Here is a 72,089-nt window from a genome sequence, read left to right on the forward strand (position 1 = left end):
AAATTAAACAAGTGTCTTAATAGAAAGTGCTGTCACATTTGGCCATATTATTTTCAATTAAAATACTTGTCCAGTGATAAAGGGTGTAACAATTCATCAGTCTGGACTGATATATCAATTCAATGATCAAGGATCCACTATCATCACTGCAAAGTGAAAACATCAATCCAATCATCATGTAGGCCTTTATTTTGAAATTCCATGTTATCATCAAACAGTAGCAGGCAGATGGCAAGAAGCCAAGAGAAAGACTACAAGTATAATTTTATTTACAGTACAGGCCAAAAGTTTGGACACACCTTCTCATTCAATGCGTTTTCTTTATTTTCATGACTATTTACATTGTAGATTCTCACTGAAGGCATCAAAACTATGAATGAACACGTGGAGTTATGTACTTAACAAAAAAAGGTGAAATAACTGAAAACATGTTTTATATTCTAGTTTCTTCAAAATAGCCACCCTTTGCTCTGATTACTGCTTTGCACACTCTTGGCATTCTCTCCATGAGCTTCAAGAGGTAGTCACCTGAAATGGTTTTCCAACAGTCTTGAAGTCTCCCACTGTTAACTTATAAAGCTCTAAATGGTCAAGCTCCGTCATATCTTAGAGAGCTCATAGTGCCATATTATCCCACCAGAACACTGCGCTCTGAGAACACAGGGTTACTCGTGGTCCCTAAAGTCTCCAAAAGATCAGGAGCCAGAGCCTTTAGCTATCAGGCTCCTCTCCTGTGGAATCATCTTCCTGTTACGGTCCGGGAGACAGACACCGTCTCCACATTTAAGACTAGACTTAAGACCTTCCTCTTTGATAAAGCTTATAGTTAGGGCTGGCTCAGGCTTGCCCTGTACCAGCCCTTAGTTAGGCTGACTTAGGCCTAGTCTGCTGGAGGACCCCTCTATAATACACCGGGCCCCTTCTCTCCTTCTCTCTCTCTCTCTCTCTCTCTCTCGTATCCTATTACTGCATCTAGCTAACTCGGCCATTCTGGATGTCACTAACTCGGCTTCTTCTCCGGAGCCTTTGTGCTCCACTGTCTCTCAGATTAACTCATACCTCAGCGGTGCCTGGACAGCTTGACGTGTGTGGTTGTGCTGCTGCCGTGGTCCCGCCAGATGCCTCCTGCTGCTGCTGCCATCATTAGTCATTAGTCATACTTCTTCTGTTATTATACACATATGATTATTGTCACACATGTATACTGCCAGGTATTAATACATACTTTCAACATATTGTACCATGTTGTTAATTTATTATGCTGATCTGTTCTGTACGACATCTATTGCACGTCTGTCCGTCCTGGAAGAGGGATCCCTCCTCAGTTGCTCTTCCTGAGGTTTCTACCGTTTTTTTTCCCCTGTTAAAGGGGTTTTTTGGGGAGTTTTTCCTTATCCGCTGTGAGGGTCTTAAGGACAGAGGGATGTCGTATGCTGTAAAGCCCTGTGAGGCAAATTGTGATTTGTGATATTGGGCTTTATAAATAAAATTGATTGAATTGAAATTGAAGGAGTTCCCAGAGGTGTTTAGCACTTGTTGGCCCCTTTGCCTTCACTCTGCGGTCCAGCTCACCCCAAATCATCTTGATTGGGTTCAGGTCCGGTGACTGTGGAGGCCAGGTCATCTGCCGCAGCACTCCATCACTCTCCTTCTTGGTCAAATAGCCCTTACACAGCCTGGAGGTGTGTTTGGGGTCATTGTCCTGTTGAAAAATAAATGATCGTCCAACTAAACGCAAACCGGATGGGATGGCATGTCGCTGCAGGATGCTGTGGTAGCCATGCTGGTTCAGTGTGCCTTCAATTTTGAATAAATCCCCAACAGTGTCACCAGCAAAACACCCCCACACCATCACACCTCCTCCTCCATGCTTCACAGTGGGAACCAGGCATGTGGGAACCAGGCATGTGGAATCCATCCGTTCACCTTTTCTGCGTCTCACAAAGACACGGCAGTTGGAACCAAAGATCTCAAATTTGGACTCATCAGACCAAAGCACAGATTTCCACTGGTCTAATGTCCATTACATGTGTTTCTTGGCCCAAACAAATCTCTTCTGCTTGTTGCCTCTCGTTAGCAGTGGTTTCCTAGCAGCTATTTGACCATGAAGGCCTGATTCGCGCAGTCTCCTCTTAACAGCTGTTCTAGAGATGGGTCTGCTGCTAGAACTCTGTGTGGCATTCATCTGGTCTCTGATCTGAGCTGCTGTTAACTTGCAATTTCTAAGGCTGGTGACTCGGATGAACTTATCCTCAGAAGCAGAGGTGACTCTTGGTCTTCCTTTCCTGGGTCGGTCCTCATGTGTGCCAGTTTCGTTGTAGCGCTTGATGGTTTTTGCGACTCCACTTGGGGACACATTTAAAGTTTTTGCAATTTTCCGGACTGACTGACCTTCATTTCTTAAAGTAATGATGGCCACTCATTTTTCTTTAGTTAGCTGATTGGTTCTTGCCATAATATGAATTTTAACAGTTGTCCAATAGGGCTGTCGGCTGTGTATTAACCTGATTTCTGCACAACACAACTGATGGTCCCAACCCCATTGATAAAGCAAGAAATTCCACTAATTAACCCTGATAAGGCACACCTGTGAAGTGGAAACCATTTCAGGTGACTACCTCTTGAAGCTCATCGAGAGAATGCCAAGAGTGTGCAAAGCAGTAATCAGAGCAAAGGGTGGCTATTTTGAAGAAACTAGAATATAAAACATGTTTTCAGTTATTTCACCTGTTTTTGTTAAGTACATAACTCCACATGTGTTCATTCATAGTTTTGATGCCTTCAGTGAGAATCTACAATGTAAATAGTCATGAAAATAAAGAAAACACATTGAATGGGAAGGTGTGTCCAAACTTTTGGCCTGTACTGTACGTGGGAATAAATCAGCAGTGGGGAAATATTTTGGATTTTGGAGAAAATACAGGTCAACAGACAAAGCACATGCCGTATGTAAACAACGCCATTATGAAATAAAATACTCAGGAAACAGCGTACCTGCATGGAAGGGCATCACACTCCACTAATCTCTCTCTACAGCAACATTAGCTGCTCTGTTTCAGCAATGTTCAGCTAAAAAACGTGCATGTAGGCTGAAATTCAACTGAGCTATTCTGTCCGGAGATGCAGAGATTTAAACCAACAGTGATTAGGGTTGGGTACCGTTCTTAATTGAACCGATCCGGTAGCGGTATCTGGAATTCGGTACTGGTACCAAACGTTACCATATTTCGGTACTTTTTAACCCTATGGGCCTTACGCCTTTTTGGGGTATTTTTATTGCCTTTAACTTTAAGCTCATATCACAGTCATTATAAAGGCTACATACACATGCTATATCTTGTTTGTTTTTTTTTTTTCAGGACAATCTAGGCTAACCAGATTTGCCATCATTCCATGTCCTTCTATGTGCCTGTATTTTATATTAATTTTTATATCAATGAAAAAAACAAATCTGTGTGCCTAAATTCTTACATTTTTACATGTATCTCACCATAGCAAGTTGGAAGATGACATATTCTGCCATATATGAAGAGGGGAGAGTCTGACAATATAAGAACCATGATGCTGGGACATTCTGTCACTTCATAGTTGTCCAAAACATGTGGTTTGTGCCAGGCTGACATGATTGCCAGTATTTTTTCAATATTGCAAGAAATTCCATTGACTCATTCACAAGTCAAAAATGTGTTTTATCTTAAAGAAACATGCAATATTTACACCTAAGATAATAGGAAAATAGTCAACCAAGTGCAATGATGTCCTCCAAGATAATATTTGTTTTTCAGTTTCAGTTTCAGGCACTGGTGGGGGGGGCACGTGTCCCCCTCAGTGTATATGGTGACTACAGCCCTGTCATGCATGCATAATTAGGCAACAGTTGCCTGGGTGCGCAAAGGTGAAGTGGCTGGTCTTGTCATACAAAGTTGATGGAGTGTCAACTGGACAATATGGAGATATTTGCATCTTGAAAGCCGGACTACAAATGTGGATAGACAGGGAGAAACACACGCAAGCCTAAGACGTGGTAAGATATGATATTCCTCGCTATATGAAGTGACTGATAACAAGATCTGTATAATGGATTGTAAAGAAAATCATCAGGTTTTTATTTTGTAGACAATTGATCTGGAATTATAGCGTGATGGATGACAGCACAATGATGTGTGTGGTCCTGCGCTTTCATGTGATATGCGTGGCATTTCTGTGCAGAGCAGAGCTGAATGAAAGCTGTTATACATCAATTTATTGTACTTTTATCTTTTTTTTGCTGTGAAAACATTGGACTACCGACAAGTGCTTGGCCTTGTCAGAAAGCTACGGTTTTGCCGTTTCACGTGATATGTGTGGCTTCTCGCTATGACGCACGGTCACGGAGAAAATCCACAGAGAAGAACGGGTGTGAATTTGGACGCACTATGCGTCGCTCGGGCCCATAGCCTAAACTTTTCAGTTTCAACATTTTATTGAGAACATTTAGGAACAGTGCTGCACTTTAACTTTTGTCTGCACATTTTTTTTGTTGCCATTGTTTTGTGAGTCTGAGGTGCAAGTCATGCGCTCTTGCTCCGCCTCCACCTCAGGTACCGAAATTTGGCACCAATTCATTTTAAGTGAATCGGTACTCGGTAGTACCGACATGAATCGGTACCAAGTACAAAAAGTACCGAGTTTTGGTACCCAACCCTAACAGTGATTGAAAAAAAGCAGAAATAATACATGTCATTTGATAAGCTATGAGTAGAGGAAAACTCTGCTAGCCACTAGGATAATTTATGCGATGTAAACATGCTTCAGCTAATGACTAGCAAAAAACAACTGACTTGTCTATGAAACAACTATTTTATGGCTGTTGGGAAAAGTTTGCCTTCTGGGCTTCAAGCCAGACAACGAAGGAGGATTAGCATCATCTTAAAGGGAAAAAAAAAAACGTAGATTTCAACAATAAAGTTGTAAATCTATTAGAATAAAGTTATAATATTACGAGAATAAAGTCATTCCACAAATACAAAAAAAGATTTGTAAACTCAAAATATTTTGCAAGTATAAAACGGATCTGAAAATACACAAACACATTCCACAAATAAAAAAAATATCTGTGAATACATTAAATGAATTTGCAAATAAATGAAAAGCATTTGTGAATATCTTCCTAACATTTACAACTTTCGAACAGGCATTTGTGAACTTTGTGAAGTTATAGAGATAGCACGTGATCACCCAGCTGATGATGTCATTTCCGCATGTCAAAGTAAGAGCATGCAGTCTTTCTATGAGCTGGTTTGTTTTTTGTTTTTTTGTTTTTTTTAAATAATCAGCGATAAGTAACGTGCATTGCTTTATGTTAAAGGATAACTTCGGTATTTTTCAACCTGGGCCCTATTTCCCCATGTGTATGTGTGCGTATGATTCATAGGTACAACTTGTTTTAAAATTGGTCTGTTTACACTGCATAAAATGCTGCACGCTGCTTTCGTCCCCCCAGCCCGCAACATGAATGTTTACTGTTGCCATGGCAACAGATGCTGTTTCAGTAGCTAACGTTTGCTTAGCGCAATCTTCATATCAACAATGAACAATAAAACTACAATACGACATTTCTAAACAAAAACAGCCACCAACACCAACAGCTGTTCTATCAAAGACCTTAACCAGGGTGTTGCCACTTGCCATGTCTTACAACAGTTAACATAACCTCACTGAAATGATGTAACCTAACTAAATACTGTGGGGTTCAGCACAGACATTACAACTACATTAGTAAGAGTACACTAATAATAAGATGTGTAGTGCTTTGTAACTTTAATCCTACTTGAAAGAATAAATGAAAAATATAAAGGATGAGTTGGCTGATAACTGCCAACTGAAGAAGCAACCAAGCCAATGCTTTAGAGAACTAAACTTGCCCACAAGCATTGCCGTGCCTTTCATACTAAAACAGAAATGTATACAAAAGTGTGTGCCAGATAATATACATGGAACAAATAAACACACACTAATACTCACTGTATGACATTAACATAAAACAATGAATGCACGTTACTGATTATTAAAAAAAAATAAAAAAAAAAAAAAAAAGCTCATAGAAAGACTGCATGCTCTTACTTTGACATGTGGAAATGACGTCATCAGCTGGGTGATGCTATCTGAAAATGGCCGAGTGATACGAGTGCATTTTCGTTCGGACTGGCAGAAAGATTGTTTCAAAACTGTGTGTGTGTAAAACGCAAATCCACACGTGTAGAACTGAGATCAACAAATGTTTTTTCGATTCACATATAACAACAGAGTTCACAAATGCCTGTTTGAAAGTTGTAAATGTTAGGAAGATATTCACAAACGCTTTTCATTTATTTGCAAATTCATTTAATGTATTCACAGATGTTTTTTTTATTTGTGGAATGTGTTTGTGTATTTGCAGATCCGTTTTATACTTGCAAAATATTTTTGTGAGTTTACAAATCTTTTTTTGTATTTGTGGAAGGTGTTTTATGTTTCCAGATTACACATTTACACACAGATTGTCGATATGTTCACACACAATTATGAAACAAATCTATCTCCATATGATGGTGACAGTATTATACATCATCAAACAGCACATGTATTAGGGCCACGTTAAGGGAAAAAAATCTAAGATTTCGACAATAAAGTCGTGAATCTATGAGAATTAAGTCATGCTATCACAAGATTAAATACAAATTAACTTTTAGGAGAAAAAAAGTCTAAGGTCTTCCAGCTCTGATAAATTAATATGCACTTGTCATAGTGACTGACCCCGCATGCCATTTCATTTGTTGTGCTAATCTGAGCATTTGTCTGTTGTGTCTCATATGATAGACCAAAAATATTGATCCCTATATCATAATTGATCAGACTTTGATCCCCTGCCTGCCTCTCCCAGTGTCCAAGACTTTTGGTTTATAGGCTGTTTAATTGTTCTATATCACGCTATCATTAATATCAGTGGGGAATTTTAATACAAAGTTGTAATCACTGTATGTGAATGACATCACCACTACCCACTTGAGGGAGGGTGGCCCACATTTTGGATCTACTCCTGAGAAGGTCGATCTCCGGTGTGGCTTGGTGTAGCTTGGCGCATCTAAACTGACTGTAAAAACACAAATTGGTGAGGCATGGCTTTACTCAGCACGGCCAAGAGTGACAATGCAAAAAGGGTTCATCTGTAACTGATTATGTTAGATGGGCACATAATACTAGCTCAAATCAAAATTGTATCGTGGCAGACTTTGTGATATCAGCAAATATCGTAACGTTGTCCAAAGAATTGATATAATATTGTATTGTGATAAAATCTTATTTTTTTGTACTATTACGCAACTATAACTACTACTACTACTATCTTATTCTTGGCCATCATTATTTATGAGATTGATTGCTGAGATTTGGGAACACCACTAAAAGGGAGTCCAACTGATCAAGAAACACAGGCAGTCAGACAATCAGACAGAGTAAAACACCCCAGAGTGTCTTGTTGGTTTAACCATACGTACCATAGTTGTGCACACACAGTTTAACTGTGTAATGAAGGATTATTAGGGACATTTCAGGTAAATTTACTTTTGACTGCCAATTAAGGTAATTTAGGTAATTTGAGTAAACTGTTAGCTTGTTTACAACCCATCTGACCTCTTTTGTTGTTCTTGTTCCCAGATCTCAACAGTTAATAAGTCCATTGTTACTGATAAAAATGTTGGCCAAAGTGGAATTACCCTTTAAACAAAAGGGTACATTTATACATCCCTCAAGCAAAAACACAAATTGATATCATGTCAACAACTTTTTTAAATGTTCTACAGGGACATTAAAAACCAGACACATAAATTTACCACTAACATGTCTTTGCATTGTTTCGAAACTACCTGTTTGTATGCCACAGTGATTTGTTTTCCTAAGCCCGCTGTTTGTTTCATGCACTTTTGTTGAAGTTTCAATGTGTGAGGCAACAGACTGGATCAGAAAATGCAAAGCACTAGTGTGAGGGGAGGGGAGGTCAGTGCTCTCTGCAGAACAGCTCTCTGCTGTCATGTAGATTCATTAGTGTGTGGCCGATGTACCAACCCCTCCTACTATTCCTAACTGCAGTGTCCAGGCAGAACTGTTCCAGCTCCTCTGCCACCTCTCAGTCAGGGTGCTTTTCTCGCTCCCCGCCAAATTCCTCTCTGATCCCTCATCATGAGCTTGTCATGTTCCTCATTACTCATCACTCATCAGCTCCCTTCTCCTGCTGACTATCATATACTAATACTTCTATGGTGCTGCTTGATGAAGCTCTCCTGCTTCTCTTTACTGGCCGCTTCCTTCTCCTGATGGACCCTCTCCTGCTGGGGCCCCTCTGCCACGACCTCCCTGCTGATTGGCCTCTCATTAGGCTTCCTATTGCGGTCCCACACCTCACCCAGCATGCTCCCAGTGTCGCTCAGGTCACCCAGGTGCTCCACCGAGTCCCACTTTTCCAGGTCAGAGGTGATGGTCTGCAAGCTGATGACAGACATGCAGTCCGAGCCGGCCTGTTCTTCCTCCAGCTGCTCCCTCTGGCCCCAGCCACTCTCTCTGTGCCTCTCCACCCACAGCCTGGTTTTGTCATTGTCCATCCAGTTGCTCTCTATTCCCACACAACTACTCCCGATGCAGATCGCTAAGGCAGCTCGGACCTCAGCCTCAGCACCTACAGGGGAGCTCCGCCCCCCGCAGACTGCAGGATGCTCCCTGCTGGCTCTGGTTCGCCTTCTCTGCGCGTGGATCTGCTCGCTGATCTGCTCCAGGTTCCGCAAGGCTACAGAGTATCGTGTTTTTACTTTCGCCACCCGTTCCTCCAGGTGTACCACTCTAGCCTTATGTTCCTGAAAAAAGTTAAGAGCAATTTAGCCAGGCTCACAGTGACAACCTAAATAAACATGACTTCAGAAAAACAGTAAAGTCAAAGCATTACTATCAGTCACTGACTTTATCATCTTTCTGTTTAGGGTCTATCAGTTTTGGTCAGTTCTGCTTTTAATAGCCTAACACCAATTACTGACCATTTCTGACAAATTACACCAGTAACTGATTCATTTTCAAGAAAAAACACAAAATTCCGTGAAATTCAAGAGGACTTTTTTTTAAGTCTGCCACTCCATTGAGTCAGTGAGCTTCAGCACCAAAGTTCAAAGTGCTATCCATTTAGAGGAGGTGAAATTTTAATGTTTTGTGATGTAAATGTTTTGCCAGTTATTTTATTTTTTGCTGGCTTTGCTTAGCTGCTGCATTAACATACAGAAATATAGAGCACACAACACAACCTTTAAGTCCCACTGGTTAGCTAATGTTAGCCTTGTCTGCTCTGCTCTGTGCACCATCCAGGTCATTTCCACTGGTAACTCCATCCCAGTGGCGGGACATCATTGCTGTGGAAACATGGTGACCACTAACTTTAGCTCCCACCAGACCTGGGCGGTGCACTGTGCAGTAAACTGAAGAGTAGCAAAATTAGCTTAGACAGACATGCGTAAACAGTCACCAATGAACAGTTAACTGTTGGCATCCCTATTACGGTTTATGTGCAACTGAATTTACAATTAGTCATCCCTTTTTAAAGTCAATAATTATATCAAAGTGATTTTTAAATCTGCATTAAATTCTCAAGCTTTCAGCTTTACTTAAAAACCATCATGAGGAGCAAACAACAGCTAATGAAAACCAGCTGTCAGTAGATTGCATCAATTAGGCTGATTATGTCACTGGCCAACACAGCTGATAAGACAGAACTACACATACTAACACCATATACACAGTACATCAGCACACAACAACATTCAAAGATCTACCTATAATCAGCTGTTTTCCCTTCAGCGACTGAAACCTGGTTCAAATCTCTCAACTTGGCCCTCACAATTTTTTTTTTTGAAACATAAAGCAATTCAAAGCAGCTGCAACGCCACAGGCCAAGTTGGAGATTTTCAAAATTTAAATAATAAGTCACTGAAGGTTAAATGTTTTGACAAGCAGTGTGCGATGCTCAGAGCTAAAAATGTCTGCATGTAAGGTAAATCACATACATTACAACACACACATTTGGCAGACTCTGCATTAACAGCATAGCTAAAACTAGCCACAGGTAACGTACATCAACAACAAAAGCTGCTAAATCATGTGGAGCGTCATGCAGAGCCTGTCCCTGCTCACTCATGGTCAGAAAAGTAAAACCGTCAGCTTATGGCAGTTTGAATAGTATTTGTTATACTGTGAAAGCTCACTGCTGGTACACACCTCGAGAATGTAATTGAATTGAGCCTTCAGTTCAAAGTAAGGTTTGGATTTGAGGATGACCTTCTTCAGGGCTTTCTGGAGGGTCTGGACTTCAGCCTCAGCTTCCTGGCAGAGCTGAGTGACGCGCTGGTGTTCCCGCTCACTGCGGAGACGCTCCTCCTCCGCCTCGTTCACCTGACCAGCACAGAAAATACAGTATAGTACAGCTTGATCCCACAAATCACACATTACCTTCTGCCTCTGCCTTCACAAGTAAGTGGACACACATTCAGCAGGCTTTTTTTTAACAGCAGACATTTTGAATCCCTCACAGCATTATTGATAGCTCTGTTCTATTCAAGTGTCCCAGCAAGCCAGCATGCCCAATACCAGGACCTTGAAACTGAAGCAGATAAATGGAATTCAGCCATCATTCAGTAGATTATTTACGCCTATGCTTTTCCTACTGAGACATGTCCACATTACTTCTGTACACACTGTATTCCAAATTGCTTCATAAAACAACATGAAATAAACATTCATTTTTAAAACAAGATACAAGTACTGACATTAGCAAACTTAACTTAAGACTAACTGGCATTTCAGGGTCAATTTCACTGAGTTTATTTATCTCCTCTGCTCATGCTGCTCAGTGTGTCAAAGACAAACATTTTTAAGCTTTGATAACAAAAATAAAAGTGAACACACCATAGCTCACCAGAGACAGCAAACCGTAAATAATCTATTTTAAAGGGTCAGTTTATCCAAGAAAATAACAAACCAATCTACATGGATATCTACCACTAGAGGAAGTGGTGTGTATCCACATTTTAACTGACAAAACAGGCGCTCTAACCATGAATGCTTATGATTCAGTAGCACAAACTAAGCAGGGAGAATCACTGCAAACCTTTTGGGAGTGCACACAGAATTATCCATGCACTGTGCAGTCTATAGTTACAGACTTATCTGAAATATGAAATTTCAAGGAAAGTAAACACCCCTTATTAGACTGTCAATTAAAGTGTGTCGAAAGGGGGCGGTTGAGGTGGTTGGGCATCTCATCAGGATGTTTCCTGGTCCAGGAAATTAGATGTCGTAAATCTTATGTGTCATGATTCTTATCTCCAGGGGCGCCCAGTAGCTCAGTAGTTAGAACAGCCGGCCCATGTACAAAGGCATTGTCCTAGCAGTAGTGGCCGTGGACTCAATTCCAGCTTGTGGCCCTTTGATGCATATTATCCCCTCTTTCCCCCTCTCATGCTTATGTCTATCCTGTGTAATAAAGACAAAAAGACTAAAAATAATCGGAGCAAAAAGGGCAGAACTCAACTGTGAGGGCACAGTGGAGCACTAGAGTTATTTTTGTAGTTCATCTTAAAAAGCTAGATAACACAACCTAATAATTAGCCATATAAGATGAAAGTGAAGTGTTTTGTGAATACTTTTTACGCCATCACTCATTAGCAAAAGGAATATAAGTGTGAAGTTTAGAATGATGTAGAAAAGCATTTGTCCCATATCTGTACAACACTGTCGATAACGATGGGTTTCACTTGTACTAAAGTTGCAGCAGAGAGGCTGTTGTCCACCACTGAAGATATTACATTAGTAACAACACAGTGAAGCACTCTTAATTTTCTTTTTCCCCCTTACTCCAGAACATTTGGACCAACCTGTGTGTTAAAAGACATAATCAGTGAAGCTGGTCAATACATTACACTTTCATTTCATTATTCTCACAGTCATAAATAATTGGCAAACTTTCTGGGGAAAACCTGGTCTGATTAGGAGAGATGGCATTCATCCTACTTTGGATGGAACTGCTCTCATCTCTAGGAACCTAGCCAAGTTTATTTGTAATTCTAAACCCTGACAACCCAGAGTTGAGACCTGGAATCAGAGTCGTAGTCTTAAACGCTTCTTTGAGCTTCTAGTGCAGTTGCCCACCCATAGTGTTATATAAACAGTGTCTGTCCCCCAACCACCTAAATTATTTAACTCTAAAGTCAAAAAAAGAGGAGTTGTACATAAAAACCTAATAAAAATTACAACCTCTTCTGTGACAGAAAGACAAAACAGGAGAATTAAATGTGGACTGTTAAATATCAGGTCTTTGTCATCTAAAGCAGTGTTAGAGAATTTATTAATTTACCCTGTCCAAGGACAGCCCCCTCACTCTGACATCTCTCCATTTAATGCATGTAAAGGTCCTGTTTGTGCATTTGTATGTATTCGGGCCTGGAGTGACAAGATTGAATTCCTGCATTCTAATAAGGTATATAAAAATAAAAAAATAATTAAAATAAATCTAAATAAAAATCCACTCCTCCCAGTCATAGTACAGGGACGCAGATGGGATTTTTGAACTGGGGGGACCAAGCTGTCAGCAAATGATTCCAACTCAATTAGTTATTTTGTGTAAATACATACATTATATATATATATATATATATATATATATATATATATATGTATGTATGTATATATATCAATCATCAGGAATTGCCTGCAGGCCAGGAGGACAATGTTAACATTTTAAATCTTAAAATTTCAGTTAACAGTTGCTGCTTATTAAAATATCATTGTACATAAAAATAACAACATTAAAGATATTCACCTCCAGCCTAGAATGCTGTTATTTTACATTTAGCCTCCTTCAGGTAAGAGCAAATGCCTTCTTATTATTGTCAGACTAGCTACTCAACATTACAAAATGAATATCTGCCACATCTGGGGAAGTCAACAGGCAGCGGGCATATGATACTTACATTGTTTGGTTTTTGAAAAGAAAAAAAAAAAAAACACGCTGTGATTGTTTTTTGTTTCTTCATTACTGCTACAGGCACAAAATCAGCTAGTTCCTCTTACGACCCCACCAGGGATTGCCTGGCCTGCAGGCCAGGAGGACAATGTTAACATTTTAAATCTTAAAATTTCAGTTAACAGTTGCTGCTTATTAAAATATCATTGTACATAAAAATAACAACATTAAAGATATTCACCTCCAGCCTAGAATGCTGTTATTTCACATTTAGCCTACTTCAGATAACTCCAAATACCTTCTTATTATTGTGAGACTAGCTACTCAACATTACAAAACAAATATTTGCCACATCTGGGAAAGTCAACAGGCGTAGGATATTTACATCTTTTGGTTTTTGAAAAAACGCTGTGATTATTTTTCTTTCTTCTCTGGCTTCATGTGGCAGAAAAATCACCAGCTCATTCATTATACAGTTGTATATGATCACTATGGTTACCGCTACAGGCACAGGCACAGCTACCAGCTCCTCTTAGGACCCCCGTTCCTTATGGTGCGTTACATTTTACATTGGAAGTCGGAACTCGGAGCTCCGAACAACGTAACCTCTGAACTGAGCACTTCCCAGTTTAAACACTGGGACATGGAACATGGAATTCGAAAAAAATGGACAGTTAATGAAATGAAACGAAACGAACGGCAGTGGGGGGACGGAGCGGGGTCACTATAAATTTGGGGGGGGGACATGTCCCCCCCGTCCCCAGTGCCATCTGTGTGCATGTCTGAAAGGACTTTCTTTGTGGCCATAGGCAACTATAAATTCTCCACCAGCCAGTTCACTCAAAGTGTGCCTCAGGGTTCAGTCCTCGGTCTGTTATTCTCCATTTATATGCTACCTCTAGGGTCAAAACTTTCAATAAGCACGATATCAGTACGCAGATGATTCCCCAGATTTTTTCTCTTTTGATTCCAAAAACACAATGGAACTGAGCAAACTAGAATCCTGCCTTCCATATATTAAAAACTGGCTATCACAAAACTTTAGTTAGATATATCAGAAGAATCAGTTATGGATATTCACATTTACAGATTTTTCAATTTGTGTTGTCAGGAAGAAGAATGAGTATGAAACAGCAATTTATTGGCATTTCATATATGCTACCTGTTAAACAGGTGATAAGTAATTCTAGCACTGCTGTACTGACATGTTAGTGAAATGACTGCCTTATGATGGTTATGTTGTATGACACCAGAAACATGAGTATAAATTGACAGCAGATGTACTGTGTATTCAGATATATTGCATCACAATGAGGCTAAGAGGGGGCAGAGTTGGCTTATTAACTTAACTGCTACACACCTCCTTACTAGGCTAACATCACTGTTTTTTCTCGTTTTCTCCATCCACAATAAAGTGTGCAGTGTTTTTAGATGTATCCACTCTGGAGAAATGTGAAAAATGAGGATGTAGTGTGGACACAAGGCCCAAATGTAACAACAGTACATACTAATGCAACAAAGTTAAACAATGATTAGTTCGTTAGCATTCAATGAACTACAGCTCCCATCAGGGTTCCCACACATTTTTACCAATTAATTTACAAAACGTTTCCATAACTTTTCCATTATGTTATTTGCCATTTCCATGACTTACTTTAAATCGAGCCTACATCCAGCGCAGCTAGGATCTGCCTCTATATTGAGCCATCTATTATATTTGTCGTTCAAAAGCTATATATCATTAAACAGGCACGTACCAGGCATTTGCAAACTGCTAGCACTTGCTAACCATACTCGCTCATTAGACAATTGCGCTGCCAACAAGCTGAATATGCCAATGTGTGTTATGTGATACTTGTGATGTTTTAATGATTATGTAGCACTAGACTTTATACAAGTAACACATGAACATATTTTGAGTAACTTTGGATATTTTAGTGTATATATATATATATATATATATATATATATATATATATATAGGCGTGGGAGCCCTTCTGTGCGGAGTTTGCATCTTCTCCCCGTGTCAGCGTGGGTTCTCTCCGGGCACTCCGGCTTCCTCCCACAGTCCAAAGACATGCAGGTTGGGGACTAGGTTAATTGATAACTCTAAATTGTCCATAGGTGTGAATGTGAGCGTGAATGGTTGTTTGTCTCTATGTGTCAGCCCTGCGATAGTCTGGCGACCTGTCCAGGGTGTACCCTGCCTCTTGGCCGATGTAGCTGGGATAGGCTCCAGCCCCCCCGCGACCCTCAAGAGGATGAAGCGGTTAGAAGATGAATGAATGAATGAATATATATATATATATATATATATATATGTGTGTGTGTGTGTGTGTATATATGTATATTTTAAACTGCAGTCAAAACAATGTATATTCATAATGTTTCAAAAACATTGTGTTAATTTCATAACTTTTCCAAGAATTTCATGACCATAGGAAGTTTTCAAATATGGGAATGCATATTGTATCAGCTGTCTAAAAACTATCTACACTGTTGAACACTCTCTGTAGTGCTGCTGATAAGACATGCCGTGATCACTTGACTTGCATCTGCTGTTGAGCTAGAGATGATAACCAACAAAGGCCTTTGGTTTTTGGAAAAAGGTGTACACTGAAGCTACTAAAACACACAAATAACAAATAAACAATCATACTGCACAATTTCACAATATGTACTATTCCTGTCTCGATAAATTGAGTGAAACTGATGGATTGAAGTTGAAAATACATTCTCCTCTCTTTAGGTAAACCTGTAGATAAAGTTGTCAAAGGCTGTATTGAATAAGTCAGAACTCCTGGGTTAGGGAGTGTGCACCTTAGCAGTGGCGTGGTTAAGCATCTCCTGCCAGGTTGGGTCCATGGTGTTCCTGTCAGCCAAGAGGCCCTGCTCTGCCACATAGACCATCTCTCTGGCAGCAGTGTGCATGGATACAGCCCTCTCATATCTCAGAGCTGCCTTCTGGGTCTCCTGTTGAGCCTGGGGGAAGAGACAGCAGCAGCTAAAACAAACATTTTAACTGCTCACAACATCTACTGCAACATTAAAAAGGGTGCACTTGTTGAAAGGCTACAAATAGAGTGGAGCTGCTTCTGTCAGCATCAGGCTGTCACCCTGAGCTGCTATCAAAATTTTACATTTTGTTGACTTAAAGAATCTTGTCAAGACGTGAAAATGTAAAACAAAAATGTAGAAAAATACCATTCTATACCAAAATGTTAAAAATATAATTTGAATGTACCATTAACTACTGTAGATAGGTCCCAATAAAATGTATCACAATAAAAACTGCATGTGTCACGGGGGCAGAATGCTTTCTGCCTTTGCTGCTCATATTTTAGCAACTTTACTTTCAAAACTCAAAGATATTTGTGGACAGCCAGTACAACCAGATCCTATAATTTTGTATTTCAGGCAAGAAAAGCCACAAAACCTGAGCCAGATATAGGGATATGACCTTTGTAGCATGACAAGCTCGTTAATGTATTGAAGCCTACATCCCCTTACTCACACTCTGACATTAAGGAAAGTAAGGCAGTATCTCACATGAGAAAAGCTCACATATGTGCTTTGTGGATACCCTAAAAAAACAAGGCATTTCTGTAAAATGCTACTTCTCAGCTCAAAAGCTTGTCCAGTGCAACAGACACTGGAATAATCATTAGGGTTTTAACCTCTCTCTCTAGCTCTCTTTTTTGAATGGTTTTTGTCATGAAAGGTTTGGTTTTGTTTGCAGTTTTTATATTTTTAAGTAATTAGTGCCATAAGTAAATTAAAATTGGGAGAATAAATCAGTATAAAGACTGAACTTTTTATTTTTAAAAAACAGTGGAAGCTCTCTGAGGCCCCTTTTACCCCTTAGACCTCATTTTAGCCCTTTTCACACAGAGCGCGCAAAGCGCAGACCTCCGCCGACAAACCCATTCATTGTGTATGTGCTACCGCGGCACAAGAGCGCACCGCTCTGCTGCCGAGCTGAGCGGCACGCGAGAGGGCGCATGCCGCGGCATCTGTGCGCCGCCAGCCTGCACTCGAATTGAACATTTTTTAATTTCACCGCAACGAGCTGTGACGACACCTCGGCGCGTCCAATAGCAGAGAAGAGCCTGAAGTAGACCCGGAAGCGGTCACCATAGAGCTGTAGCTCCTGAACGAGACTGTACTCCCCCAGATCCTGTCTTGCGCGCCTTGCTCTCCGCTGTGCCCTACCCCACAGTGGGTGCCGCGAAAATCATGCTCTGTGTGAAAGAGGCTTTACACCGCAAGTGAAACGTTTGCATAGCGCTCGCGAATGGTCGCTGTTGGTGCTATATGCTAAGATATTGATGTTTATGTCTGTGTTGACATCAGCTGTCAGTTGACACCTTTCACACGTCACGTGGGTGTGGGTCAGGGAGCAGTGATTGGGTGATTGAATGAATGGGCATATATTTACCTGTTCACCGCGGCGGCTGCATGGAGAGGGGGTGAGTAGGGAGAGCACATTTTTTGTTGACCGCTTAACCTAACTGAAAACTGGGTATTTGAACATCTTGAGTCAGCAGTGCAATGCTCCCTCACTTAGCCTCTCAGTGACTTCGTCTTTTGTTTGGAGTCACTATGTCTTTGTCAACAAAAAACTACACCCAAACAGCATATGTGGACACATGGATCACACCACACGGTGCATAACTGCAACGCCAGAGACTGATCGCAACGCAGACTTCAGACTGGTTGGCCTGTATCATTCGCATTCATTCATGCTGTGTTTGTTGGATTGAACGCAGTTTGATTGACAGCGCGTTTATTGGGGAGCGCTGCCTGTATGTGAAAGTTCGCTGAGACCCACTGTCCTGCTCGCTGCTCAGCATGGTTCCTCTGTTTTCTTCCAGCAACAAGCAAAGCTCTCGCGAGATGACATCACAGCCGGGAGGAGGGGAAGGGTCAGGGAAACGCTTAGTATGCTATTTACAGAGATAGCACTGGCGATCTGAACTGGTCAGTGGCAAAAAAAAAAAAAGCACTTTTAATGCGGGACGCATTTGCCCCCATATCTACCTTGCGGCTGCTGGCTGCATCCGCCTCCCTTAATACTGGACCAATTTTAAAACGAGTTGTACCTATGAATCATACGCACACATACACATGGGGAAATAGAGCCCAGGTTGAAAAATACCGAAGTTATCCTTTAACCTGCATCAAACAATAATTCCACTGTTACCTGAGGATGAAAAAGTTACACAAAATGAATGGTTCTCAAGTACTGAAAATTACAGCAGTACATTCAAGGATGATGTGATGATGATGATGATTCAGTGGTTGGATGAAAAGGCACACGTTCCCAATCCTGTTGAAAATGATTTGATTGTAGCAACAATGGATGTGTGTCACTTTCAAACGGATGCTGCCTCACAGGCAGCAGCACAGGACACAGGCCCCATCACACTTCATGAAGGCTCACAGGATGATATGAAACCAAGGGATAGCATATCAAATGTGCAAAGCAGACGATCTGCACAAAGTGCTGCAAGTGGAAAAAGCTCTGGAAATGGAAAAAGGTCCTCTGTATCAAGCACCTCCTCTGCTCGCATTAAGGCAGAAGCTGATTTAGCTGCATTGATGGCATGACAAAAACTTTTACAGGACAGACATGCACTGGAGGAGGAAGAGCAGCAAATACGGAAACGTAAAGAAAGGCTCAAGCTGGATGAAGAAATTGCTGCACACTTGGCTAAAGTGAGCGTGCTAAGGGCTGCTAGCACATCTGGTTCTAAAAGCACTGTAACAGACCGGTCCAATGCAATGAATTCATACCTTAAAAATGTACAAGGAGAAACAGCAAAGTTCAATATCAACGCCGCTTAGGGTTGTGCTGATGGGCGATCCAATCGCCCATCGGCACAACCCTAAGCAGTTCGCGAATCAATGCCTCCGCCCGCTCGACACAAGCATACTCGGGCGTACTATAAGCGGAGCGGACTCCGCGAGAAATGTCCGCAGTCATTCGGGCTTTCATAGTCGAGCGCACTTCCGCGTTGTAGTTTCCTGTAAATATGTCCGTGAAAAATCCCTGCGATGTGAAAGATACATGCCGAGCAGTCACTGGTGCGTGGAGCGGAGTCCACGCGGTCATAAAATCTGAGCTTTGCGCGCACAGGGCTTGCGGACGTCCGCTTTGAGTCATTGTTAATGTTAAGGCGCTCCAGGACTACAGCTAATTCCTCAGAGGCTGATCAAATGCAATAAACGAAGTGCAGCACATGTTTGAAATGGATATGCCTGCTAATATGCTGACAATAGTAAAAAAAAAAAAAAAAGCTGCCTTACAAGCTAAGGGATCGATGGAGGACAATTGCTTGGGAAATACAAGAGAGACATAACCAAAGGGCTACATTCAATGATATTGTTCATTTCACTGAAAGGCAAGCAAGGATTCTAACAGACCCAGTGTTCGGGGACATTCAAGATGCAACACCAGTATTAAGCAGAGGCATGAATCGAACCAGCTTAAAACCCAGATCTAGGCCAAAAGGAAGTGGTTTTGCTACAACTGTGACTATACTGCAGAGAACAATAACATTACAACAAAAGGAAGGAGACCAAACATGATCTCATCAGTCAAGAAAGTCTGTCTGTTTTGTGAAGGTGGACACGCTTTGGAGTTTTGCCCTCAACTGGAAAAAAGGGCTCACACTGAAAAGATCACCTTTTTAAGGGAAAAGGGAGTGTGCTTTGGCTGTTTGTGTATAGGACACGTCAGCAAGGATTGTCAAAAGCGTCTCTCATGCAATGTGTGCAGTTTGAAACACCCCACAATGCTTCACATCCACTCAAAGGAAAAGGAGCCAGTGACAGAAGGAGAACCAGGCGCTGCAGTGGGCTGTGCTCTGGTATCCAGTGGGTTTACTGGGGCTGGTGGTCAAGATTGCAAGCTTCCCATAGTTCCAGTACAGATTAAATCTAAGTAATCACACAGTGGTTACTTATGCTTTCCTGGATCAGGGTAGCATGACTGTTTTCTGCACAGTCAACCTCATGAACAAGCTCAACCTCTCAGGAAAAAGGACACGAATCCTTTTACGGACAATGGGTTAAGAGAAGGTTGTCAATAGCTATGTGGTCATAGGACTGGAGGTGGCTGGCTTAGACGGGGAGACATACTGTGATTTGCCCAATACATACACCCAGGAGTGCATGCCAGTGCATAAGGGCAATATTCCATGTCAAAGGGATCTTCAGAGGTGGCCTCACTTGGGAGATGTTCACTTACCTGAGATTGACTCCGAAGTCGAGTTACTGATTGGAACAAACATATCAAAGGCACTGGAACCACTACAAGTCATCCGTAGTGTGGATGATGGACCCTATGCCATTAAGACTATTCTGGGCTGGACTGTTAGTGGACCACTGGGAGGAGACAGTGGTGATGGAATGGATGTTGTGACCGTTAACACAATCTCAGTCCTGCGGGCGATACTTCAGCATGGCTCTCACCCTCTCCACAACGCTCTGGTCGAACAGAGGAGCACCTTCAGCCAGAGACTGATTGCTCCTAAATGCATCACTGAGCGCCACAGGAAGTCATTCTTACCTGTGGCCATTAAACTGTACAACTCCTCCCTCTGATGATCGGACTCATTTGGCTATTTATAAAACAAAACAAACAATATAACTACTCATTCTCATTTCATTTATAATGCTACAACCATTTCATTGTATACTGTATATATTTCAGATTGTCTACTTTACTATTTTATAATTTATTTTTATTTTATTGTCAACTTTAATATTTCATCTTATTTTATTTTAATGTCCACTTTAATATTTTACTTTATTTATTTCATTGTCTATTTTAGTATTTTATATATATCTTCATCTTTATCTCTTGTTTCCATTCATGCTGTATTTCTATTTCTACTTTGCACGGAGCATTGGAACAAAAACAATTTCCCCCCGGGGATTAATAAAGTATTCTGAATCTGAATCTGAATCTGAAAATGGAGTGGTCAAAGATCTGGCATTGAGAGGTCTGCTCACAGTAAATGAGTTGCTGGATGCTGAAAAAGAAATCATCAGATTTTGCCAGAGGAAGAGGTTTCCTGATGAACTCTCCAGTCTACAGAGTGGCAGAAATGTGAAAAGGAATAGTCACATCTTCAAGCTCTCTCCTGTGCTGGAGGATGGTATCCTGAGGGTTGGTGGAAGATTAAGTACGGCGGCTCTACCTGAAGATGCGAAACACCCTGCTATACTGGCCAAAGAACTCCACGTCTCAGACATTCTCCTAAGGCACATACATCAACAAGTTGGTCATGAAGGACGCAACTACATGTTGTCCAAATTGCGTCAAAAGTACTGGATTCCAGGGGTCGGCACAGCCATAAGGAGAATTTTGTCAAAGTGTGTTGTCTGTCGTAGGCTGCAAGCTGCTCCAGGGTGCCAGCTGATGGCAGATCTTCCTATTGACAGGGTCTGTCCAGATGAAGCTCCATTCACCAGAGTCAGTGTGGACTACTTTGGACCTGAGCCGAAAGAGCGTAGTAAAAAGACATAGAGTCATATTCACGTGTCTGGCAATACGAGCTATCTATACTGAAGTGGCTCCCTCTTTGGATACAGATTCCTTTATCAATGCACCACGACGATTCATGGCACGGCGTGGCCAAGTCTGGGAAATACTGTCTGATAATGGCACGAACTTTATTGGAGGAGAACGTGAGCTGAGAGAGGCCATCAGAGATTGGAATCAAGCTCAGATAAATGACGTTCTTCTTCAGAAGGAAATAAAGTGGGTTTTCAACCCTCCAGCTGGTTTGCACCATGGCGGCGCCTGGGAAAGTGCGCCTGTGCGGAAGGTCTTGAATTCCATCCTTAAAGTGCAAAATCTCGATGAGGAGGGACTGCACACTGTCCTCTGTGAGGTAGAAGCCATCATTAATGGTCGTCCAATCACCAAGGTCTCAACCGACCCTAATGATCTTGAAGCTTTAACACCTAATCATCTCTTGCTGTTGAAAACCTCCCCTTCCCTGCCACCAGGGGAATTTCAAAGAAATGGCATCTATGCTCATCGATGCTGGAAGCAAGTCCAAGTGCAGGAACATCAGAAGTGGACCGGCATCAAGCGCAACTTTGTGGTAGGGGACATCATACTTATTGTGGATGAGACAGCACCGAGGGACTTATGGGTTATGGGAAAAGTCATCCAAACGTTCCCAGACAGAAGAGGATTCGTGCGACGGTTGCTGATCAAGACCAAGACCAGCTCCTTGGAAAGGCCCATTACCGAAGTCTGTCTTCTACAGGAAGCGGAAGTCTGACCCCTAGGGGTCACTCTCCAAGGAGAGTTTTGCTTAGACAGTAGGGCCGTAACGATACGCGTATTTGTGTCGAACCTTTCGGTACGCGACTTTCGGTTCGGCACGACCCTGTACCGAATTATTGGGCGCAGGATATTATTTTATTTTATTTTGTTTTATTTTAATTCAGTTTTTGCGAGCCGAACCATTGACAATATCTAGTTCCCCGACGGACATAATTGAGTGACGGACCGAGTCCGACCGTAAATCTCCACCTATACTTTGTGCAGCGCATTCTCATATTTGGACAACATGGCAAGTGAGCCTGACAAACTTGAAGACCCACCCGCAAACCTTAAGTCCTCCGTTTGGGAACACTTTGGTCAGGGTAAAACACTAGGGATACACCGAATATTCGGTAACCGAATATATTCGACCGAATATTGCAAAAAACACACATTCGGTATTTGGTGGAATAAGTGAAAAGCAAGGCAAAATAATAGCGGCGTGTGAAGTGACAAGAATCGGTGCCTGGAATTGGGCCTGACGGCTTCCGACCCTGTCCTTCTTGTTTCTTCTAGAGTGTCTTCTGTTGTCAATTCAGTTTCTTAGGTTCGGCTGGCAGGTACTCAGAATAACACTGGAGATAGGCAGAATCTGGTGCAATCGAGGTTATTGTGTGAGTTCACACCGTTATGTTGCATATTACACATGCTACAGGATTAGTTTTTGCAAAAAGTCTACACACTAACATAGCCATATAACTATTTGTATCTTATCCAGTGTATCTTATCCAGTTTAAATGGTCTAATATCTGATGAGGGTTTTGACTTTTACACTACACGTGCTTTGATGACGCAATCAAACAGCGTGATTTTCCACAGAGCTCTATGGTGCGAGCATTTTACTTGCATTTGCGACTAAAAATAGTTTTGTGCGAGCAAAAGAAATCAATCAGGAGCACGCTGTGCGAGTACAGATTTCAACCACCAGCAGAAACGAAAGGCGAATCCTGCCGGATGTGGGTTGAACGGGGGTCACAGACACAGACAGGAATGTATTCCTGTCAAATACGGCGGCCATGTGCTCCGCGGCACAAGATAACGCCTTACCGGTGACGGACAAGCTCCAGGTCCAATAATTTCCTCTTCTTGATGTCACGACTGCCCAAAAGTACCTGAACAGCCGAGCCGTGGCGGCACAGAGGTATGTGACGTGTCAGAGGAGAAACGAGCCGTTCACATTTCTCTCTTTGTAGCAGGTAATGGTCCACAAACCTCACCGCACTTTAGGGACTGTTCTTCACTTGTCAGGGGAGGAGGGTGGCTAGTTGATTTTTGGTTGATTTTTATTTTATTTATTTTTTTTATTTCTATCCCCGCTGTGTTAATCACTTATTGATGCCGTTTTTGAAGTACGAATAAGTCAATAAGTAATTTACTCCACTGAAATATCATTGATGTATTATAGAAAAGTGATTCATCTTTTTATAAATGACAAAAGGCACATCTGCCTCATTTTTGCTGTGGTATCGTGATTTTTTTAAATTTAATTTTAATTTTATATACTTTATTAATCCCTGAGGGGAAATTCAATTTTTCACTCTGTTTGTCAATTACACACAGGTCCGAACCAAGCCCCAACCTCCGGGGGAGAGGAGTGAGACCAATGCAGAAGTGCCAAAAACTGCAGTTCGCTGACTGTCCACTTGAGGCTGGCTCCGGAAGTGAGTCAATTCCCATAGGCCCCCATGTTAAAATGCCCAACTTTAGAGCAGTAGTAGCAGCAGGGGAGGTGAATTTTTTTCTAACTCTTCCGTTTAAATGTTATTAAGGTTTGAAACTGCGCATAATTAAGGGCGTGGTCACTTTGAGTGAGAGGTCGCACCATCACGAGTGGCTAACTAGCCGCTGGCTCTGCTGTGCGGAGCTCAGCGGAACTGAGTTCAGACTCGGCCGTCTGCTCGGCGTCAACTCAGCCAATTCGTGCCCATGTTCAAGGCATTGAACCTATCCTCTCAGCCGTGTTTGTGCCTTTTGGATATTTTTCAGGCAAATATTGGAGTAATATGGCTTGCTGTTCGGTTAATTATACCAACAGACCGTTCAAGAAGTCTTTGCTCCAGGTTTTTCGGGAAGTGAAATCTGGAAATTCTAGTATTATTTTATTTATGTTAATATGTTAGCACTAATTAGCGGGTATCGGTGTCTGCGGTCACTACGGTCACCACCTAACTTGTCAGCAGCGTGTATCGGTGTCTGCGGTCACCACGTAGCTTGTCAGCTTATTATTATATTATTAAGCCTTTATTTAATACGTGTAAAATCATGTTGATACCGGAGGTGTCATTTTCAAGTGCGACCTGTATCACAGCAGCAACATCCACATCAAGTTACAGAGCCACAGACAATACGATACAACACAAGCTTAGCTCGTTAACTAGCTAACCAGCCAGCTAACGGTTAGCCTTCGAGCAAGATGCCAGTCCAGGGATGCACTGAATTCAGAGCCTGACAGAGAAGTGTTAGGATTTAGGCATTTAGGGAGAGAATATTTTGAACAAAAGGCTGCGTGAGATTTGAAAATAAAGTTCCACCACGTTAGTCAGCTAACGTGTTGCAATGTTAACATTGTCATATGAGCAGTGTAACGTTAACGTAACATTAAGGCTATACTTGTGTAATGTTATGTAAATAAAAAAGTGGCGAACTGTGTGAAATTACAATAAGGTGTGTAACGTAATTTAAAAAAACTAATGTGACATTTGACTCTCACATATAAAATATTAAGAAGATTAGTGTATGATATAGGCCTGTAGTTACACAACAATAGATACTGCACAGACAGAATATGAGGACTGTGATGGCCACCACCTTTTTGTTTTGCTAAAATAAACTGATTATGATCTGTTGAACATTGAAGTAATTTAAGTTGTATTGTTTGCAGGTGTCTGTGAAGTAGGTAAACTAACACATATATTACTTTTAATATCTATTTGTCTGTGTAAAGTTTTCCTCTAGGTGACCCAGACAGACTGGACCAGTGGACACTCAACACGAGAAGACAGAACTGGACTCCAAACAAGACTTCCCATCTGTGCAGTGAACACTTTGAGAGTCATCACTTCAGCACTAACTCCAGGATAAAGACACCTTTTTTTATACAGTACCTCACAAAGAGTCGAGAAACTTATTAGTTTAAAATGATGAATTATTGTCCATAATACATTTAAATGCATTACATAAATTACTAATTGTCATACATTACTAAGTACTCGATTAGGGCACAGCTTGCTCTGTACTATTACTGATAAGGTGAAATTACTGACACACCAGTGCAGTTTAGTGTTCCCATGATGCAAAAGGCCAAATGAAGATTTTATCACTCAAGGAACATGACATGTATTTACCGACTAACATTTTAGTGCCTTTTATGCAAAGACCCTTTATCAAAGTGAGAATTACTACCTTTTTCCCACACACAGTCTGTGAAGAACCAGTGGAATAAAATATTCTCATAGTGAGACAGCCAAACATAGCATGATTCCACAGTGGCAGTGAGCTTTGATAAAAGTTCAGTTTCCTTTTGATAGCAACAGTTATTTTAATGTGGATGAATTGCATACTGTACATTCATACCCCAGTTGTCTTGGTAGTACACTGTTAAATTTAAAATCACGTTCAAATATAAAGTCAAATATCTACAATTCATTTTATGAATGACAGCCACTTACTCAGCAATAAGATCATTTTGGTGGTGAGTGGGCTTTTAACCAAGACAGGCTGTAGTCAATGTTTTCTACCTGTGTTTTTAACCTGTCATCTTTCTCTCATGTAGGACACTTGAGGAAAGTTACAACGTTTAGGCCAATGTGATGTTTACTCCACAGTAAAGAGGTTGTTTCACAAGAAATTAAGATTTTGCAAATTATGACACTGGGTCCTAATTCATAGGTTTTATAATTACTGTTACAAATCTTTTCATTTATTTCATGTGTACTTTTTGTAACCTTTTAATATGGATGTTTTCATGAATGCAAGCTCTGACTTAATTTTGTTAAACTGTTTGTGTAATGGTTCTAACTTTTGCTATATAAAATGGATCAGACAAAATTTACTTTAGAGTAAAAGCTAATTTTTTTAAAGCTGTCATTCATCAGTTTCCTGTGATGACTGGAAATATAGTGATGATTTAAACCATTAACAAAATATAATAGTTATTAATGGCATCTTAATGTTTCCACTCATGTCAACATTTACCCAAGTTTGCATTTACCTTAGCAGAATGTAAAAAAAAAAATGAAAAGCTGATGTTATGTGCTGGTTTTGTTTGAACATTTCTTTAAGACAAATGAAGAAATTTCACTGAGAAACTTTTCTCCTTTTGTGAAAAACAAGGAAATATCTGCACAGTGAATAGTTTTAGGTATAGGTAATAGGTATTATTTATTTGTGACGTTGTGACATATGAGAAGGTTCTGTGGGTATTGCTCGGTATTGAGGCTTATATAGTGAGGCTAAAAAAAGGTAACACATAATTGGCTGATTATCTTTCTGTTTGCTTCACTATAAAAACATCACAATACCTTTGCCTGAGGAAGACCCTCTCAGAGTTGGCAACATAGCAACAAGTGATACCTCCTTGGGGGCTTCAAAACTATTGTGTCCAGTTAATTCTTTGTTTTTCACTTTGAGCCCTTTTATCCAGTCTCATTCTTCTGTGTTATAACTAGACTTCTAACAGAGCAGCAAACAAAGGTTATTCTCCAAAATCTTCTCAGGCTCTGCTGCTGGGTGTAAGGTGCTTAGTTATCTTCAAGTATAAAGTTAAAATAATCAGGCCCACACAGAAATGGACTGCTTAATTTTTTGTCAGTGACAATGTTAAACATTAATGCTTTATGTTTTATCTGTAGTGTATGATTTGTTTGCCCTTTCAATCGACAGTCAGATTTGATTGTGAAATACAACATTCAGTCAGTAACAAAGACAAAAGGAGTGCAAATGTAAATAGAATTTATTGAAACTTTGAACAAGTGAAAATCAAAAACTCAACATTAGCCATGACAGCCTGGGCTATGTTCAGGCCTAACAAAATGTGTCCTAAAGGCCAAATTCAAAATTCAAAAGCAGTGACACTGCCAACAGTAAGCAGTTCACTGCGTTTGGAGGTGGTCTTTAAGACAATTAACTAATTTACTGAAAAACATATAAATTCTCCTAGGTGTGAGATTAATGTGTCTGATGTGAGGGTGCTCAATTATGGCACCATTTAAACTATGAACAAATGTAGCCATAACACTGTAAACACATTTCCTGGCCTTATCAATCTTTGCTGGATTGCCATCAGCCTCCCACCTGCACCTTTGGGCCAGTGAAGAAAATATTATCTTAATGCCAGGATGCTGGAGGTGAAGCTGGTGCAGGTCCTCCTTCATCATGCTGACCAGCTTGATACTGCTGACCTTCCCCATGTCATTGCCGCCACAGTGGATGAAGAAGACATCTGGTACTGCTCTTCCTCGCAGGGAGTGGGAAAAGAAGGAGAAAAGGCCTCTCCATTGCAGTCCACCCCAGCCAAACCAGCAGACACGGATGCCCGGCATGCTGAGGGTGCTTCCCAAGGTCTCTGCAGCTCTCTGGACACCACGTCGGACATAGCTATCACCAATGATCCACACTGTGCATATGAAAGTAAAATGAGTGTAATAAATGCTTTAGGTAATTAAAAACAGAAAGTTAACTATAAAGGGTGAATCACTTCTTTTTGTTGACAATACTATTATGTCATATCTGTAGGATAAAATAAAACAGGGAGCAACACCTTGAAATGTAGATGACAGTCTTTTAAATGCTTTCTTTTTGTCCTTGGAAGACAATGTAATATTAGCTGTCTAAAGTCAAGTAGCCAAAACTGGTAACTTACTTACAGTTTCTGCTGTGTAGCAGGCATGGTGGAGATGTAACGTTAACAAGTGGCCATGACCTCAACACTGAATCATTGTTTCAGGGTTTGTTGTATAACGTTTCAGGTAAGCTCAACTTACCTCAAGTTTCATGAAGGAGCTGGCACCAAGCGGGAGCAGCCGACACCACGGGGCTTGCCAAAGTAGCGTAGCTTGTTAGCCTCGTAGCTTGTTAGCCTAGCTTGTTAGCCTTAGATAACTTAGCAGTGTCGAGCAAGGTGGCCGTGTTTAGGCAACCAGGCTTCCTTTGGCCTGCCTCTTTGACCATTTTTGATTGTCCGGAAGTTGGGTGGAGTCAGGCACTGCCAAGATGTAGACGTCCAGAGCGGAGTATTTTGAGCTTCAAATCCACTCTTCAGAAACGGATGGGTGACGTCACGGTGACTACGTCCATTATTTTTATACAGTCTATGGTCTGAACACACACATGCACAAACTGGACCTATACATGCACTAAGTGGAGAGATGTCAGAGTGGGCTGCCCATGACAGGCGCTCCGAGCGGTTGGGGGGTTCGGTGCATTGCTCAGGGGCACCTCGGCAGTGCCCAGGAGGTGAACTGGTGATACTACTCAGAACCGTGATACTTTCACTGGTATCGTACCGTGGGTCCCAATTTTGGTACCGTGACAACACTAATCTGGAGGGGGTTCATCTGCAAAAACTAATTAACTAAATTAAACTAAACAACGGCATTCGGTACTCTGTATTCGGCCAAGCGTTTAATTTTATTTGGCTTCGGCCACAAATTTTCATTTCAGTGCATCCCTCTAAAATACGAAGATGGACAAGACAAAAGCAGTGTGCCGACACTGCAGAACAGCGGTCAGACGTGGAAACACGTCTAACATGCTAACGCATCTAAAGTGACACCACTCGAGTTTGAAAGTTACCGGCATGACTAGAAAGCGCAATTTGGTGCAAACTACGATATCGTTGTCGTTTAAAAAGAAAGAGCGTTTCTCTGACCATTCTGATCGTGCTAAAGAAATAACCAAGGCCATAAACTGAATCTGAGCAGGCTTTAAAGCTGACCAGCTGCACTATACTTTTTATTTCATTTGAGTAAAATTGTTTAAGCAGAAATTTATATTTTTTATTCAAAAAATGTGTTTAAAAAAACAGGATTTTATTTGTCACTTTTATATTTTTATTTTTCATTCAGAAATGTGTAAAATAAAAAGCAAGATTTTAAATTTTATATATTTCTATTTTCATTCAAACAATGTGAAAAAGCAGGATTTTATATGTATTTGTTTCATTCAAAAATTGTGTAAAAAAGAGTAAACTGCTGCGGTGGTACGTTTTAATAAGGTTACCAATAAAGTACAAGATATTTAATAGTTGTCTATTTTTTCATTACTGTACCGAAAAAAAAAACGAACCGTGACTTGTGTATCGAGGTACGTACCGAACAGGGATTTTTGTGTACCGTTACACCCCTATTGGACAGTTATACTTACTTTACTGACTGACAGTGTGACGTGGTCAAGATTACTCCATGAAGCTGTGTGTTTGAACTTATGGACTCGACTAGAGTTGACTTGCATTCCAGGGAGAGGAGCACAGTGATGAACTATACTGATGGACTATAAACAAGGACAATTTTGGATTTCATGATCTCATGTTTCTTGTTTATTTGTTATAATGTAATTATTACAGTGATAATAATTAGGGGCTGGGTTGTAGGTGCTACATGCTAAGATAGTGATGTTTATGTTTGTGTCGACATCAGCTGTGAGTTGACACCTTTCACACATGTCATGTGGGTGTGGTCAGGGAGCAGTGATTGGGTGACTGAATGAATGGGCATATATTCACCTGTTTACTGCGGCAGCTGCATGGAGATGGGGTGAGTAGTGTCGGGAATCAACATATATTTACCTCACACGGTGGCACCAAATATGTTGGGGTCAACACACTAGGCTTCACACGGAGGCACCAAATATGTTGGGGTTTAATTGGCTATCGGAAATAATTAATAATTATTATTAATAATTAATAATTATGTTAAATAATGTGACTTAATTAACATTAAATCACCTCGTGGGGCACCATTCCCGTAAAAGGGAAAAAAAGATAACCAGTTAAAGATATCAGTCTCATAAAATAGGCTAAACTATTAATTTGGAGTCTGATTAATAATTAAATTAATGACAACAACCACAATTAACAGTAATGCCTGAAGGATTTCCGAGTTCTTGACGCCGCAGAGGTTGACTATTCATTCACCCTTGTGCAACATTAAACAGACAGCAGGCATGATTCCAAAGAATTATATTTATTCACAAATTAGCAAAGCAAACCAAAACACACAAATTCTAACTAACTAGCTAACAAGCTTGGTGTCTATATGTATGTGTGTGTGTGTGTGTGTGTGTGTGAGAGAGAGAGAGAGAGAGAGAGAGAGAGAGAGAAAGAAGAGAAAGACAAAGGAGGGTGTGCTGATCAAGGAGCCGTTTGGCCTACAAAGCAAAATGGCTGACAACAGAGAACTACCAAAATGGCTGAATCAAAGCTGCTCCAGTTTCGGGGGAGGTGTTTGTCTGACCATGTGGTCAGGACAAAGACAAAGGAAAAGAAGCGGGAGTGTAGCTCTGTTGAAAGCCTGTTTGTTAATGAGTCTATGTCAATGTGACGTGTGTTGCAAATGGTCTGGATTAGTGCAGAGATTGTTTAGTTGTGTGCAAGAATCTGTTTGTGAACAGTATTAGCAAACTAAACACTTAGCTTTGGCGAAGCCAACTAATCAATGACCTAACTGCCAACAATCACAATAACTCAATGAACAGCATCAAATCACATACGACGAGTCAAACAGTCTTGCTTAGCCTGTAAAGCTGTGATAAGCTATGCCCAGTTGTTACATTACCGATCCTTGAGTGGATGGGAGAGAGAGTCACTTGGTGGTGTACTGCTTTGTTAGCCGGCAGAAGAAAGCTGGGAAGGTGTGGTTTCAGGTGCAGTCTTTGTTGGGTCCTTTGTTCCAAAATTTTCTGATCCGAGGAAGCTGGTCGCTCGGGGTCCTTGCAGAGTTAGACGCTGGGTGCTAACTCACTTAGTTCCTTGTTGCTGGAAAGCTAGTTGCAATGGCCTTGTGTTTGCAACAGAGTCTGTGATCAGTTGCCCTCCCTTTAGTGGTTTGGGCTATGGAGCAGGGGTTTGGGCCTCTGCTGTCCCAGGCCCAGCCGGAAAGAGGGGTGCAGCTGCTACAGCAGCTGGAGCAAGAAGAGAAAGAAATCTGATGGAAGGGAGCAGATCTTTGCAGGAAGCCTGTGACATCACAGAGTCACATGTTACTGTAAAAGTTCTGTCCAATCAAGTTGTGAGACTTGTGTCTCACTGAGGTGTGAGGTGAGACCTCCTGTGGAGATGGGTGTCACCTAGTTCTTTGTTTGAAGACAAAGAGCATGCAGAGGAAAAAGCCTTTAAATGTGCAGTGATGATTTTACCAAATGATAAATCATCTGTGGTCCTGTGAATCCCAACAGTAGGGAGAGCGTATTTTTTGTTGACCGCTTAACCTAACTGAAAACTGGGTATTTGAACATCTTGCCGTGCCTTGCCTTGCTTTGCCTGTTTGTTCGCTGTTGAAAATAAATACGGACAACAGTCGGAAAACATGGAAATGGCTTTGTCGTTTGTGTGGCGAGTCAGCAGTGCAATGCTCCCTCACTTAGCCTCTCAGTGACTTTGTCTTTTGTTTGGAGTCACTATAGTCACTGTATTCAACAAAAAAAAACCCGTGTTTGCATGTGTTGTAACCTCTCTTGGCCACCACAGACACCAAGACGAATGGACGCTTTGTGCTAAGGCTAATAATACAAAGCAGACAAAGACTACTTACCCATTTGTAGTGCTAAATATTGATTCTCCAAGCCTTGGCATAACCACTGGCGCGCAAATCTGTCCAACCTGGGCTTTGGGTCCAAACTCACTTCTTCGTCTTTTGGGTTTATTGGAGATTTGCAAACACGGTGCACTACCGCCACCAATTGTTTTGGTGTGAATACACCTGTGCTGCTGCTACGCTTGTGGACCGCTTCACGACCACTTTGCTCAAAAGAGTTACAAAATGGTTTAGTTGACGCACGCACTAGGATTCTTCTCTGATGGTCTCCGAGTAAAAAGAATAAAAAGTCGGACTTTCCAAGTTCCTGTTTGGAAATTTCAACTTGAACATCCTCTTCAGTCGGATGTCCTCAGAAAGTCAGAGGAACCTCACCAACCCCGACCTCAAAATCCAATATGGCTGCATCATTGGTAGTGGAAGCTGTAGTAATTTACAGTTTATTAGCACTGATGTCTTTTTTTGTTTCTCACAAAAACAGTCATACACACCCTGTCCAGCTTCTATTTGAGGACATGTTGCTACAGTGTTTGTATGCACAAAATGCAGCATAACATATTGTTATCAACTGGTATCTAGGGCTGTAGTCTCCTGGTTGACTAGTCGATTATTTGATCGATATGCTCTCATCCGACCAAATTTTCATTAGTCGAATAATCGCTGTGTTACTTTCATAAGGAGGAAAGTGCTACATCAATAGCTTTCCAGGATTAATCCATTACTTCCTGTCTCGGGGGGACAGGCTAAATTACCTGTGAAAATGGGGGCGTTTTCAAAACACCCCCATTGTTAATATAAAGGTGAACTTGCCCACCCTAATGCTCAGTGTCGCGGACCTCCTGTCAGTTTCTGTATACTGACACCATTTCCCTCAGTGGAAACGAAGCTTGTATTACTTGTATTTCACAGATAAGAAACAATAAATTGTGAAGACAGTAAAGCCTCCACTAGAATAGCATTTTAAGTCTTGTGTGTGACTTATCCTGAAGGGATTTATATATATATTTATATATAATAACGTTAGCATGTTATATTTGTTTGGAAAACGCGTTTAGTGTGACGGTTATTTTGTCTGTGAATGTTGTGAGTTGTAATGAAGCCAAATTGTGTGCCATTACCTTCGTTAAATGTTGCTGTTGTCCCTGGGTTTATATGAGACAAGTTAAAGATCGCTAGCTGCTAGGTTAATTTATACAATGTAAAACGCCATAGGCTTGTGCTAATAACGTTAGCATGTTGTATTTGCTTGGAAAACGGGTTTAGTATAAGACAGTTGTTTTGTCAGTGAACCTTGTGAGTTGGAATGGAGCCAAATTGTGTGCTGTTACTTTTGTTACATGTTGCTGTTGTCCCTGGTTTTATATGAGAAGAGGAAAAGATCGCCAGCTGCTAGGCTAATTTATACAATGTAAAATGCCACAGACTTGTGCTAGTAATGTTAGCATGTTGTATTGGTGGGGGAAATATGTCCAGATGAAGACAAGTGTTTGTCTGTGAATGCTGCTATTGAAGCTGATTTGTATGGAAGCAAATCATGACTAATAATTAAATCAAAATGTATTTGCAGAAATGCTTTTTCATTTTAACAATGTGGCTACATTATTTGATTCATAAATAACATTAATCATCAATCATCCTATTTGCATTTTAATTTCTTCTTCAAGACTGCTCATTCTTTTACTTAATTAAAATGAAAAAGAAAATGTTATTTGAGATTTAATTTTCAAAATATGCCCCAGCAAACAGATACCAAAATTCAATATGAAATGTAAAATTTGAAAATTAAAATGCATTTGCAGAAATGCTTTTTCATTTTAAGAATGTGGCTGCATTATTTCTCTCATAAATAAAGTTAATAATCAATCAACCTATTTGCATATGCATTTTCTTTTTCAAGACTGCTCATTTTATGCCATAATCAAAAAGAAAACAAAGAGGATATTGCTATTTCATTTTCGTGGTCTGCCCTGCAAAATAGTGCCCATAATTCAAAAATGATTTGCAATCTGAGCGGCGCAGGAGAGTGACATCAGTAGCCACTCTTATTCAGCTCCGTGCTGACCGTGCTACCCATAGACATATATACGTAGACGCCGCATCGAGTGGGTTTGCCTGCTGCTGCGATACGTCAGCGTCGCCGCCATATTGGATGTGGCAAGGCTGCGCTGTAAACTAACACAGGTAAATGGACTTAATTTCATAAAGCACCTTTCTACAAAGAAATTTATGTTAATGCCTCTTGTTTATTCATTCACACACACACTAATATACTTGGGAAACAGTTAGGCACCAAAAACAATGTATTTGATCTTCTCAGATGGCTAAGATAGGAACTTTATTGATCCCACACAGGAGTAATTCACCTTACATCAGCTAAAGAAAACAAGGTAGTGCCGAAAAACAATTCACAGTATATATATATTCTGTGTATTGTTTATACTGCAGGGTCCCTGCAGTATAGTTCTTGTTTGTGGATTGTTTTGGCATGGGTACGGCCTATTACTGTTCAGTAATAAACGGTGGTTTGCCGAATAACTGCGTCATCCTTTCCACACGTCCTGGAGCACACTACAGTACATATATCTATATATTTAAGCAATATCACACGAGAAGGAGTGATGTTGTACTGTGATATCGTCACGGCTGTGATTCGGTCATAGGCACGAGGCCTGTGGTGTGCATTAATTGTGCAGCCGGTGAAATAAGTCTCTGGAGACTGCATGGTGGACTGTCGCTTCACAGGCACAGCCGACTCTGCCTTCTGATCTGACAGTATGTTGCTTTTCTCCAAGTCATTGAGCTCCGCTGATGAAACACTGACAAACCTGGATGTGTGCTCAGATGGATTCAGCTTCTCCTCTCCCTCATCTCCCTCTGCTGACCATTCATAGTTCAATTCAAAACTTATTTTAGGAAATAAATACATATTTTTGGCTGTTTGACAGTGGATGAATTAATTAGCCTACAACGCAACTGCTGACCTAACTGACACTAACCGTCAGTTTTGATTTGATTGTTGATTGCAATCAGCTGTGAGGCGGAGTGATACATACACAGTGAAATAACCGTGATATTGTACTCCAATATCGTCACCGTTTTACTGTCTCTTGACCAATCAGATTGCAGGGCCGGAACTAAGTGTTATGTAAATATATATATATATATATATATATATAAAATATATAAAATCTCAGAAGGTGCATGAGAGAGACATGAATCAAGACAGAATGGAGGAGGGCCCACAGAGACTGCATATGCATAGGGCCCAGAATTGGGTGCTACTCCCCTGCCTACTCCCATGCGTACAAAAATCAAGTCTTTGAAATTACAAGGGGAAAGATTTAAATCACATAAATTTAGACAGATGGTTTGTAAAACAATAAATTATTTCAATGCTAGATATTCAGTGGTATGTAATTACAAGAATAACACCTATGTAGTAATTAGATCTTACTGTTTGGTATTCATTTGTTTGTACTTATCAGCAAACCCCAAGTTTACTGAGTTGAAATGCATTTTATTGCCAATCAATTCAACTCTTTTAATTTGTGAGAGAAAGATTCTGTTATCTCTTCTTTTAAAAGTCAGATAATTTTAGTTTGAGACTGTTATTATATCTATTAAAGGCCTTCCAGGAGTTCTCTTCAAGTCCTCCGGTCCATAATTACATGCTGTGTCGAATCGTGGAGTGTCTTCTTCCAAACATGCAGTAGCTCATCAGTGTCTGATCAGACAATATAAAATCATATATGTTTCAGATGGAATACAATGGTTAGGTGTCATATCATATGTATTTGATTTTGGCAACTTGACTGATTGCTGTTTCTTTTGCATGTAAAGGGTGTGTCCCTTTTCTGATCACTGGACACAGACATGCTGACTGACTCTGTCTTTATATGTGGAACTAACATCTATTCAAGTTGGGTATTTGTCCATTGGTAGTAAGACATTTGCAACTAACAAATACATAAGTGTTTTGTGTATTATGTGTATCATGAAACACGCATTTCTCACTAATAATGAAACTCATTGACCATGCGTGGTCATGAACATATGTGGACGGCTGGCAGCACTTTTTTTTTTTTTTTGTTTACCATAAAGGTCAATATGCACATGTGGCAAACAGAAGAAACGAGCGTACGTTTACATATTTATATCTATAGGCCTAAGCCCCACATACGTCCATAGACAACCAATATTTGTTTTATGGCGCAGATCAAGGTCAATTTCAATTTCAAGGGTTGGGGCAATATGCAGTAATCTGATTGGCCGAAATCTTTTCGTTCCGCCTACGCGCCTATTCACCAGGTACCAACTTGAGTGACATCTTGCATAGACAAATACACTGAAACCGGCGAAATGTGCGATCGAGTGATATGCGTACTTTTAGAGCATCAAATCGTACCAGCGTACTTTGATGTCAAAATGTGTGCCTGGTACGCAAAATGCGTACAGGTTGGCAGGTCTGCCTTTGCAGCCTTTGTGGGCCAATTAAGTGGCTTTAAATCCCTGAAATGTCAGTTATGCATATCCCTTTAGCTCATGCCCTCATTGCCTATGGAGGCGTAGCTTTCACACGTCGTATGTCGTATGAGTAAACCACTTAAACAACAACAAATACAGCAGTTGTTTTACGAATCATAATTATCAAAGATCAACTTAGGAGGGCCTGCAGACAGGACCCCTATGTATGCATTTTTTTAGCATTCTGTTCCTTTTGTACAGCACTTTGGTCAACGTGAGTTGTATGGAACTACATTTGTTTCTTTATTATTCAATCAAACAGTGCATTCAAAAAAAAAGATTTGAGAGTAAAAGTATCAATATTGCAATCAAAAAATGTTTTATTGCAAGTAAAAAATTATTGCTTAAAAATGCAAATCCTAAAGTTTTGTTTGTGAGTCATTTTTTTCCGTTTGCAAGTCAAAAAATTTTCCGAGTAAAAAGCTGAACCTGGTGGGTGGGGCCTAAACTGAAAGCTGTAAGACAGGTCTCTATTGGCTGTTGTCTCAATCTGAATGACAGCTTGCTAAGCATTTTTTTTTCTTCTTCTCTCGGTTTATTGGTGGATTGCAAACAATTTAAAGGTGCATACCGCCACCTACTGTACGAGACATCATTTAGCCTGTTAATTAAACTCTACTCATCAGCCTAGCACACTTGCAAAGCAACATGGGAGTTCTGCAGTTCACAAGGAATTCAGTGCGGGAGCTGTGGCGAAAATCGAATTCTGAAAACAAAGGTTTTCGGGCTCTGGTTTCCATAAAATTTTGTCCACACGAGTGGTGTGACAAAAAAATATGATATCCACACAAAACCGCAAAACCCACTACCAAGCAAAGCAGTAGGTGGCGATGTAACTTCTAACGGAAAGGCCATTTTAACCAATCAGAAGTCAGAGTCAATACCAGAATAGACAACTAAAAGACACAAAAATACCTCCATAGAGTTGTTTTTAAATGTGCTTTATACATAAATTTGAGTTGCATTGATTTGAGTTGAGTTGAGGATGTCATATTTCTGCTTTAAGCTTCAGGATCCATACTCAAAGCACTTATGTTGAATTGGCGTGTGTTATAGTCAGTGGAGGATTACGGTGGCTACACTTTTTGTGGGTACCCCAAAAGAACTTGGTGACATGTTTGGAGTAACATACTGCTGGGAATACAACACATCATGTACATGTGTACAGGGAGTACAGATATAAACGCACAGGTATTGACAATGCAATACATAAACACACATGACCATTGCTGATATATAAACGCAGCCACGCCTAACTTTTATAATAATCAAGGAAAGGCCATTTTAACCAATCAGAAGTCAGAGTCAATACTGGAATAGGGAAGTGCGTAAAATAAAAAATAACCCGATCCACAAAAACTAGCGCAACCTAATTCAACAGCAGAGGCGCCTGAACGACCAACTACACGACCACGAAAGCTGCGACGGGCCTGCCAACGGAGGTCCGACCCGACCGGATCCAGAAACTCCATTGGCAGGCCCATCACTGCTTTTGTGGTAGTGTAGTTGGGGTAGCTAGCAACAGGAGCAGCCTCCTTCGTTGGTCGTTAGGTCGAGCAGCTGGATATGCCATCCAAAGTGAGCAGATAGCATGCTCACAAATAAAGTTAGTGTGACATATAGGGTATTTATGTGTATCTGCCCACTCAATTGTGACATTATTTTATGCATATGATATCGATTTTGTATCTTTACAGATACCATACAGATGCCCCCCATTCAATTTAAAGCATAACTGATTTGAGTAAAGGCACGAGAAAAAATCTGGGTATATAAACGGTTGGTTTACGCTGCGTTCTTCAGTTGGCAGTTACACCTAAAGTAAAGCTACTGAAGACCAGCAAAATCACTGTTTGTTTTAATTTATTCTTTCAGGTAGGTAAATGTCACCCAAGCACCTTCAGATTTTAGTACTGTACCCTTAATAGTTAATTTGTTTATATAGTTTCTATTGTGCTTCGTGATATTGTTTGAGGGAACTGTAACGTAAGGTAATTGCATACGAGTGGATGCAACCCTCACTAATGGTAGCGTAGTTCCTCAGCGATTTTAGCTGTTATTACTTTAATTTTGACAATCTAACCTGTGACAACACATTAGCTAAGGTTTTAAGGACTGTACCTGTTGCTAGCTGTTGTTGACTTTGTTTAAATATGTTGAATTATAATTTTATGGGTTATTGTTTGTTGGATGATTGAGCTAAGCTAACTAACGCTAACATCAGCTGTCACTTGTTGCCATAGCAACAGTAAACATTCACATATGGGCTAAGTGCAGAGTGCAGAATCAAGCTTCAGTGTAAATATAGCTAAATACATTGTATTTAACACAGGATGTGGAATTTTAGTAGTTAGTAAACTTTTAGAAAAGAGCTATTTACTGTCGCTCTGACGTCAAACAATGGAGATAGGTAATAAAATACTGCGGTTATCCTATCTACACGCAACCGCTGGCACCGGAGTCTTCCAAAAACTTCACCCTGGAAAGAAACGCGGTTTCGGGGGCCCAAAAGTGCAGTTGCGTGTAGCCAAACAGCCAAATCCATAGCATAATACACGGTTTCAGAAGTACATGAGTCCGTGTGGACTAGGTCTAATAATAGCAAGAATGTTTTATTTGAACTGGTGCATGTATATTGCTTTTGTTTAGCCAGGGCAGAACTATTCGACGGTTGTAGCAGTAATGCCGACTGTCGAGCATTTCCAGTGGGAGAGAGGGAATCGTGGGTGTAGCCCGCTCTGTATGGAGCCATGTCAAATCCACCAAGAGAAACTCTTCTCTCATCCATCAGCTTAGGCCCCGCCCATTAAGTGCAGTTGAACTCGCAAGCAAAGAGGACTGATCTGCAAGCAAAAGTTTTTAACTCGCAAGCAAAGAGGACTGATCTGCAAGCAAAACTTTTTAATTCACAAGCAAAGAGGACTGATCTGCAAGCAAAACTTTTTAACTTGCAAGCAAAGAGTACTGATTTATAAGCGAAACGATCATACATTTTTACTTACAAACTTGATTTTTGATTGCAGTTCAAGAAATATGCTCTAAACACAGGTTTATATGATTGCAACAAAAAGACACAAAAATACCTCCATAGAGTTGTTTTTAAATGTGCTTTATACATAAATTTGAGTTAAGTTGAGTTGAGGATGTCATATTTCTACTTAAGCTTCAGGATCCATACTCAAAGCACTGCTGTTGAATTGGCGTGTGTTATGCTCAGTGGAGGATTACGGTGGCTATTTCAATTCACATATGGCCCAATTACCAAGTGTATATTAAGGCTGTTTTAAAGTATTAAAAATACTCTATATCTTTTACTGAGGTATTTTAACACTCACAATAATAATACAGTTATAACCCTGTCTTTGAGTACAATTGAGATCTGTGTGCAGCAATGAGGAGACTGTGATATTCCTAAAATAAAAAATATATGAAACAAACATGAATGCTGTATTTCCATCGTGTTTCTCATTCTCTCCTGGCTGGCGCTCTTTTAATTACATAATGTTGTTGTGACCCTTTTCCCTTTTCTTCTTCAGTAGCATAATTAGCACCACCTGCTACTCATTCATAGATTCAATGATTTTATAATTATTATTATTATCATTATAATTGTTATCATTATTATAGTAGTAGTATTGTTGTTACAATACAGGACTGCACAGTGAAATGTAGTTTTAGCTCCCTCCACACCACACACAGAAAATGTATTACCAGTTATTCAAAGTGTTTAAATTAGATTTGTTCTAGTTAGTTTAATTCTAGTTTAACTCAACAAAAACAGCGGCCATTTTAGTCTAATATTCGTCAGTGGCATTGTACACTCCTTTCCTTTGTATTTTTATTTTTATATTTTATTTCTCTCATCAAAGCATTTTGAGGCTCCAACTGTTGCTATCTTGTGTACAGTTAACATTATTAGAGATGTGTTCTTTTCTACCAGTGGAAACTGGAAAAGGCATTTGTTCCCACACAGTACTCATGTGACTCTACTCTACAGAAATACAACAAACTGACTCTGCTCCAATCATCCCAAACTCTGGCTGTCTGAACCTCTCTCAGTGTCGCTCCTCGTTACCTAGCATTACCACAGCTACCTGTCCTCTCCACTGCACAGCAATGAATCATTCAGAAGCTGGATTCACTCACTTGTTCATTATCTGAGTTTAGCAAACGAGGACTAAAACTGTGGATAATATAATGGTAGATCTGCTAACATCTAGAGGAAGATTGTTGACTGTTAACATTAATATGTAACTTACTCACTCCTGATAGTGACATGAAAGGCAGCAAACTAAAAGTAATATTAATGTTACAGTCACACCACAGCACTTATTATGTTACCCTAGAGATATTTTTAGATGGTAGAGGACTCTGTATTCGGAAGCTAGGCTGCAGTGTGTGATTCCACAGATGCATGCAGGTGGTTAAATAAGGCTTTGCATCAAACAATAATTAGTTCATTTGTCCATTCATCCATCTTTCACAGTGTCATTTAGTTTTTGCCTAAATGTTTCTTTAAAGTTCTCATTTTCAAAGTTTACTTTTTATTTAAATTAGTCTTATTTTCATCATTACAAAAATGCACTCAACAAATATTTTTGCATCATATAAACTAGGGCTGAAACGATTCCTCCGGTTACTCGAATAATCTGATTACTAAAAAGCCTCAAGGCAAATTATTTGCCTTGAGGTCAGCAGGTGTAAGGCACCCCTTGACCACAGTGAATCAGTCTAAACTAGCCAGTCATAGGAACTTAAAGTATGATATTTACGAAGGCGTAGTAATAAATACCAATAAAAAAAATTAATTATACTCTTTTTCAGAGAGTCACAGAGTTGTACCTTGGATAGTTTTGTGCAGGGGGTTCCACCATGTTCAACTGAGCAAGCAGCTGAGTTTACAGACAGCAGATGCATCCTTTGATCTGTCACAGCAGTTAAAGTGCATACTGCATGTAATGTTTAATACTACTGCTACAGGCAGGACCTTTATTTTGAAATGCATCTAGACAGGAACTGGATAGAGCTAGAGAAGGAAGTAACTTGACTGTATGCGTGTGCAGAGCGAAAGGTAAAATAACCCAGACGGCATGACCAATGCTCCTGGATAACTACAGTGGTGGAAAAAAGTTTTCGGACACCCCATGCATTTGTGAAATATTGCATTAAGAATCACTCTTAGGTCTTCAAGTGCAATTTCTTTTAGTACAGTCACAGCCAAAATACTAAATAAATCCTAAAAAGCCATTAAAAACTTAAAATTGATTGGTTCCATAAAAATACATAAGAAATTTTGAGTATTGGGTCATTTTGGTACCAGTGATGAAGGTCGTTCTTTTTATTAAAAGACACAATTTTTGTTGCCAAGCTTTGTGTCTACATAAAGCCAGCACATTTGAAAGTTCTTCAGACACAAAAACGGCTAAAACAAGGAACCTAACGCAGGAAACACGCCTGAAGATAAAGATTCTCAGCCAGGAAGGGTACAACTGCCGCCAGATAGCCAGGAAGTGCAGATGCAGTCCTTCAGCAGTTGGATACACTCTGCAGAAATACAGACGAACCAACAGCTTGGAAGACAAACCAAGATCTGGGCGTCCAAGGGTTTCTTCAGCAAGAAATGGCCACATCCTGATCCGCATGTGCAGGCAAAACTGCCGAATGACATCACAGGAGCTTCAGCAGCAGTGGTCAAACCAAACTGGTGTCCAGTGTTCCACCCGCACTGTACGTGGCCGACTTTTAGATCATGGCTTAAGGTCCTACAAGGCTATCAAGAAGCCCCTGATCAATGAGAGACAGAGGTTAGCTCGGCGTCATTGGGCCCAGGCACACAAGAACTGGACAGCCAGGAATTGGAAGAAGATTTTGTGGTCAGTTGAGTGAGTTGAGTCCAGTTTCCAGCTTTATCTTCCTCCTACTAATGTGAGGGTACGCAGAAGGCCAGGCGAAGCATTATCTCCAGCATGTACAGTACCTACTGTCAAGCATGGTGGAGGCAGTATCATGGTTTGGGGATGCATGAGTGCTGCTGGTGTTGGTCATCTCATTGTCTGTGATGGCACATTGAACTCTACCAAGTATTGTACCATTCTCGAAACCCACATGCTCCCTTCTGCGCATGCACTGTTCTGTCGAGGTAAAAACTGGATGTTTCAACAAGATAATGCCCCTTGCCACACATCCCAGGCCAGTGGAACTTGGCTGCAGGAGCACAGTATCCAGGTCTTAGAGTGGCCAGCTCAATCCCCGGACATGAGCCCCAATGAAAATCTGTGGTGGATTATCAAAAGGTCTGTTTCAAAGCATAAACCAAAGAATTTAGAAGAATTAAAAGCAGTAATTCAAGAAGAATGGGTCAAGATTACCCCTCAACAGTGTGAAAGGCTCGTGGGGAACATGCCAGCCAGGATTAGAGCTCTACTACGTGCCTAGCCTGGTTCCAGACCATAGACCCCGCCCACTCAACTGAGTAGGCTTGCATCTCTGGTCTGGCATACTTCAATGAATTTGCGTTTTATCTCGTCCAAACGATGGACGGACCAATGAACGCTGGGGGTCTAGCGATTAGCCAATCAGCGCCACGCTGATGTCAAGCTGTACGCCGGTGGGTAACTGGAGAGGATAGCAACAATGGCGACCGCTACAGATCCTACAGACCACATTAACGATGCTATCGAGGTATTTTGCCACTACTCGCGTTAATGGAGGACCAAATTAAGGAAGCTGCTAAACTGGATTTAACGGCGATGCGGCTGGGTGTGCACGACGACGGAGACATTTTAAACGGGCTATGCTCGCTTGTTTTCGGCACCCCCGAGGCATGGATACTAATGACGTCAGATTCTGGGTGAGTCGTTGATCTCTACTGATTGGTTAGGGAAAAAATCAAATTCCCTACCCCTTGTAAATCGCCTTCAATGGAAGCCATGTCAGACTGAAGGTTCTGGGAGCTTCAGTCTGACACTCAGGCTACTTCATGCCAATGGCAGGACTACTAAATATTAATTTGATGATGTGATGGTTTATTTATTTTTTGTTCAGTTTTGAACACATTCTCTGTTATTTGTTGACTTTGATTCCGACAATGTTGAGAACTGACATATTGAAACTGTCAAGAATTTAGTTTTGTTAGTTTTTCTTGTAAACAATAAACAAAAAAATATAATTTGTATTTGTTTGTATCTGTCTAATGCAGCCACACCTTTTGAAACACAAAAAAGATTTTTACACAAATATTTCATGATAATATTTGAGATTGTGTAAAATTTTAAGGGTGTCCGAAAACTTTTTTCCACCACTGTATGTACCTCATTTTATTAATATAGACACATAGTCACAACACTGCAGACGTATGTTTTTGCAATTAAAGAGTTTTCTTTGTTTCTGTTTTATATATTGCTATTGCGCTTCAATAAAGCTTAAGTAATTTAATGACAAAACGCAGTATTTCTTATCCGATTACTCAAATAATTGGCAGAATAATCGATAGAATACTCACTTACTAAGAGAACTGATAGCTGCAGCCCTAATATGAACACTGCTGTGGACATTCCCCAATAGTATCATCCAATACAGAACACTCAGTTTGAAAAATAAAATCCTCTAACAAAATTCAAAACTTCAAGTCAATCTAGTGCCCCTGTGCTATACAGTCTACCACAGCCTCTGAGCTGCTCCATGCAGGTCAGGGAGAAGTGTTTCTAATACAGTTTGACAAGGCTAAATATTAGGAACATCTCACAATATAACACTACACAATTCAACAGCAGCACAAACTAAAACCAATTGTCTATCAGAGTTTGTACACAAAAATAAACCTTACAAACTTCATGAAGGTAGCGTTTATTGCAGAACTAAAGATGTGTTCACTGAGTGTATCTCTCATATTACTACATGTGCATACACTGCAGAGTCGTGTGCACCTGAAAAACGCACCTCTTTGGCGAGCCTGCGAGCTTCATAGTAGGGCCTTGCTTTCTCGATGCAGGCACCAAGCTGTGAGCCCTGAGCATTGAGCTTCCTGGCAGAATCAGTGAGGATCCTCCTGTAGCTGGACCTGTCATCCTGAAGGGAGCATGCAGATGAAAACACATGGCAAATCACGTTCAGTGAGCCCTGTCATGACACTGGGTAAAAGCTGTCGCTGTGATGTCTGCAGTACAAGTAACAGTGTCCAAGCATCCTGACTGGTACAGAAGCAACTTTCTCACATCCAGCTGCAGCTCCAGCTTGTTGATCTCATCGCTGGCCTGGTTGAGCTGTTCCAGCTCCTCCTGGAAACACAGGAGAGAAATAATATATATTCAATGCAGAATATGAACAGAAAGGCTGAAAAGATGCTGGGAATAAGCAATGCTTAAGTGTTCACTGGGGGGACATATGCAGATGCAGCCTTGAGGTTACCCATCCTAGGTACCAGCCTGTAATAAGAGCAGACAAGTGTCGTGGATATTTTTATGTTTATTACGCTTCACTTTGTAGCCTAAATGTACTAATATAAAAACGGCAGATTGGGGGGGGGGGGCACATGTAAGTTACGACATCTGTTTGGCTAGGTCGGTAATACAGATCATTGAGCAACATTCCTGAATTCGTGGGTCCAATTCCTCCTCGTGTTTGCCGGTGGCATCTTCTCCCTCTCCGGTTTTGATGTACTTCTCTTGTTCATCCTCGCATTGCGCTTCCACCACCACCGCGGTGTCTTCTTTCGCTCCTCCTTTCAGAATCCCGATGCTCCCTTCTCCGCCTTTCGCCTCTTCCCCCGGAGTCTCCTCCCGTACACCGGTCGGTTTAGGGAACCCCGTGCCGCTCGGAATTTCACGCGACGTCCCCGGCTCCATTTGCGGCCTGTCGCTGCGGCTGCCGTTTTTGTCACCCTCCAGGCACAACACGGTGTAACAGTTTACGACACTGGAGAATTGCTACCGGAAAAGTCTTAATACTTAAGTGTTAGAATGTCACGCTGTGCCTGCAATCCAAACACCATTATCTGGCTAATGATAGCCACTACGCAGCGTGGCTGCTTCAGTCTTTTAGGCTGCACATGACACACTGACACCCCGTAATTCTATTCCTACCTCTTGTTCTGTGGTTATCCTCTTACAGATTTTGTGATATTTTGTTATTTTGTTTTGTGTTGTTATGTCCTGGTATTTTTGTAATGTACTTCCTAAACAGCATATGTATAGAGATGGAGTTGTCTCAATATTATTTGTGTGAACAGATCAGAATCCGTGTAATTTGTAAATATAAGGGACTGTTCTTTACTTGTCAGAGAAGGGGGCGGTTGGGGTGTGACTTAATTTTTTTTTATTTTTTTTTTTTAATTAATTTATTTATTTTCATTTTGACCCTCCCCAAAGCTACAAACAGAGATATTCGCCCAATTCCAATCCGGCCCCTAAAGACTCAAGTCCTGAACCCTCACTGACTTAACTGACGTCAGCTGTAAGTGATTGAGTGTGAGAGTCTGAAAGGGCTCCGGATGCTACAAATAGGAATGGGACAGCGCTTATCCCCCTCTCTACAAAATGTTGTTGACACTGGCGGCTCTGGGCGTGATCATTTATCGGTTATTGTCAGCATATATTCCATACACAAAGAATATAGGCTATATATATACAGTACAGGCCAAATGTTTGGACACACCTTCTCATTCAATGCATTTTCTTTATTTTCATGACTATTTACATTGTAGATTCTCACTATGAATGAACACATGTGGAGTTATGTACTTAACAAAAAAAGGTAAAATAACTGAAAACATGTTTTATATTCTAGTTTCTTCAAAATAGCCACCCTTTGCTTTTGTCCTGTACTGTATGTATGTATGTATATATGTATATATATATATATATATATATATATATATATATATATGGCTATATCTATATCTATCTATCTATCTCTCTATCTATCTATCTATATAGATAGATAGATAGAGAGATAGATAGATAGATAGATAGATAGATATAGATATAGCCATAGGCATATTCCTCTGGTATTCCTCTGACTCTTATGTGTTTATGTACCATCTTAAATCCTTGTTAATTTAATGTTTCATTGTTTATCTATCAGTTTTTTTCGCTCTCCTTCCATAATGTTACCATTTGCATATCTGCCAACCGTGTTTTCGTTTTTTTCTTATAACACTTCCGGGTTCCGAGGGCAACCCCTGTATTTGACGTCACAACACTATGAACTGTGGGTAATTTCCTTACCGTAAGTCCGCATTGATGCTGACCTATGGTAAGGGGGCATAAAGGGCTCACTCACTGACTCACTGACTTGACGATTTGACAATGGGACAGCCCTCACACACTCATGCACTTAACATGAACGCGCCTCTAAGTCAGTGAGTCTGTAAGGGATCGGATTGGAATTGGGCCATTGGATGAAGCGAGATACCCAACTCAGCTCACTTCCTGATTCCGTGACGTCACACCACGCCCCCGTAGGAGACTTGCGGCAGCTCTGAATGTATTGTCGTCAATGAGGAAAATGAACGTGATCACAATTCTTTCGCCCTGTAGTCACTAAAGTAAATATTGGGTTCATTTTCCACAAGCCACACATCTTCCCAATATTCTGACACTAAAGCTGCATTTTTCATCCACACAGATCAAGAGAAAGTTAACTTTGTTTGAGCCCTGTCCATCTCAGAATCTTGCGAGATCTCGTGATCTTGATAAACAGGCGGTAAAATCACAGTTAGCTTACAAACAGTTATTTACCGCTAGTAATAAATAAAAAATGTCCAAGCTTTGTCTGCCACAATCTGAACCCTGGCTGGATATTAATTTGTTACTCTGGACTATTTAAAGTTAGGCTACTGATTTTATGTGCATCATTTCTTTGAACATCGTATTTTGTCTTCACTTTCAAATATTACACAGAAGTAATTCACTCTCAGCTCAGAATAAAAAATCTGTCATTTTTATTGCAAGCGGTTTTTTTTAGGTTTTCTTTAAAAGGCTGAGACAGCTGTCAGTCTGTCAGAGCAGCACCTGCACTTAAATGTTTATTGCAACAAATGTGTAATCTCAGTTAAAATGATAAAAATCTGTGTGAAGCTTTAGACACGTAGGATCAATGAATAATGATCTCTATCGATGTGATTGGTCGCACTGATGGAACATAATTCATATAGGCTAGTCTAATACTGGAGATTATTAATATTTGTGAGTGAGCAGGATCGTGGTGCAGCTGCAGAATGTAGCTTGAAAGTGAGTTTCTTTAATAGTCTGAACATATTTTAACAGCATTGGACAGTTTATCAGATTCCAAGAAACACTGTGTTGTATATAACATGCAGCGTTTTGTACATGTAGCATTGTGCTGTACTGTATATAGCATGTATCATAGGCTACATACTATCCCCTATTCATTTGTACATACTTTCCCTTTTATTAATACTTTTCTCACATCATGTGTATATTTTTACTCAAATTGTTTTGTTTTTATGCTTCTCTTATTTTTGTATTTGCACTGTGTGTCAATGCCTGGGTTCAATAAAGGACATCTTAATATTACCACTTAGCACAATTTTGTCTGTAGCTGCTATTCACCCATATCCTACCTGATGTGTGTCTGTTAAATTAAGAATGACAGGTTGGCTCAGAAATTAAGACAACAGCAGAGCTCAGTTCAAATGGTTTATTCACAATCAAGTGAGAAATACTTCAACGGCTGACGTTGGATTCAACCCCGGTTCCTTTGTTTGAAAGGCGGTGATGCTATTGTTGGACCACATGGGCAGTGAGATGATAAGTAGCGGGTACAAGTTATAAGGAGGACCGGAGAGAGGACGACGCTTGGTCGGGGCAGGGTGGGGGAAATCCAGGATCGGACGTCAGCAGAGGAGCGGAGCGGAGCAGGCAGCCGAGAATAGAAGAAGACTGGAGTTTCTTTACTGTTTTTATGTTTTAAGCTAAACAGGGTCAGGCCTGGATTTTCCTCTAACCTAGTTCAAAGGTTATGGTAGCAGATGTAACACTTTCATGCACTTTTATGTTTTTATGATGTTTTAATGTGGCAAGCTGTGTTGTTGTTGTCATTCATAAAGTTGTCATATTCGTAGGCTATGTAATAATAAGTAGCCTATTTCTATGGCTTCAATGGCCAATATTCAGTGTTGCTGTATGGATGCAGCCCCTGCATAATTGTGAAACTGTTTTGTTTCACTTCTGGATGTTTTGCATTAAAAAGTTTAGTTTACATATTTGTGTCAGTTGTACATTTGAACATGTATTTGAACACAGGCAAAGATACAGATAATCGGGTGGGTCAGGTCCGGGCATTTTTAGGCAATTCTGAGCAACAAGCAGAAGAATTGGAAGACATTTAGGAATTTTGCAACACAATCTGCCTTTTGCATCAGCTGAGGCTTGAACTCACAACCACTGAGACTATGAATCAATTTCTATCTCACTGAGCTAATTAGTCAGTGACAGTTCACGTGTAGCTTCACAAATTGACTAAGCCAGCCATGCAGGTTTAGCAGCCGTCCATGCATGGAATTTATTTTAACAATGATTGATTTGCTTCACAAGTGAAAAACTGATGTTTAACTAGTTGAGCTATGTGCAAAGTGAGAAGCTTCAGATGGTTTCATACTTAAGTATTGACACTGGATCTTTGTGCAAAGTTTGGTTTATTTTCAAGTATGAGAAGGCAGATTTTCTAGCAGAAAAAAGACTTGAAGATGCTACACAGTGATGAGTCACGCTCAGGCAATTTTAAGCAATAAGCTGGAGCACAAGAAGATGTTTACATTACAGTGTAGATTCTGCACCAGTTAAAGCTCGAATCCGCAACCTCTGGAACCTAAGGCGGTCATCTACTGCTCTGAGCTAATTGGCAAGTAGCAGCTCAACAGTGGCTTCACAAATTGAGTAAGCCATTCACTGTAAGCAGCCATCCGTGCATGGAAAGGCAGATTTGAAACGACTGCAAAAAATTCAGTTATTAAGACAAAAATCTGAAAATACACATATTGCATCTAGACAGCATGGAGATGTTGGTAATTTGTTTGTAACAATGATTGATTTGCTCCATAAGTGAAAAACTGATGTTTAAAATTGCCATTTTTACATTGACTCCAATTGTTCACATTAGAGAAAAATTCAAAATGCTGTCAAAAATTCAGTTTTTGAGATAAAATTCTGAAATTTGGCACACATCATCTACCATGCCTCTAGAATTTTGTGATTTGTTTTTCTTGAACATTGAAGATTTATTTAGCAAGAATTTTCATGTATATTTTTACAGTACCATTTACAGTCAAACATTTTGATACACTGTAGGCTCAATTTTTGATAAATCAAAAATCTGAGAAACATAGTTTTTGTAGGACAGTCTGAAGATGCTCTGTAGCAAGTTTGGTGTCAATTGAGCAAAAATTGTGGGAGGAGATAGGTTTAAGAACTTTTACAGTTTTTGAAAAAAACAGAGTGGTGAACTTCATAATTTTTAATAGGTTTAAGTGTACAAAAGTATCTTCACTATTGCGGCTACAGTTTGATGAAAGTTGTGAAGTTGTAGCACATATGGTTGATTTGTTATGAATTTTCAAAGTTTCGAAATTTAGACGCTTGCTGTAGCGCCACCATCAGGACTATTGGCTTGAGTTTACAGCTGAGGATATCTGACGTGAGACTGGACTTTTGTGCAAAGTTTGGTGAGTTTTCACCCATGGGAAGTATGATTTCAGAAGAAGAAGAAGAAGAAGAAGAAGAAGAAGAAGAAGAAGAAGAAGAAGAAGAAGAAGAAGAAGAACTAGGATTACAATAGTGTCCAGCCAGCTTAGCTGCCCGGACCCTAATAAGAGAAGAATAAAATCAAAACAATTTGAGTAAAAATATACACATGATGTGAGAAAAGTATTAATAAAAGGGAAAGTATGTACAAATGAATAGGGGATAGTATGTAGCCTATGATACATGCTGTATACAGTACAGCACAAAGCTACATGTACAAAACACTGCATGTTATATACAACACAGTGTTTCTTGGAATCTGATAAACTGTCCAATGCTGTTAAAACACGTACAGACTATTTAAGAAACTCACTTTCAAGCTACATTCTGCAGCTGCACCACAATCCTGCTCACTCACAAATATTAATAATCTCCAATATTAGACTAGCCTATATGAATTATGTTCCATCAGTGTGACCAATCACATCGATATCATCATTCATTAATCCTACTTATCTAAAGCTTCACACAGATTTTTATCATTTTAACTGAGATTACACATTTGTTGCAATAAACATTTCAGGGCAGGCGCTGCTCTGACAGACTGACAGCTGTCTGATCCATGTGCACAGACTTATAAAAAAAAAAAAACAACTTGCAATAAAAATGACAGATTTTTTATTCTGAGCTGAGAGTGAATTACTTCTGTGTAATATTTAAAAGTGAAGACAAAATACGATGTTCAAAGAAATGATGCACATAAAATCAGTAGCCTAACTTTAGATAGTCCAGAGTAACAAACTAATATCCAGCGTGGGTTTAGATTGTGGCAGACAGTAAAAGCTCCGCTAATTAATGCACTTCGATACGGACTGAATAAATGAGGAAATGAAACAGTGAGAGGGAGGAGACAGAGAAAACCTCAGGGTTTGTTGAAGAAAATCTGCTCCCGACCAGGTTAGGTTCACAGACTCAGTTGTCATAGTAACTGACACCGGGCTTCAGTTACCTCTCTTTCTGGAGCTGAAAATCCAGAGTTTCATTTAGGGTTAACATAGGCTACTCAGAGTTTGTCTGCAATAGCTACCCCGCTGATCTCGTCAGTCTGCTAGAGTAGACCTGAAAACTAGATGGCTCTTTTTATTCCACCATAGCAGGTAGTGTGAATCTCTTAACTGTCTACACAATTATCATCAAGTGTCTCCATGTGACCACAACTGAGGGGAAAGTCCAGTGACAGCTTAACTCTAATTGATAGTAGCCTATAGTAAATGCCTTTCCATAGATGTACATCTGTTTTTTCCCACCTGGCTGTCAACATAGGCCTATTCATTCATATTATATTACGTTTGTATTTTTGATGACAACTTTGATGCAGTGCGACACCTGCTAGTCATTTTTAATAACTACTTTTGGTGTGCTTGCTGTCATGTTGATAGTTTTACTGAGAGCAGACTTCACTGTTCACGGTACACCCTGAACAAAACTTACTATAGAGCTTTAATTTTCATGGTCTATCAGCTGCATATTAACAGGCAATACAATAAAACGCTGTTGCATTACTTCATTGCCTGTCTGTGTGGGTTGAATCTGCAGCCTCCGGGTCTGCAGAGACATCCCACTGGAGTAAAGGCCAAGAGGTAACCTTATTTTGAAGGGCACAGCCCAAATGTAAGTGACAATAGGATCGGTAGGAACGGTAGAAACCTCACAAACCGTTTCTTTGTTTTTTGGCCAAAACCGAAAATACGACTTGTTTCTGGTTTCTGATTGTGTCAGTTATTCCCAGAAAACAAAACGGTTAAGAGGTAACCACCACCTTGTGGGCCCACCACCTGCTGTGATTGGCATCGGGGTTGGATGCATTGTGTGCGGGGCGGCAGGCAGGGGCAGGGCTCTGGGCGTGCTGATCTCCAGCATAGAGGACCAGCTTTGGGGACGTGGAATGTCACCTCTCTGGTGGGGAATTAGCTGGAGCTGGTGCTGGAGGCAGAGCAGTACCAACTAGATAAAGTTGGGTTCACTTCCACGCACAACACTGGCTCTGGAACCATACTCCTGGAGCGGGGCTGGACTCTAGCTTTTTCTGGTGTTGCCCAGGGTGAGAGGTGCATTGGACACTCGGGTGAAGTGAGGAGCAAAGCTGTCAGCTATCAAAACCTGGTGGTGAGTTGGATCAGATGGCAGGGGAGGCTGCCGGACAGACCTGGTAAACCCAAACATGTAGTGAGGGTGAACTGGGAACGTCTGGCTGAGGCCCCTGTTCATGCAGTGTCCAGATCCTTCAGCATCTCAGGGTGAATCTCATCCACTCCCAGTGCCTTGCTGCTGGGGAGCTTTTTAACTACCTCAGCAACCTCTGCCAGGGATATGGGCGAAAGTTTCCCAGAGACTTCAGGCTCTGCCTCCTCCATGGTGGACATGACGGCCGGGTTCAGGAGGTCCTAAAAGTGTTCCTTCCACTGCCTGACGATGTCCCCAGTTCGGGTCAGCAGTTCTCCTTCTCTGCTGAGCACAGCCTGAGATAAGCCCTGCTTTCCCTTCCTGAGGCATCTAATCGTCTGCCAGAACTTCCTTGAGCGCCACCGAAAGTCCTTCTTCATAGCCTCCCCTAACTCCTCCCACTCCCGGATTTTTGCTTCAGCAACATCCGCAGCTGCAGCCCCTCTGTACCAAGTACTGTATGGTTTTGACACTTTTCTAGCTTGTTAAAAAGGGACATACAGAAAGAAAAAAAAAAATCTCTCAAATTTTGGGGGTGCTTGGATTCAATTTAGGGGTGCTTCAGCGCCCCCAAAAATGGGCTAGAAGGGGGTTCTCTCCACCCAGTGGCAGATTTAGGAAATTTGGGGCCCAAGGCAAAGGCAGGCATGGGGCCCTCTGAAGTGAGAAGACAACACACAAAACAACAGGTCAATTATACAGATACATACATTTTAACAGTATTATTTTTTACCAGCAGGTTCTCTGATAGAACACTTAGAATGGATCACATACATATAATTGATTTCACTATATAAGTTGTTATTTCATAACTGTATATGTGACAGAGATGATTTACCTTTACACAGCTCAAATTTGGGCAGCAGCAGCTGCTGTCCTCTATGTTGTGGTGCTGAAATGAGAAGACAACACACAAAACAGGTCAATTATACAGATACATACATTTTAACAGAATACACATGTATTATTTGTTTTACCTTTTGTCCCTCTCTTCCTGTCCCTTTTACTCATATTAATCTCTTTTTTCTTTTTCTCTTCCTGTCTTTTTCTCGTAGTCTTTGTATTTCTCTCCCTTTTGTCCTTGTCTTTTTTCTTCTTCTGTTCCTTTTACTTATATTCCTCTCTTTTTCTTTTTCTCTTCCTGTCCCTTTTACACATCTTCCTGTCCCTTTTTCTTGTTGTCTTCATCTCCATTGTTTTCTTCTGTCCCTTTTACTGGTTGTCTTCCTCTCCCTTTTTCTTTCTTCTTCTTCTTTTTCTCTTCCTGTCTTTTTCTCGTAGTCTTTGTATTTCTCTCCCTTTTGTCCTTGTCTTTTTTCTTCTTCTGTCCCTTTTACTCATATTCCTCTCCCTTTTTCCTTTTTCTCTTCCTGTCCCTTTTACTGGTTGTCTTCCTCTCCCTTTTTTCCTTTCTTCTTCTTTTTTTCTTCCTGTCTTTTTCTGTAGTCTTTAAATTCTCTCCTTTTTGTCCTTGTCTTTTTTCCTCTTCCTGTCCCTTTTACACATATTCCTGTCCCTTCTTGTTGTCTCCCTCTCCATGTTTTCTTTTGTCCCTTTTTCTCGGAGTCTTTGTATTTTCTCCCTTTTGTCCCTAAAATCTTATTTTGCGAGGCTTGGCCTCAGCAAATCTTGCAATGAGGAGATCCATATCCACTGACTTCCTGACTTCTTGCTCGATGGAGAGAACAGCGAGTGCAGACAGCCTCTCCTGTGACATTGTTGACGTCAGATATGTTTTAATGAGCTTCAGTTTCGAGAAACTTCTCTCACCTGAGGCCACTGTCACAGGGAGAGTGAGCAGAAGTCCCAGTGCTATACTCATATTTGGATATACATTACAGGCCAAAAGTTTGGACACACCTTCTCATTCAATGCGTTTTCTTTATTTTCATGACTATTTACATTGTAGATTCTCACTGAAGGCATCAAAACTATGAATGAACACATGTGGAGTTATGTACTTAACAAAAAGAGGTGAAATAACTGAAAACATGTTTTATATTCTAGTTTCTTCAAAATAGCCACCCTTTGCTCTGATTACTGCTTTGCACACTCTTGGCATTCTCTCCATGAGCTTCAAGAGGTAGTCACCTGAAATGGTTTCCACTTCACAGGTGTGCCTTATCAGGGTTAATTAGTGGAATTTCTTGCTTTATCAATGGGGTTGGGGCCATCAGTTGTGTTGTGCAGAAGTCAGGTTAATACACAGCCGACAGCCCTATTGGACAACTGTTAAAATTCATATTATGGCAAGAACCAATCAGCTAACTAAAGAAAAACGAGTGGCCATCATTACTTTAAGAAATGAAGGTCAGTCAGTCCGTAAATTGCAAAACTTTAAATGTGTCCCCAAGTGGAGTCGCAAAAACAATCAAGCGCTACACTGAAACTGGCACACATGAGGACCGACCCAGGAAAGGAAGACCAAGAGTCACCTCTGCTTCTGAGGATAAGTTCATCCGAGTCACCAGCCTCAGAAATCGCAAGTTAACAGCAGCTCAGATCAGAGACCAGATGAATGCCACACACAGTTCTAGCAGCAGACCCATCTCTAGAACAACTGTTAAGAGGAGACTGCGCGAATCAGGCCTTCATGGTCAAATAGCTGCGAGGAAACCACTGCTAAGGAGAGGCAACAAGCAGAAGAGATTTGTTTGGGCCAAGAAACGCAAGGAATGGACATTAAACCAGTGAAAATCTGTGCTTTGGTCTGATGAGTCCAAATTTGAGATCTTTGGTTCCAACCGCCGTGTCTTTGTGAGATGCAGAAAAGGTGAACGGATGGATTCCACATGCCTGGTTCCCACTGTGAAGCATGGAGGAGGAGGTGTGATGGTGTGGGGGTGTTTTGCTGGTGACACTGTTGGGGATTTATTCAAAATTGAAGGCACACTGAACCAGCATGGCTACCACAGCATCCTGCAGCGACATGCCATCCCATCCGGTTTGCGTTTAGTTGGACGATCATTTATTTTTCAACAGGACAATGACCCCAAACACACCACCAGGCTGTGTAAGGGCTATTTGACCAAGAAGGAGAGTGATGGAGTGCTGCGGCAGATGACCTGGCCTCCACAGTCACCGGACCTGAACCCAATCGAGATGATTTGGGGTGAGCTGGACCGCAGAGTGAAGGCAAAGGGGCCAACAAGTGTTAAACACCTCTGGGAACTCCTTCAAGACTGTTGGAAAACCATTTCAGGTGACTACCTCTTGAAGCTCATGGAGAGAATGCCAAGAGTGTGCAAAGCAGTAATCAGAGCAAAGGGTGGCTATTTTGAAGAAACTAGAATATAAAACATGTTTTCAGTTATTTCACCTTTTTTTGTTAAGTACATAACTCCACATGTGTTCATTCATAGTTTTGATGCCTTCAGTGAGAATCTACAATGTAAATAGTCATGAAAATAAAGAAAACGCATTGAATGAGAAGGTGTGTCCAAACTTTTGGCCTGTACTGTAGGTCTAAGATATTCTCCTTATAGATATAATCAAGCATCTCAGATAGTGTTGAGATATTTGTGGGGAAGGATCTAACTGCTCCCTTTACCTCAAGTTTCAGGTCCTCTGCATCAACATCATCAAATCTCTGCTCCACTCTGTGGCAGCATTCATCCAGCTTCCCTTCCTTCTCAGTGCTTCTCATGACGTCAGTGGAGTAGAGAAATCCATACAGCTCATAGAAGGTTTCCATGTGTGAAAATCTTTCCTTTAAAGTAATAAGAGCTTTATCAATAAGAGACAAGAAAAATTCTCTTTTGTAGATCTCTTCTGCAGTTGACTGAGTTTGCTCTTTGCCTTCATACTCAAACTGTTGGGTTGTTCTTCTCTGACGCACCTCTGGCCAGCTCATCTCTACCTCAAGCTTCTCTGCTATTTCCCTGGCCTCTGTTTTGGCAGTGTTGAACCCATCATCCCAAAATTCCTGAAGGAATTCTGTCACTGCCCTGATTTCTTTCCTGACTGTTTCAATACAAACCTTCTGGCTCTGCAGGGTCTTGCTGGCTTTATTTATCTGGAACAACACATTGTACCATACAATGGTACTTACCACAAAAGGCCACCTCTGCATCTCCTTGCAGATGCTTCCAGCTGTTGAAACAACTTCTGCATCCCTTTTCTCCATGGCATATTCCTTTAGAGCAGTCAATGCCTCCACAATTTCAGGAAGCTGGTAGCGAACAGCTTTGATAGCTTCAACCCTGGACTCCCATCTGGTTGTTGACAATGCCTTCAGTGTGAAATTCTTGACGTGCTCTGTGAGAATGGACCAGCGGTGAACTGAGGAGCTGAACAGAGTGTAGAGTCGCTGTAGCAGACCAAAGAAGCTGATGGATGTCACAGATGACTTGGCAGCATCCCCAACAACAAGCTTCAAAGTGTGGCTTCCACAGGGAACACACAAAGCCTTGCTGTTTAGTTCTAACACTCTCTTTTGGACCCCCTGCTTTTTACCCTGCATGTTACTGCCGTTGTCATAAGACTGGCCACGGCAGTTGGAGAGGTCCAAACCTAGTGTTTCTAGGTGCCCTAAAAATGACTCACATAACCCTTTTCCTGTTGTGTCAAGTGCCTGAAGAAAACCAACAAAGTGCTCATGAATGGAGATACCTTTTGAGGTTTCACAATTCACAATCCGTAGCACCACTGAAAGCTGCTCATTGTGACTGAGGTCTGGAGTGCAGTCCATGGTAACAGCATAATATTTAGCTTTCTTTACTTTCTCCACAATTGCATCGATTGTGCACTTTGCTACAAGGGAGATGAGTTCATTTTGAATGTGTTTGCTCAAGTAATTGTCACTTAGGGGGGCAGTAGAATAGAAACCGCAGTGCCGATTCATGTGGCGCATGCAGTGCAAAGCCAGTCCTGCTCTGGTGAGGGCTGTCCAACACACTGAATGGTACCACAGACAGCAGGTGGTGCATTCAATCTAAAAAAAAGAGAAAAGAGACCTCAGAAACCATCCAAGCAGTGTGTCAGGTAATCATTCATCCCAGGAGGTTGTACAATTTAACAGTTAATGAGAAATCATGATAATGCTCAGAATTGTATGGCAATGTCTGTCAGATACTAGATTTCAATCTTAGCTGTGGTCGTCTGTGTTCCCATGTTCCCTCAGCTGCTCCAGTGACCGCTGAAGTGCAAGACATGCAGGTTAAGTAAAGTAAACTACACATTAACAATAGCTGTGTGTGAGACTGAGTATTCACCCAGTGACCGTGAGGTAACCCATCCAAGGCGTCCAACCGACGTTGGCCGGGACAAGAATTGATCTCCTTACCCACTCGTCCATCTCAGCCCCGGAGCTTTCCTCCCCACAAGCCCGACACAGCTGGGATAGGTCATCTACAACACAGGCATACATATAGTCCAGTTGCCATTACAGACACAAACAAGTAAACCTGGAAGAGTCCTTTGTACCTGTATTTGCCAGCAGCGCTTTAGCCATGTCCATCCTTAGCATGGCCACACCCTCCTGGTCCACTGCATAGTCAATCTGCTGGGCCAGCAAAATCTGCTCTGCAAGCTAAAAGTCTCATGAGTACAATTTGAATGACAGTTTAATGACAGGTACAGAGATCACTGAGTCATTACCTTGCACACAAACACCCCACATGATGTTGTGTCCTGCTGTCTAGGATGGGCCAGTGTAGCACATGTCCACCTCCCGATAGCAGGACACTTCTGGCGAACCAGTGCCCTACACAGAACACAGATTGACCACAGTCAGGAAAGTGTAACATAAGCCCAGGTAAGAGGATTCTAAATTTAAGACCACTTGAATTGTGTCAAGGGCCCTCAAAAGGACAAGCTTATGCCAGTCTAGTGAAACAGTACAGTCATAAGGGAAATGTAATTCGCCTGTTGCTCCCAAGGTTATCCAAAATGCATGAATACATACATGTCTAATGCACAAATTACAGCTGATTCACCTTGTTACATGTTTACACCTCTCAATCTGTTGCTGAGTGGCACAGTACGGATCAAGGTATAATGACCTCATCTCCTTCAGGTACATGATCTATGGAAATGCAAAACAAATATTAGCAAACCCTCAAACATAAGTGTCATTGTGTCCACATCTGTTAACATTTAGGAATACTCACAATGAGTGTCCAGTGTCCTTCATGACAGACTGCTCCTGCAGCCACATCACGATCAAGGGCCAGCTACAACAGAAATCAAATATACCATACATATCCAACTGAGAAAAACTCACTGGATTGCAAAGGCATAAGAAATTAATCCTACTCACCCGTTTCAAGCCTCTCTGTTTGCCCTGCCACACTGCGGTCATTGCATAGCTGTCTAATGACCGCACCACTCTTCCTCCCAACCATTGTGAGATATGCATTAATGATCTATGAAAACAATTATGTGATCAATCTGCAAAGGCGCACATCAGTCAAATAATTGTTCTTTGAGGTAGGCTACCTGACTCTCCAATTCCTTTCCCGGGGTCAGGTACAGGAGGTCTTCCATATATAATTTATATGGCCCCAGTCTTGACCAGAGTGTCGTTCGGCGCCTTCCTGCCCATACGTCTCTGATTACTGTAACACAAAAGAATAAAACATTGTTATGGCAGTTATTCATGACTTGCATAATTTGGGGTGTACTCTATCAGTGTACTTACAAATATCTGCACTGAGTGGAGGTCCTTGGGCTTCACAGCTTGTGGGTTGCCTTGCTGGGGGTGTGACTGATGTGTGACTTGACTCATTACTTCCAGCCAGAGGAGTAGGATCAATCAATTTCCTGATTTTGGCAGGGATCCTCTCCTCTGGCTGGAAGTAATGAGTCAAGTGGTCAATGTTGACTTTTGACTGTGTCCCCCTCTCTGACACCAGGTGAGCGGTCTTCTCCTCCAGCTTTAATATTTTGTAAGGTCCCACCAAGCTGGCCTCCAGTTTGTCCCCTTTCCTCATGGCCTGCCGTGCATTTTTCTTTAGAACAAGGTCCCCCACTTTAAAATGGTCTGCCTGACCTCTGTCCTCCTTCCTCTTGCAGACCTGTTGCTGTTTGGCCTCGATATTGGCCTTTACCTCATTGTAGACTGGGACTTGATCTCTGAGTCCCTGGCAGATCTCCTCTGTCTTAATGAGACTGCAGACCTTCTCTTCAGTCACCTGCCAGGAAGAAATCAGTGACATTGTAGGGGACACAGATGACCCAACTTCAAACTCCAAATAGAGTAGAACAATAGCAGTCTTACGTCATACTCATCTGGGACCTCTGAGGGATACCTGGCCTCCCTCCCAAACATCAGGTAGTACGGGCTGTATTGAGTGGTCAGCTGCTTTTTGGTCCTCAGGGCAAACATTGTTGGCTGGAGATACTGGTCCCAACGGTTGGGGTGCTCAGCCACCAGTTTGTTCAGGGACCTTAAAATGCAGAATTCAGGTACATGCATGAGGAGGCAGAAGATACTTTGGGTTGTCGTGTATGATACAGCAACCCATTGATGATTACCTGTTCAGACTGGAACAGGATATAAGTGCTAGGCTATTAAGGGCTCAAGTTCAAGTTCTGACAACAAAATTATACCTCCGTGCCATTCAGCCTTTCCACAAGGCCATTGGTCTGTGGATGATAAGGGGAGCACAGGCTCCTTTTGATGCCCAGTCTCTCACACAGACCATAGTTGACCTTGAAATGACATTCAAATGAACATGAGCTGAGCCAGCACAGCAAAAGTTACATGTTGGTGATCCATATTGCATAATCACTATACCTTGTTGCGAAATTCTGAGCCTTGGTCTGTTAGCAGCCTTTGGGTGCACCAAATTTGTAAAAGAAATCAAGAATACAATTTGTCACCTCGTCTGCTGTTTTGCTTTTTAGTGGGTATGCCTCTGCCCATTTGGTGAAATAATCAACCATGACACATATGTACTGGTTGCCACCATCTGTTACATTGAGCTTACCCACCAAGTCCATTCCAACCAGCTCAAGAGGCTCGGTTACCTGGGGAGGAAGAAACAATCATGAGTATTGCAGTATCACTACTGATATGATTGACAGATGTGACTGCATGTCATATGTAATTTACCTCTATTGGATTGTACTCCTGCTTTTCCTTGATGGTAGCCCTCCTGGCCTGGCACTGGGGACACTGAGCAATCTAAACAGACAAGGATTGTAACATTGGGACAAATATTTGTTTAAACGACTGTTAATGATTTAGACTGACATGGTTGGCCTTTGCACATACACATACAGTATCACAATATAAGGCGTACACACATGACTACCTTACACTCCTCTGTTCTACCTTTGAACCTGGGGTCCGTTTCACAAAGCAGGTTTAACAAACTCTGAGTCTAATCCTGAACTCTGAGTTGATCTACTCTGAGATAGGAAACTCTGAGTTTCCAGTTCCAGAACAGCTGATTTGAATCAGTTTAATCAACTCGGAGTAGTTTCACTTGGAGTTAAGCGCGTGCACCACAACTATAAAAAGCCAGCATCAATGGAGCCCCGATTCGACGAGTCACCATGGCAACGCGGAAGAGGGCTGCGTTTTTCACCCCACTAGAATTAGAAATCTTAATGCGCTCATACGGCGAGTTTGCACATGTTTTCAAAAAGAAGTGCAACACTGCTGCAGCTGCAAAAGAGAGGGAGACAGCGTGGGAGAACATTGCTGCTCAGGTCTTGAATGGTAGCCTATTAATTTATTTCATTTAGGTGCAATCCCTCGGGGTAGAAGCGCACTTGGCAGCAGTTTAGGATGAAATGTAAACACATTGTTCAAACAGGTAAGACCTCGGCATAATCTCATGGGGGTACCTCATTTTGATCATGTTTTACATTGTAAAGTAAATATTAAGTGGCTGTTTAACTGTGCAGTTGTTTTATCCCCAACATAATGCTGTTTTCACACACATAAATGTCTTCTCATCTATATCATTTTCTGTTAAATAATTAAGCCTATTTAAACTTACAGACTTCTACTCAGCCAACAGAAAGAAGGCAGATGCCTGTAAAACGAGCACACTTTTCTGACCGCCCTGCATACAGTTGCCTTACTCAAGTGCTCGGCATCTCATTGTACAAAAAACTTCCATTTGCAAAGAAACGCAGCGCAACACACAATATCTGCTGGGATGTGAGAGCATGACTACGACTGGTATTGTTGCAAATGTAAGGACGGATTAGGTTGTGTAGATGATGGACTGTGACGTGAAACGGTACAGCTCAAAAATATAATTGTCTGGAAATGCTAAAACATCTATGCGTGGTCTGATAACCATCTCCCGACGAATATTTAATTCTCTGCGCAGTAATGCTGCTTCTTCATCCACGGGATCGTTATCAAAAGGACATGCCATGTTAGTGAAAAAAAGTCTACACCTACTGTGCCTGATGGACTTCTAATAAACTGACTCTGATTTTTTTAAATGATTTTTTAAAATGACAGACGGCAGAAGTAGGCTACGCCAAAACTCGCCTGCTGACTGAATGAATGAGGAAATCACATGGAGTGTGTGGCTCTGAAAGAGGGCAGAGACAGAGAGAAACTCGAGGTTCATTGAGAAAAACCTGGTCCCAACCAGGTTAGGTTCATAGAGTCTGTCACTACGGTAACTGACCGAGAGCTTAAGTTACCTCTCTCTTTGAAACAGGCTAGAGTTACCCCTCTCTCTGGTTTGAGTTACCTCCCTTTTTGAAACGGAAAACTCAGAGTTTCCCTCATTTCAGGGTTAACAGACTCTGAGTTTTCACTAAACCTGCTTTGTGAAACGGACCCCTGAACGTGTATTCCACCTCGATTTTATGACAATACCAACTCACCCACTTGCGAATGTCATCCTCCATGCCAGGCCAATAATAGCGGGCAATGATGGCACTGTGGGTTTTTTCCACCCCACAGTGCCCACCCAAGTCGCTGGCGTGAAACTCCACGAAGAGGTTGCTTGCTTCCTCAGCAGTGGAGACAACTTTGGCGAGGTGCCCGGCCTTGTTCTGCTTTCGCCGACAGATGTAGTAGAGGTCTCCATCTGGTGTTTAAATGTCATCATATTAGATTACTTGGAGTTTCGTCATAGCAGATAATTATTGTGTTCTTAAGTCCATGCATCCTTACCCTTTATCCTGAAGGTGTCAGCTCTCCTCCTGATGACAAATCTGTCTCGGCTGGTTGACCCCTCAGGATACCGATTATGGAGTTTCAACTCCAGCACCTCTTTCATTATTTTTGGGTCCATGTTTCTGTCCCTACCTTTCCTACTCCTCCCTACCTATTCCTACCCTCGCTACTCCTACCTTGGCTACACCTACCCTCACTACTCCTACCCTCACTGACACAACACACTAGCACACAACACACACAAACCTACAATCCCACTCTCTTTACAACACAAAGCACACTTCACTGTCACACTCACCACTTACAATCACCACTTACTCTTTCTTGCACACTGTCTTTTTCTCTCTTTCTGCTCACTGTTCAAACTCCTCATGAACAAACCCACAAAGTTGTGAGCTGTTGACCATCCTTATAAAGACTACCCCCCGATGATTGGAGTTATCTACACCTGAGTATAATCACCTACACCTGTGTGATTATCCCATTGACTTTTGTCATTTATTTATTTATTTATTTATTTATTTCATTCTTGTTGCATATTTAGTTATCATGTCTGCACTGAATGGTGTAGACTATAGTTGTGATGACTGAGTGAATTGTCAGCGGCCGTCATTATACAGCATGATTGTTGGAATGTAGCCTACACATGTTGTATCACCAGTTAATCTGAGTGGATCACAATTTGCCACAGCTGATGGCAATCGCCGCGCTGCGCTCGAGTTGGATGTGAATATCTCAGACTTTCATTTCCAGACTGCACATCGACTTGACATCAGATGATACAAACTACAGGACTGACAACTGAGCATTTTCTACAGGATTCATTGACATTTGCAGTGATCTGTATCTTAGTATTGCGGTGTTCATGAATTGGGACTGACAACGTCAGTGACTGTGTTAATGCCTGCTGTTCACAATACCAACAGCGTTTGCAGAGTTTTCCTGTTGATGGAACTACGTGTGCGCCATATCATTATTTATCTGATGTCAAGTGTTTCTGAGGACTGATGATGCTTTTATACAGCCTGTGAGTGATACACACACAGAGTCTGGGGTGTTAAATGCCATACTGGAGTGTTCGCACGAACAGAGTGGTAATGTGTGACGCGCTCAGATTAACTTGTGATACGCACATGTAGATGGACAGACATGATTAGGGACATGACATAACGTTGGTATTGCTGGCAGTATATCATGTAGCTACGATGTGTGATGCCCCACTTTGCTGGTATTTTGGATGCATTTAGATTTTCTTATTTTGAAGCGTTCATAGACGTGTGTGCCACAGGACAACTGCGGATCGTGCTCGCTTGGCTTCGAATTCTCTGTGGATGTCCAGCAAACCATTCCTATCGTGGTGTTTGAAAAGGCACCGTCACATAGCAGAATGAGTAACAGGATGACTGGCTGTAAACATGAATGAATGCGATCGACAGGTTAGGAGTTCAATGTTTATTTCCTCGTTTTTCCACTGTCGGTTTCTCAAAGGCCACGCCCACACCACATCTGTCTCTCTCACCAGTTGATTCAACACCAGTTAATCCGTCACAACCCTCCCCAACAGGTGTCGACGTCGTTGTTGTACTTACCGGTTGTGGGTTGTGTTGTGTGCCCGTCTTAATACTCAATTAGACAGGGCATTCCGAATCTAATCATGACATGAAGCTTCTCCCTTTTATTTGCTTTATTGTCCAAACTGACAGTAACATCACAAGTCCGCATTGCACGCCTCCGGGCTGCCGTGATTCCAAACTTCCTGTTTTTCTTAACCATGTGACCTACGTAACCCAATACATGACATCCCTCCTTTTCTTGGAAATAAACCTATCCTCTTAAACAAACTCTGCATTGTACCAAACATAAGTATTTTCTTGAACACACTGATTAACTTTACCTGTCAACTCTTTCATTAGATTAATAACCATTCAATAACTAAATTTCTTTTTTTTTTCAACAATACTTTTCAGCAAGACTTTTCACAATACATTCACACTCTGTATAATGTTCGCTTCAATACAAAAAATCGCCAAATCTTTCAGGTGCCCTCTTAACCCTTTGAGGTCTGGCTTTTGTCATGTCTAACATTTGGGTGTCCTGGGGTGGGGTTTGAGTGATATTAGTCTGTGCTTGTGTGTCCGCATCAAGAACACTATCCTCCTCTCCTGGTGTCTCTTCCGGTGTACTCTGGGTTTCCTTATGCCTGGTGGTCTCATATCTTTTCACATGTGTAGTGTTTCTCCGACAGCGTGCTCCTGTTGGAGATTCGACCACAACTTGATTTCCTGCTTTACTGACAATTTTGTGTGGTGTTCCGTTGAATGGTGTGGAAAACTTGTCCACTCTGTCCTGCTGTATAAGTACCATGTCTCCAATGTCCACTTTTGAGTACTGAGCCCCCCTTCTTTCATCAGCATATAGTTTTGCTTTTCCTTTCTGCTCTGCATCTCTATCACGTACCTCCAGTGCTGATGTGCGTGATTCACCGATGTCTGGTAGCTTTCCCCTTATTTTTCGGTTAAAGAGGAGTTCAGCAGGGCTTTTTCCTGTAATGGTATGTTCTATGCTGCGGTACACAGTCACATATTTTCTCAGTTCACATTTCCAATCCAGTCCTTCTGCTTGAGCAATTTTAATCCTCTTCATTAGAGATGAATTTTGGCGCTCAACTTCTCCATTTGCTTGAGCCCATTTTGGTGTTGTCCTCACATGTTTAATTCCATTAGTTTCACAGTATTCCCTGAATGCTTCAGATTTGAACTGTGGTCCGTTATCCGATTTGCAGGTGACAGGTAATCCATGTCTGCTGAAGATTGACTCCAGACTGTCAATGACTTTCTCTGCCGTTGTAGAGGTCAAAACATCATACTCATAATAGCGACTGTAGTAATCTACTACCACAAGTATGGAATGATTGGTTGGTAGTGGTCCTAGCAGATCTATTGCCACATCCTGCCAAGGACCGTCTGGTAGTGATGTGGTTCTCAGTGGCTCAGGTGGGTCAGGTCTGGCAACAATTTGACATCCATGACATGCCTTGCAATATCTCTCAGCTGCTTTATCCATGCCAGGCCACCAAAGTTTGGTTCTGAGATGTTGCTTGGTTCCCACAATACCTAAGTGTCCTTCATGAGCCAGCATAAGCGCTCTGGCTTGTAGGCTCTGTGGCAGCACTATGCGATTTCCACGGAGAACTAGGTATCCCACTACACATAGTTCATTCGCAATTGGTGCATACGGTTTACAGTTCTCAAAGTGTCCATTTGTGAGTGCCTTGCGACCTCCACTAGTTCTGGGTCAGTAACAGAGGCTTCCTCCACCTCTCTGGTTGTAAGTGCTTTAGGTGTAGCACTCACTGCAACAAATCTCACATACTCTTCTGACTCATGTTTGTGTATCTCCTTCTTAGCTGTGTCCCCAAGCAGCCGTGACAGTGGGTCTGCTATGTTCTGTTTTCCTGGTACGTGCACCACTCTGAAGTCATATGGCTGTAATCTGAGGACCCAGCGTTCTATGCGCGCACATGCTTTAGATCGCTGACTGTATATGACTTTCAATGGCTTGTGGTCGGTGACAAGATCGAACTTCCTGCCATACACGTACGGATGTAGTCTCTCACAAGCCCACACCAGAGCTAATGCTTCACGCTCTGTCTGAGAGTATCTCCTCTCACACTCCGTCAGGCTGCGGCTCACGTAGCACACAGGTACCATCTCTCCTCGCTGGTCCTGCACTAGCACAGCCCCTAAGCCCACAGGACTTGCATCTGCTATCACCTTTGTTGGTGCTTCTTTATCAAAGTAGGCTAGGGTACCAGCTCTGGCTAGCTCATCCTTTAACGCTTGAAATGCTTGCTTCTGTTCCAGTCCAAAGTTGAATGGTGTCTCCTTTCGGGTCAGGCGTCGCAGTGGTTCTGACAGTGTTGCAAACTGTGATATGAATCTGCTGCTGTAACCCACAAGTCCCAGGAAACTTCTCACCTCTGTGGCGTTCTCTGGTTCTCTGGCCTCCATCACAGCTCTCACTCTCTCTTCTGTGGGTCCAATGCCTTTCTGTGACAAAAGTATCCCCATGAATATTAGTCTGCTCATGCTGAACTGGCACTTCTGTGGATTCAGTGTTAGTCCACATTCTGAGAGTCTCCTCATGACAGCGTGCAGGCGCTTGTCATGTGTTTCCTGGTCTGGTGCGTGCACAATCACATCATCTGAGATATTCTCTACACCTTCAATGCCAGTCAATGCAGCAGCTATCTCGTGCTGGTATTGCTCGCTGGCTGATGATACCCCAAAATATCAGTCTCTTGTATCTGTACACTCCGTTGTGCGCTGCAAATGTCGTTATTTCCCGCGACTCTGGTGTCAGTTCCAACTGATGATAGCCCCATTTCAGGTCCAGCTTACTGAATATAGCTGAGCCATTCATGCCTTGGAGTATTTCATCCACAGTCGGAATAGGGTACCGTTCCCTCACGATTGCTTCATTAGCTCTTCTCATATCTAGACACATTCTGATATCCTTGTCAGGCTTTGGGAGCACCACTACTGGGTTCACCCACGGGGTGGGGCCCTCAACACGTTCTATAATGTCCATGTTGATCAGTTCTTGTATCTTTTTTTCTACAGCCTCCCTGAGATTGTACGGTATACGTCTGATTGGCTGGGCTACAGGTTTCACTTTTGGGTCTATGTACAGGCTAATCTGCTTGGTGTTCAACTTTCCCACTCCTCTGAATACATTTGGGTATTGCTGCTGGAGAGTGTCTTTAATGTCTGTAACAGCTGAGACATTTTCACCTATTTTCAGCACTCCTAACTTCATGGCTGTTTTTTTTTCCAAGGAGTGGTTCACCATTACCTTTAATCACAATGAATTCTGCCTGTTCAGTTTTGTTACCAATTGTGATTTCACACTTGAATGCCCCTTTAACTGGCAGTGCTTGACTGGATGAGTATGGGTACAGGTTTCTCTGTTCTTTTGGCACATATGAATGACACTTTATCTTTTCTGCCTTCAGTCTGTTCCACACATTTTCTCCCATCACATTGCTTGTAGCACCTGAGTCTACTAACATTTTCAAGTCTATTCCCCCCACACAAAAAGTAAGTCTCTCTGACATTTCATCATCTTTTACAATAAATGCAAACTCTTTTTGTTCTACTTCAACACTGTTCACATTTTGTTTCCTTGATCCTTTTGTGCGGCACATTTTTGAGAAGTGGTCTTTTCCATTACATTTGTGACATGTCTGTCCACGTGCAGGGCATTTGGGATCCTTTCCCATGTGATCAGTGTAACCACATCTGTAACATTTTCTTTCAGTTTTTCCTCATCTTTTTCCATTGTCTTTCCTTTTGTTTTTTTGTATTTTCCTCCTTTTTGTGTGACCCGATGAACAGTCTCTGTCTCTCTCCTTTCTTCATTCAGAGACATGGCTGTCATCTGTTCCTCAATTCTTTCACACTGTGATGCCACTTCCAATGTGCGGGCTAGTGTTAGCTCACGCCCTTCCTCTAGTAGTTTTCTGCGCACATACTCTGACGTACACTTACTCAGAATTGCATCTCTTATCTGGTTATCTGTCTCCACTCGAAAATCACAGTCTTTGGCTGTTTGTCTCAGACGTGTGGAAAATTGTTGTACAGTCTCACCGTGTTTCTGGTACAACTTGTGAAACGTCTGGCGGGCAAACGCTGTATTAACTTGGGGAACGAAGTATGTATTCAGTGCGCCGACTGCCGCTGTATAGTCCGTTGCTGTTCCGGCGTTTGGCAAAGTCGAAAATATATCCTGTACATCTGGACCCGCGAGGTGCAGAAGCAGGGCACGTCTCCTCTGTTTTGTAGTATCCGACGCATCATCATTAATTATCAGTCCTTTCCCATCCGCATATAACTCAAATGATGTCAGCCAACGTGTCCATCTTGGTCCGAGTGTAGCTGGTTCCGTGTAACATGCAAACGGCTGAAGTCCTGATTTTTCCATGCTAGCTGCGACTCAAGCTAACTTAGCTGCAGTTTTCTTCAGAAGTCCGACGTCCTCGTCGCCATTGTTGTGTGCCCGTCTTAATACTCAATTAGACAGGGCATTCCGAATCTAATCATGACATGAAGCTTCTCCCTTTTATTTGCTTTATTGTCCAAACTGACAGTAACATCACAAGTCCGCATTGCACGCCTCCGGGCTGCCGTGATTCCAAACTTCCTGTTTTTCTTAACCATGTGACCTACGTAACCCAATACATGACAGGTTGCTGCTGCTGCTGCTGCTGGCCGCTGCCGCAGGCGCAGTGAAGAAATTTGTCACTTTCGGTAACTTAGACATCAACTTTCGGGTTTCCTCCTTCTTCCTCCTCTTTTCAGCACCGCTGGGGTAGCTTCTTTTCATTTTGTGTTTTCTTTTCTCTTCTCCAGTACTCCACTTTTCCTCTCTCGCCACTTCTCGCGCCGTTTGTTTTCGTTTTTCTGCTGTCTTCCTGGATCTGTTCTGCACATGCGCAGTAAGATGGACTGATCCTTTGTAGTGGAGACTGAAGGGGGGGCCCCGACACACACATAATACGATAAGCATTCTGCTGGCATTTTAGCGAGAGGATTTTATTCAGAAACATAATTAATGTGCGCAGATAAGTAATAACTAGATTAACCATAAGTGTAGGATTTTTATGGGGCCCTCAGGAACTTGGAGCCCTAGGCAACCGCCTAGTTTTGCCTAATGGTAAGTGCGCCCCTGTCTCCACCTCACCCTTGTCCTGATGGGAGACCAGAGGCCTGTATCACGAAGTGAGATCAACCTTTCCTGGGTTACCCAGACCTATCCTGGGTTGACTAACCCTAACAATGGCAATCAGGATAATCGGTATCACAACGCTGGATATCAACTCGGTAACTCAACTCAGGGTTGTTTTATCAAGAGCTGTGAACGCGCACGCAGCGGACAAATCACAATCTTGAGAGAAGCGCAGCGTCATAGAGCGCTGTATGTGAGGAAAAAAAGTATTTCTCATGAGGATCAGAGATTAATTCTACTAAAATATGAGGAGAAAAGCAACATTACAGAAAAGGCCAACACCGTGGCAGCTGCAGGAGGAGGAAACATGCGTGGCAACGCATAACGGGATGAATAATTTTTAGTTTTAGTTTAGATTAGTTTATTTGAACATAATGTTAAAAACAGACTATAAAATTTACAAGATTAAAAAAAGAACAGTGCCGGAGAGGTTAGAAGCCACTTAAAGCTGATCAAAGAAATTCCCCTGTCAAAACATCAATGAAATTACATAATAGAGAAGGAGGAAAAAAACGGGCAAGGAAAGAAGAGAGAGGAGGAGAGAGGGAAAAATCAAGACAAAACAAGGTAGCAAATAAAATGATGTGTAGGTTAAATTACTCTTCACTGGTTCAAGTAGCTACAGTACCTGTACCTGTACATCTGACACTGATCACACCCTTGAATTCCATGAAATCAATGCTGCGCAGATGAATTGCGTGTATTACAATTATCGTCTAACATCACTGGGTCTGATAAATTGGTCTTCTTTGTCATAACGTTATATAGGCCTATGCTACAATAAAGCTTAAAGCTGACGCCACAATTAAATCATATCAACACCAAATTGATAGTCTGAATAAAATCATCCTGATATTGAGCTGTGTTAGAAATTAACAGCTGCACAAAAATATACCTAGTCTCCCTCTTTAAAAAACAAAAAGGAAAATCCCTCAAACACCATTAAGTGTAGACATGATAGGCTACTTTCCACATTTCCAGCAGCAAAGCTGTCAGTTAGGCCCATTATCTTTAACAGGGATCATTTCCTCCAACAGAACAAAATGTTGGCACTAATTAATGGTGCTATTAAGAAGGGTCCGTGTATATTTTGATAGTTTGATGTTTCGTTTTCAAAATAAAACGGATTTACGGAAATACGGCCGTTTTTCCGTTTTTCGTTTTGAGACACAAAACCAAATAACGGAAGTACTTCCGTTATTACCAAATAACGGAAGTACTTCCGTTATTTCATATTTATTTTACTACTGTGAAAGTATAAGAGCTGGTTGTTTGGAAGAATGCGATAGGCATATAACTGTCATTTAAGCTTGAGTGCGTGAATGCATTTTGTGGAAAAACCTTACGTTCCCTGAGCATCTATAACGTTAAGTCACAGAGGTCCCGGTCAATAGGCTAGTGGCCTGTTAGTATTGCGATTATTATCAGCAGCAGGCATTATTGGAGGCATTATTTACAGGCTAATCATTAGAAAATGAGAACTTGTTATGGCTTTAGTGTACTTGGTGTTTAGCCACAGGGTGGCGCAGTGTTTACACAAATAGTAGACATGCTTTGAGGTTCAAAACAGCAGGCTCTGTGTCTCATCAATCATTGCATTTCAACCGAGAGGTGTGTGGAGGTCGATTCAATGGGGAGCTGCAAGGAATACAAATTGTGTTTTATTAGTCCTTTGGCGATCATTTTATCCGACTGCTAGTCATTTCTCCCGGGTTTGCACCGGGCGTCATCGGTTGCTATAACAACGGCGACAGAGACTCCTTTCCCGAGTCAAAATCCTTGAGGCCAACTGGCCGTGATGACTTCTGTATTTTAACTGCTACAATACTCAGCCGTTATAAGCAATGTAAACTGTAATGTGACCTCAATTTAACTGACAGTAAACGTGTATTCCAAAATGTACAGTCCGGACCTATTTCACAGACGGACCACCGATGGCAACTATAAACTCATTAATTTTACCCTGGCATCTTTATATGACCCGAGGTCCGTTTCACAAAGCAGGTTCAACAAACTCTAAAAGTAACCCTGAACTCTGAGTTGATCTACCCTGAGATAGGAAACTCTGAGTTTTCGGTTCCAGAACAGAACCTATTTCACAGACGGACAGCCACCACTGATGGCAACTATAAACTCATTACTTTTACCCTGGCATCTTTATATGACCCAGTTGACTGATGCTGGTTCAAAGAAAACGTAGTAGAACTTATAGACTTGTGTGTATTAAATTATAATCATTAATTTATCAATTATACGATAGGATACATATGATGTCAATACCAGCGCAACAGCGCCACCCCGAGTGTCTACAACGCCTTTGCTACCTGTTTGTCTGAGTGGTGAAGCCATGTTGATTTAATTCAACAAAATGTGTCTACCAACAAGAATAAATAATGAGGAATCTTTAATTAATTAGGAACATTTATTATTATTATTATTATTATTATTATTATTATTAGTTTGATAGATAGATGGATGGCCTCCTCCTGTTAGCCTCAGTGCATTTTAAAAAAAGGAGTACTCGGGTGTTCCCCGAGTACTCCTTTTTTTAAAATCTGCGATTTCCGATTTTCTGTTTAAATGGAATATGGAAAAACGGATAACGGGCCGGATTCTGGCCTTTCATGCACTTTCAATATTTTCATCTCTCCGG

The 72,089-nt window shown here is 41.4% G+C and overlaps 2 protein-coding genes across 3 annotated transcripts; both read right to left on the minus strand.

Moving 5' to 3' along the window:
* Positions 1 to 6,134: 6,134 nt before the first annotated feature.
* sh3bp5lb (SH3-binding domain protein 5-like, b) lies at positions 6,135 to 46,426 on the minus strand. Its single transcript, XM_049601597.1, has 6 exons — positions 45,218 to 46,426; positions 44,845 to 44,905; positions 44,570 to 44,698; positions 15,833 to 15,994; positions 10,270 to 10,443; positions 6,135 to 8,864 (listed from the first exon to the last, which is right to left on the minus strand). The coding sequence occupies exons 1-6, from the start codon at positions 45,472 to 45,474 to the stop codon at positions 8,256 to 8,258; spliced, it is 1,392 nt and encodes a 463-aa protein (XP_049457554.1). The 5' UTR covers positions 45,475 to 46,426; the 3' UTR covers positions 6,135 to 8,255.
* A 1,677-nt stretch (positions 46,427 to 48,103) lies between these two features.
* On the minus strand, positions 48,104 to 59,222 carry LOC125904267 (uncharacterized). 2 transcript variants are annotated; one of them, XM_049601580.1, is made up of 11 exons: positions 59,195 to 59,214; positions 58,814 to 59,111; positions 58,665 to 58,727; positions 58,491 to 58,579; positions 58,153 to 58,258; positions 57,979 to 58,084; positions 57,839 to 57,903; positions 56,606 to 57,487; positions 56,105 to 56,263; positions 53,393 to 53,446; positions 48,104 to 53,211 (listed from the first exon to the last, which is right to left on the minus strand). In XM_049601580.1, the coding sequence occupies exons 2-11, from the start codon at positions 58,910 to 58,912 to the stop codon at positions 53,116 to 53,118; spliced, it is 1,719 nt and encodes a 572-aa protein (XP_049457537.1). In that variant the 5' UTR covers positions 58,913 to 59,111; positions 59,195 to 59,214; the 3' UTR covers positions 48,104 to 53,115. The 2 variants fall into 2 exon arrangements, with proteins under 2 accessions (XP_049457537.1, XP_049457538.1); XM_049601581.1 differs by lacking the exon at positions 56,105 to 56,263 and having other exon boundaries at positions 59,195 to 59,222.
* Between the last annotated feature and the right edge of the window lie 12,867 nt (positions 59,223 to 72,089).

This window comes from Epinephelus fuscoguttatus, linkage group LG17 (assembly GCF_011397635.1).
Source record: "Epinephelus fuscoguttatus linkage group LG17, E.fuscoguttatus.final_Chr_v1".
Taxonomy (NCBI): Eukaryota; Metazoa; Chordata; class Actinopteri; order Perciformes; family Serranidae; genus Epinephelus; species Epinephelus fuscoguttatus.

Excerpts from the sequence above, each read along its gene's own strand:
- sh3bp5lb (XM_049601597.1), bottom strand. The coding sequence starts at position 45,474 with ATGGAGCCGGGGACGTCGCGTGAAATTCCGAGCGGCACGGGGTTCCCT. Across the intron at positions 44,906-45,217 it reads TTGGACCCACGAATTCAGGA|GGAGCTGGAACAGCTCAACC; the intron begins ATGTTGCTCAAT and ends GTGTTTCCAGGA. Across the intron at positions 8,865-10,269 it reads AATTCAATTACATTCTCGAG|GAACATAAGGCTAGAGTGGT; the intron begins GTGTGTACCAGC and ends AACTTTTTTCAG.
- LOC125904267 (XM_049601580.1), bottom strand. The coding sequence starts at position 58,912 with ATGCATATCTCACAATGGTTGGGAGGAAGAGTGGTGCGGTCATTAGAC. Across the intron at positions 56,264-56,605 it reads TGCAGAGGTGGCCTTTTGTG|GAAAGATTTTCACACATGGA; the intron begins GTAAGTACCATT and ends ATTACTTTAAAG. Across the intron at positions 53,447-56,104 it reads CAGAGGACCTGAAACTTGAG|CACCACAACATAGAGGACAG; the intron begins GTAAAGGGAGCA and ends TTCTCATTTCAG.